Consider the following 72,089-nt stretch of genomic DNA (forward strand, 5'->3'; position numbering starts at 1 on the left):
CAAATCCCACCCCACAATGAACTTTATAACACATTTACATGCTTATTGTGGACTTGTATATATTGCAGAAAATGTTGTGTCATGAAGAAATCCTTGGATTAGTGCCAAAGCCAGGCTGCATGTCCACAAAAAATAATGCAGTGCTGGGGAGACAAATTGCCTTGAGACCTGAGAGCAATGCAGCTGTGTTGGTCTGAGGATAATGAGCTTCTCAGCAAGGTGCACTAGCACTGATGGAAATATCATCTCCAGTTTTGAAGCTTGCCTGGCTTGACTCCACCCAACCCAAACATTTTTGGATATTCCTTGTTCTCTTCCTCTTTCAGGAACTTTTAGCAAGTGATTTCAATCTGTTTCTGTTATTGTGCTTCGTATCATTACTATTTTGGAAAATTGATGGAAATGTATTTCTCTCTGCCTATTCAAGTTGCAATTGATCTATCTAGAAATCCCTTTCTTTTTGTATATTCAAATAGAACCCTGCATTATAGAATCTAAATGTCACCGTGAAAAAAAAATAACAGAAATCAAGATAGTCAAAGGCTGAGGATAAATGAAGTCTGCATGACAAAGTGAATTTGTGGACAAAATAGCCTTGATAGTCAGTTAAACACCAGAAAACAAAACAGAAAAATGTGTACATTTTTAAGTAGATGCTTTTCCAGTTATGCAAGACAGGACACAAAACAATACAATACAAGCAATAAACTATGGTATATTTTAAATTATTTTTTATTTTGTTACCAAGAAAAAAATCTCACATTACTGTAATACTTAAGCTATTAAATGTTTGGTTTTTTTGTTTGTTTTTTCCCACAGGTTAGATGGTTCTTTAATTATAACAGGCTGAGAAACTCTGCTCAGGCTATATTCTACCTAAAAAAGGCATCACAGAATATCTTTCTGTGAAAAAACTGCAGATAACCAAGGTATTTCCTTTGTAATCTGTAGTAACTTTCAGACAAACCCCCTTATAATTTTTTAGCCCTTTTTGAGATTCAGGGAACTTACAAAAAGCTAATCTAAAAAAAGATTGGAATAATAATAATAATAATAGTCATCATCATCATTTAAAAAATAAATGTTTCATGTGTTTCTAATATGATACCATGATAATACTTTAAATAATTTGTAAAAAATATCAATCCCTCTCTTCTCAGTAAGAGGCTTCAGTAAGAGTGCAGTTTATCTTGTTCACCTCAGAGAAGGAGTTCCCTGTCCTTATTGTCCTTAGCTGCCTTTTTTTTTTTTTTCAAACCCAACAATTTCCCATTTGTGTGTTATGGTGCAGGTTGAGATGCACCTCAAAGACCTTCTCAAGCCTGCTGAGCACCCAGCAATTGTCAGTGGAGTACACAGAGCTCTGTTAAATATTTATTCTCTTTCTCACAGGACACCCTGCTTGGTATGAAATATAACAGGCTAAAGGCCAAGAGATCCCTTTGCCACCTTAGAATATAATTAGTTTATCATCACTCAGCAAAGCCAGCTGCTTCAGTACAAGCCACTGCCACCCCACATACCCCCACACCCCCAGTTTGCCAGGAGGGCCACACTGTGCCAGACTCACTGAAATCATTGTCAGGCACTAGGAGCTCACACCCTGTGTGTCATTCAAGGCTTGTCTCTCCAGCAGTGTAATAAATACCTCATGGGAAGTGTTCTGGTACTGGGAAGGCATGACAAATCCTGAGTCACTCACATCACTTTTAGTACATGAGTATTTGGGCATTGCCTTTTCCCCTGAAGGTCTCCCTTCTAAGCACAGCTTGAGTCAAACTATTTTAACTTACATGATGTGAGACCAGCTTTGCTTTTAATATTCCTCAAAATGTGGCCACCATTCTTGGGGTTTTAGTTGTGCCAGTTTTTATCCATACAATGAAATAATATTTCAACTTCTTTTCTGAAATATGCTGAAATGTATTAAACAACCCCATGTGGTTAAGGGAAACCATGTTCTTACCTGCTATGTTTAGAATTTTTAAAAGGGGAAATGCATTTCAGTGCAGTGGAACTGCTGCTCAGAGATTTATAATGTGGTCTGATGGACAGCTACACACAAACCATGCAGTTACCATCCCAGCTGAGCAAGGCATTTGGGCTTTCCCCAGCAGGGCAGCAATGGTAATTGATGGCAGGGACACCAGGCACTGGGATGTTCCACTCCTTCATCCTGCCTCAAGCAGCACCAGGTCAGCAGGAGCAGCACTGGGCTGGGCTCTTTGGCAGCTACTGAACCCATGCCATGTTTGGAAAACAACAAACTCAGAACTTGCTGGAAGATCTTGTTTTCACTAGTATTTCTTCTGTGACTTATAAGGTTTGCAATATTTCCTTTCTCAGTAGGCGTCTACTTTATTTGGAAAGATGCAAATAAAAGTTTAGATATGTAAAGTGTGGAAGATGTAGGGAAGTCCAAGGCATCTGAAGGAAGGGAAAAGGAAAGGGAAAGGGAGAAGGATAGGGAGTATTTGACAAGGACTGGCACAGTGGAGTGAGAGGACATTGTAATGGAAAATCAACTTTCACCATGCATAAATTGTCTAAGACCCACTTGATTCTTTGTCTTTATGGTTTCTTCTCCATAGTATCAAAGAACCAATGCTTTTGGTTTGTTTTAGAAGCATAAACGACTTCATTTAGGGACTAACATCTCACTTGAAATAAAAATCTAAAATGTAATGAAATATGACACTCAGTATAATGAAATACTTCATTTAATCTTAAGAAGCCTTCTTTTACCTAAAAAATATCCAAAGAATATTGGATTTTGGCATTAAAAATTAAAATCTTACCCTAGAAAATTAAAGAAATTAGTTTAGTAAAGCAATTTATTTCTGAAGAATAGTAGATGAAGAATAAGGGTTTTTTCTGACTCTCATTTGGGCTGGCTGACAACTGTATCCTGTTGAAGCAAACAGTTTGTGATGAGTTAGTTCCAGGGCTGGAAGAACAGCTTTTCTCACACAAACAATTTCCTGAATTTGATTAAAATTGCAATTATGTTTTTGGTGAGTGAATTAACATAAAAAAGACCTCACAAGTCGATTTAGTTTTCCAGTGAGGTGTGAACTGCCTGTGCTACCTCTGCTCCTCTGGGGATTCTTTTGAATCCTCACCAGTTCAGAGCCCTGAGTGAGATTCTTCCGTAGTCCCTGACAGTGCAAACAGGTCAGCACCATTTCACTTTCTTGTCAGAGAGGGATACCAAAGGGGCTTGTCAGTTTAATAAGAGCTCTGTGTCCAGCATTATTGGGACCAGCAAAGTGTTATGGTTGTGTGATAGTGAAGCACAAATTGACCTGGACTAGAGAATGGTTTCTGGATTAAGTGAAACGGCTGGGAGGAAGCATGCAAACAAGAATGAGACAGAAATCAAAAGGTTTGATAAGATGAGTACTTTGCTGGGTCCTGATGAATTTCTGCTAAAACCAACAGGAATTTTGCTTACTAATTTGATGGAATTTGTAAAGGACTTCAGGAAATGAAAGGTCACAAAAGTAAAAGCAAAGAAAGAGAATGGAGGCACATTAATATTGATGTTGCCAGGAAAATCTGACGAAGATGAAACACCATGGGCAGAAGCATGGGAAAGGAGACTGGCATGCTCTGGCTTTGTGAGAGAACTATGATTAGAGTTCAAAAATGAGAATACAAGTCAATGCCTTCCTTATGGAAGATGGAATTGTTACCATGCAGCAGAGAATGAACAGAGAGAAAGGAGGATTCTGCAGACTGGAAAACTTAATCCCTGTACATTTGTATGTTATAGCTTATTCCACTTGTATTTTAGCAAGTTGGTACTGAACATAGAATGGTCACTCATTAGCAATGCCTTCAGCTGCATAAGGGACAAAGTTGTCTTACAAACTCCAGCTTTACATGGTTGGGCTGTTTGAGGGTTTCCAAAGGCACAGAAGGTGTGTGCATTCCTGCAGTCACCACCATTCCTTGCAGCTTGGCAGGGAGAACTCTCCATTCCTGGTTTCCTAACTGTGTCTGTGGGTGCAGGTCCCTGGAGGAGATCTGAATATGCAAGCTGGTTTGTTCTCTCTGTTTTTGGCAGGGTGAAACATGACATTTCACTCTGCCTCCCAGCTCCAGGTGTAACACCAAAACAAGGCCATATTGACTAACACAAAAGGTTGAGCCCTTAACAACATGACTCAAAGAAAAAGTTGCATGTAAAATAGAATTTTGCTATTTATTCATCTCCTGCTTGAACAGCTCCCTTGCCCAGCTGGTTCAGTGTCCCTCACAGCAGGGCTGTGGCCAGTCATGACTACACAGGCCAGGGATCCAGTTTGAGCTACATCTGCCAGGTGGATCCTATGGTCTCCAGACCAACTCCCATTCCAAAAACTTTTTTCCTTGGAGCTATACTTCAGGTACAAATGCCCATGACTTCTTCTCTAGATTTCATAACTATTAATCCACAGGAGGAGCAGACTGTGAAAATGTCATTCAGAACTCTTTTAGGCATTAGTGCCACAGGTGCTCTTGTTCCTAGTTATTAGCCTTTGCAAACACAGTTAAGGCCACTAATAAATATTGACTACATGTTATACAACACTATTTTTTAATGTTTTATGGTGCTCTGGATTTTGGTTGTGCTTGCAGCCTCCATTAGAGACTACAAAACATGTAACCCAGTAAGAGATGATGGGAGGTTCATTGACATACACAGTTGTAATAGCTCAGGTTTTAGCATCCTGATAGAAATGTTTTTTCTGGGATCCCCCGAGGATGAGTGCTAAATGTTTAAATGCCAATATAGAAAACACTGTCAGAATTTACAGACTTCCAGTTCTCAGTGTCCTGTGAGTTTTTATACTGCCCCTGCTGAAGTCCAGTGACACGAATGTCAGTGTTTCGTCTGTCAAAGTTGCAATCAACCAACATCAATTTTGTTAGCCTTAAATTAAAAAGTTGCAATGTAACTTCAATGAAAGATTTAGTCAGTGCTTATTACATTTATCTCAGTTGTTGTTTGTCAAACAATTTCTGTTTGTCAAATGACTTCAAAATCAGAGAGAAAATTAGTACCCAAGTTATTTCATTGATAAATTGCCAAATTCTATTTTTTAGGGAGTTTTCCTAATTTACTGAAATTAGATAAAGATGGACCATTTTTGGAATCTTTGATAATACTGGCAGCAAATGAACTTCACTGCAATAGCTACAAAAAACCAAATACCCACTCTAGAAATGTGGATGTCAAGAGTAAAGGAGCTGGAAAAAAAATTGTGACTTACTGCCTGCATTAGATTAACATCTCAATGGTTTAAAAAAAAGGCAAACAAGTTGTTAAAAAATACAATTGATGTAACTTTTGTAACTGTAAGTATACTTCTGTAATCCACAACTTACATTGCTTTGAATTTGCTGTATTCCCATACCCTGTATCTGTCACTCTCTCCTTTTCTGCTTGTATAAAGAAATAAGCTGTGTTACTGTCAATTTTCTTTATGTTCAATAAAAACTTGAAATAAGAAACTCAATTTGAAATTAGTGTTTTAATTAATCATAATAAAGATTGAGATCATTCTGGTGGGAAAGTATTAGATGTATTTATTGTTCTCCTCAAGTAGGAAATGTATTGCAAAGAAACACCAGAAATTCTTGGTTGATCACCTTCCTCAAATATTCAAAAACTGAAAAAACCTTTTCTTGAGTAAAGACTCATGGAACATTCCTCAGGAAAAAAAGATGTACTCTTAATGTTATTAAATCTGTTGTAGTTAATATGTGAGGCCCTAGATTAATTAAGTTGATCTCTATTTTCCCTCATCTTTTATTGATTCCACCTGGACTGGTCAGAATGAGAAGTCTCATTAATGCCTGTGTGCAGTTTAGCTACAGCCTGTACAGAATAACATATGCCTGTGTCACCATAGGTGTGACAAGACAGAGTTAAAAATAAATACTGTAAACTAAAGAATAAAGGGCTATTTTTGCTTCAGTAATTCCTATTCAGAACAACAAATTAGAATGACTGTAATGCCAAGTCAGATGTAAGGAGCAGATAACCATGGCCTCAACAAGGGAAGTACTTCCAGATTTGACCACATCAGCATCCCCCTGAAAGTTTTACTGACTGCTGGTGACAATGGGGGTAGTCAATCAGATCTGGAAACAGAATCCAGTATCCATCCATCATATTACACATAAAACTATCAAAGCTTTGAGGATGCTTAAATTTTCAGACCACACCAAAGTTCCACTAGTTTCTTATGCAAGGCAAACTCTACCTTGGCTGTCTGGGAATGGTCATTTTCAGTGTGTCTGCATTGACCTGGTCCAGGTTAGAGGGATGTTTTTGAAGTGGATCTCCTGATCATCCCTTCATGAGACTCATTCATCTGCAATGAGTGCATGAGCAGGCTCTCCTTCAGATCATGTTCTCCAGAGGGCACCCAGTGCACTGCAAACATCAGTGGGTGTTGAATTCTGAGGCCCAGACTCATGGTGAAATTCAGAAATTCAGATTAGACACCTAAATCTCAGAACCAGCTGCTCCATTCTGTAGAACCTCTTATTTCCCTGCACTAGTTGCAGATGAAAGAGACTTTATATTGTTCTTTAGCTTTGGCCCAGTTCACCAGCAGCTGACAGAGAAGGGGTGCATGGAAGAATTACAAGATAGGACTGGATTGTTTATCCAGGGATTATTTTCCAAACCCTCTGATCTCAGCTGCATGACCAAATGCCACAATCCTGAAAAAGGGGTGACTAATGAGGTCAGGAAATTGTTTTTTTCCCTGGCACAGTGTTCACAATATTGGATGAGACAGAAGACAAGGATAACAAGAATTGCTAAAGGGTGCCTGTAGACTTGATTTAACAAAGAATCAGAATTTTTGTTCATCCATCTTTGTGCAAAAATTCACTGCTTTTAATAGACCAAGCCAAACATGCTGTTAGATGCCAATACTAGAAAATGCACACAATTTTTTTTTTTTTTTTGGGGGGGGGGATATGATAAAATAAAAATTTTGTGTACTTTAACTAAAAAGCCCATGTTAAAACCATTCTCATTAAACCTGTACCAAACTCAGAGACAGAAATGAAGGTGTGTAAATAATTTCTGAATAAGGTCATATAATATTTTGCTTTATATTCAATAAACAAGACTGTTGATGTTTGTATGCTTTGAAATTAAATGTTGAGCTTTTTTAAAAATAGCAATATCTATAACTAATAACTCTGAAAGATAAATATGTGGGTTTTTTCTTTTTCCTATAGTTTTTCTTGGTGGGATAGCATTAAGGTTTAACCTACTGAGGAAAGTTACCGCATACTTTCTTCAGAATCAAAAATAAGAACAACTAAAATAACCAATTTCTTCTCAAGGTTAGACACACTACAGGTGACAAGTGAGAAGTTCTTGCAAAAGAGAAGTCAATATAAAAATATCTGGTTTGGAAAAAAAGTTATAAGAAAAATCAGATCAATAAATACGGGATAAAGGATTTTTTGGGGGGCATAGATGTGCTGGGAAGGAGAGGGCACAAGGTGAATTAACACTATTGTCAAAGCAGGCTGATCTGCTGGGGGTAGGGAAATTCTCCTCTACTGACAAAATTCTCTTTTAAATGAGTTCTGCTATCCAAATCCTTTAGGTTTAGTGCAGGCAGCTTCCTTTGGACTGTGCTTCCTCTGCAGGTGTGGAAGGCAGAAATCCTGAGGCTGCACTATTTCCTGTGGATCCAGCAGTGCAGCCTTAGACCAGCAACTTGCAGCAAAACCCTCACTGATTTGAGCTTGCTGCTCTTAAAGCTTGCTGATTTGCTTGAGACTTTGCATAAACATTAGGTCTTTTGGGAAAGCCAGATTTCATCTGTCTTATTCCTTTTTTTTTTTCATAGTTATGAATTAATATCCTCAAAGTATTCCTTGTGGGGTTTTTTTGGTTTTTTTGTGCATTTTTTGGGTTTTTTTTTTTTTTTTTTTTTTTTTTTTTAACAGAGAAATGAGGGAATTAAAAAGAACTGTCAAGAATTATTCATTTTGAATCTTACACTCAGCTTCATTCCAATGCCACTGGAAGCAAAAGGAGGTTTCTCAGATGATTTCAGTATTATGGGGCCATACTAAACTGAGAGATTGGGAGATACTGAGTACCATTCATTGCACTGAAATTAAAAGCACACCCAGATTTTCACAAGCTGTTAGACTGAGCTGATTTAAAGTTCGAGTTGAAGATCTTGGAATTAATTTAAAATTGAATCTAACCTCTCATATTATTAGTCTTCATATTTATGAATTGATTTAGAATCTCTATTTAGAGTTAAATTACTTCTTACTCTATCAAACTGCCATTTCTACATGCCATAATAACATTTGCCCTGTCTCAGGAAACTTTTGAACTAAGGGCAAGGAATCTGTGAGAAAAGATAGCATCATGTGAGATACATGCTGTGGGAAACTAAGAAAGAGGCACTAGAAAGGTAATATAAAATTTAGTCAGAAAACTGTCAAAGAAAGTAAAGTAATAACACCACCAAGCTTATTTTAAAACTTCCTATTAAAATATATTAAAAGTCTTGGAGGCATGGACACACCACACACACACACACACACATGCATATACATGTACATATATAAAGATTTTTGGAGACATGGGCTTTTTTTAAAATACAGATAACTTTATTTATTCAACATGCAGATATTTCTTCCTAATGCTATCTCATATCTATAGAGTTAATTAATTTTATCTTATAACTCATGTCTTTCAATTAACATTTTGTGATTTTTTTTTTTTTTTTTTTTTTTTTTTTTTGCTAGAAACTTACTAAAGGTGTCTGATTTGGGGCAAGTGACTTCTCAAAATACAGTAGCTTCCCAATTCTCATCCACTCAAATACATACAATATGTCCACATGATACACCAGCTGAGCTTCTGCTACATTCTCCTAAGATAGTAAGAAATGAGGAATTGGTAAACTTTCCCCCTGTGGCACCTGGAAAGAACTGTGGAGATAAAAATTATCAACAGCAGAGAACTGAAAGAGATGAGTACAAAGACATCATTGTCTTCAAAGTGAGTAGGAACAAATTCAGGAGGAGGTTTTGGAAAAAAAAAGGAGACCATTTTATTCTTCAAAGCATTTAGGGTTTATATATTTAAAACTCCAATACTGTATAACACAAGTGGAGTCAGTGTTAGAGAGAAAATTTGGTGATTAATCTATTGCAGATATCCAGAAGTAGAAGTTTTAAAATGCAGTCCCTATTACCTCATAAACTTCTGTTCTTTCTTTGAGATTCCTTTGTTCCCAGAGTTATATGGACAGTGGCCATCTTTAGCTTTGTTTATGATAAATTATTAATCTGGCTAGATTATTGGTAAAAATATAAACATACAGAAATTAGTAGGAATTCAGACCTGTAATGTTGTTGTATCATCAGAAATTTTTTAATAAAAATCTTCTCTGCATTGGAAAATGATACTGAAAATGAACTATTAGGAAAATTAATTTTTATGAAGTACTGATTTAAAAAGACATTAGAAAAAAAATCAAATTCTTATTTAGTGTTTTTAAATTAAGTCTCTTTTAGTATATCATTAATATACAAGATACTTCCCCAAAATTTCTATTTGTTAAAAAAAAATCAAACCCTTCCCCTCCAAACAACAGCCAAATAAAATCAGCATTACTTTGGGGCACAAAGTAGGATTCAAATGTGGAACATCTGTCTGTCAGCTGCTGCCACGCCACCATGCCTTGCTCCAGCACACTGAGGTGCTGCCAGTGAAAACATCCTTTGATTTACTGCTCATGCCAAGGATAATGCACCTGGAATCAGCTCAGCCTGGAGAAGAGGAGGCTCAGGTGAGACCTTATTGCTCCCTACAGCTCCCTGCAAGGAGGGGAGTGAGGAGCTCAGCCTCTGCTCCCAGGCAGAAAGGGAGATGGCCTCAAGCTGTGCTGGGAGAGATTCAGGTTGGATATCAGGAAAACTTCTTCTCTGAAAGAGTGGATAAGCATTGAATGGGATTCCAAGGAAAGTGGTGGAGCCACCATCCTTTGAAACGTTCAAAAAACAAGTGGTGTGGGGCTTTGCAATATGGTTTAATGGACATGGTGGTATCCAGCCAAAAGTTGAACCTGATGATCTTGGACATCTTTTACAACCATAATGATGCTGTGATAATCAGTCCTTTGGCTACTGCAGGCAGGAACTCTTTCAACCCCCCCAAGCAATTCCCTGACCATCCCTGCCCACTTGTACCTAAAAAGAAGTAAAAAAAGTGAGGGGAATGATTCATTGTCAGAAGAATGACAGGATAATATGATTTTCTGAGGAGGTCAAGAGGTTCATTCAAGCATAGTGCAGTTTTACAGTGAATGCTCCCTTTCATTAAATATGCTGCTCCTCAGGTCTGCTTCACTTGTGCTCCAAATTGTGTTAATGTCAACTGGCCCTTCTGTGACATACAGAACAAAAACAGTAGGAACTCCTTTGTGAACTTCTCCTGGGTTTCCTTTCACAGCTCAGTCTGGCCTTCAAGACAGCTCTGATAAATTATTAAATAAAATGGATAAATAATAGAATTTATTGGTTTTTTTTAATGGAAAGTAAAAAAAAGGTAAAAAAAATAAACTCAGCGAAAAGTAGGTAAAGAAGCCTGCTTTGTCATTTGCTTTCTTCTGAGTGCTTTTCTTTTTCTTAACAAAAAGGAGAATGTAGTATAAGGGCTACTATTCCTATAAAAAGTGTCATATTTTGCATTAAAAATATATTTCTTTGAAAGATACTCTTCCTTTCCAACTGATATCTTGTTTGGAGTTGATCTTGGCTCAGGGACGAAAATGCAGAAAGCAAAGGCACCTGCCTTCTTCCCTAATTCCATTGTCCAGCACCAAGGTGTGTCCAGGCTAGGAAGCCAAATCCTGAGTTCCTCCAGCTTCTGAGGGTCATATGTGATGTTTATCATCCTTGGACTTGATGATAATTCTGTTATCCAGGCAAGAGAAGTCCAATCCAAAGTGTGCTCCTGAAAGAGTGAACATTCAGGATAACCTTTGTGGTAACAAGTTCCAGGCTTTTATGTGGAGGGTTTCCCCCAGAAATTAGATTCAAAGATTGTTATGCTTTTAATTCCATAAATATTTCGCTCTCAAGCAAACTGAAGAGTAGAGTGACAAAATAGCAGCTCTTCATTTGTTTACATGGAATCTAGTGAAAAGTTTTGTCTTTTTGGAAATTCTTGCCTTTCTTAAGGGACTATTGAAAACTCCTAAATATTCAAGTCATTCCCACAAACTATTGAGCTGCTAAAAGATATGTTGACTTTTTAAAAGCTGTCAATTATTCCCAGCACCTGATCCATTTTAGCTGTTTTATTTATGCACTTGTAGCATTGTTCTCCCTGGATTGTGATTCTGAGGGAGACCATGATTCAAAGCATTTAACAGAAGTTGAATGGAATCATTCACATGACCAAAGTGACTCATCTGCATATGTTTCTGCAAGCTTAATCTTCAAAACCAGCAGCTAATAGTTTACCAGTTATACACAATAGTTAACTAGCTCCTAGCAGAATGCAAAACAACGCTGGGAAAGAATCTATTATCTTTTTATTAACAAGCAAACAGTACTAAATAAACTGTTAAAGATTTTTTATAAAGGAAAAAAAAAACAACAATACATTATCTTTAAATATTCTGATATCTAAAAGGTTGCTTACTAGACCAAATCCAATGAAATTAACTAGGTAGATTAGCTCAGTTCATTGCTTTTAATTAAATACATCCTGAGCTTTGCTCTCAATGAATTAGCAAGAACATTTGCAGCTTCTCATTTATGCACTTGCTAAAGTAGCAATTGAAGAAACTGTATTCTGACTAAATACTGGGTAGAATGGTACATAAGGAGGCAGGTGTAGGTTTTCCAAACCAAGAGAGTGAATCCCAAGGGACAGGGAGAGATGATCCAGGTGTATTTTAACTTAGAAGTACCGTATTTCAAAAGCTTGTAATCCATAGTGTAATCCCAAATCCTTCTTAAGGAAAGACTTTGCCACAAAAATATTATCCTGACCTTTCTCTTACTGTTGCTATGGAAAGGCATGTTTCCTGGCTTCTGGCAAAGGACCAGTAATTGTATTTAAATGGGGTGTTGAACAACCATAGTGTGTGCAGTGTGCTATTATTTCCTTGTGGGAGGTTTATTACAGGCTTCTGGTATATAATCTAAATTAGATGTCTGAGGAAAAAAATAATACTTTTAAGTTTGGAAATTGTATTCTGTCTTTTAAATTCTCTGATTTCTCTGATAGTCTTTTGAAGTTCTTCTGAAGCTGTAAATGTTATCTATATTCCTTAATCAAACCATCCTTTCAACCAGCTGCAGCAGAATATCTCTCTTTTATGTTTATGGGAACTTGGATGCAATTATTTTACAGAGATGAACTTGCTATAAACAACCCTATCATTTTTAGACTTTCAGATTTCATTATCTTAAGCACAAATCAACATTGACGCTGCTCTAGTCTGGCTCTGATATGCTGTTTAACATTAGCATGGGTGGATGATCTTTTATTTAATTTCATTATATTAGTGAGTAAATTTAGCGAGGTAAGTTAGCCCAGGTTGGGGAATCAAATTTTTCAAGCTATTCATGGTACTTAAATCTTAACAAATTGGTTGACACAGAAAAAAACCCCAAAAAAACAACCCTTGTTGTTTCCTTACCCTTGTCTGCAACAGGTGACTGGAAATGAATAAATTTTAGACTAAAATCCTGATAAACAGATAATTATTAGTATCTTGTATGTTATCTTTCTGTATGACTTATAAAAATTAATATTACATATTTGGTTATATTTAGGCTTTTATTCCCCTCTTTTAAAAACATAATTTATTTATGTAAGTACGTAATTATCCAAAGGGCAAAAAACTTCAAGTCAAGGTGCACTTGACTTAAAAACAAAAGTCAGTTGGCCAAATAGAAATTATTCTAGAACAGGCTTCTCACTGAAGTCAGATGATCTTGACTTTGGTTTGAGATGTGGGATAGTTCCAGATAATGCTGTTTCTCTAGAATATCCTACTGTCTGCTCACACTCATGTATCATGGAATGAGTGACTCATGCCCATGAAATGCCATAGAAAAGCAATTTAACTTCTTATAAAGTTGCATGTGATCTGAACTTGTCATGTCTTGCTCCTCTCTCTGTGCATTTTCACTTACAGTGACTTTTCAGCAAAGGTTATCTTTCTTGACTTTCTCTTAAAAACACTTTCCTGCTGTTTCCATCCTCAGTGCCTCTGAAAGAGCCACTTCTGCTACAATCTGCTGTGAATCAGCTGCGTGATTAAGTTCGGGAAAAAAATTATATATACACCTGCTATTTTCCATTTTCCCTAACTGTGTTGCACTCAGTGATGCTTAACCATCCTCCCCTGCAGGCCCACCAACAAGTGTTTATCTTTGGTAAGAGCCAGGGCTGCTTAACACAGGTCTAACTCAAATTGCAATTTTACTGATCTCCATAATTAGGAAACAAAAAAATTTGAACTCCTGCTCAGCTTCTGAAAGAATTTTGGTCATAGTTTCAGGCAGGAAAATGCAATAGGCCAACAATCTAACACAAGCCTAATTTAATGTCAATACAATTTGTCTGTTCAATGCCTCCTGAGTGCAGTAGTGCAGTGTGTTGGTGTGTAAGCAAACACAAAACTTCTGCTGAGTGTGACCAGAGCTTTCTCCAGCTCAGGATCTCTCCCATGACAGTAACCAGTTACAGGTGCCCTGGCCAAGACATGAGAACCTTCAGACAGGCTGTGACACTTCCCAGGAGTGCTGAATTCTTGCAGCTTCAGGTCTTAACAATTACTGATTTACCCCTTATTTTTAATATTAAACTGCAAACTTCCCAGAAACAGGATTTTGTATCAGCATCATCTAGTCTGGAAAAGCAGTTTATTTTTAAAATTTGATACTTTTCAGTAGCTTCTTTCAAAGATCTCTAATGCTTGTCTGGGTGAAGAAATAAAGTAATGTCATATTAATATTCTTCATATTTAATTGTTCACTTAATTCTGATGATCTTTAGCAATTTATCCATAATCTCTTTTCCATTATAAAGCACAATGCTCTACTGAAAACCTCCAAACATTTAACCACACTTACCATTCTCTTAGTGCTTTCTTCTAGTTATTTACACTGTGTTGCCTGACCATTACTAGTGATCAGTGTTATGCAAATTATAAGAAAGTATAAAAAAAAAAAAATAAGGCAATAAATGAATTTTATAAATGTAGAAATTATGGGGATTGGCATCTTCTAATGCCAATTACTGGCTAACCTATTTAAAAGTCAATATCAACCTAATTTATCACTACTGAATAAACTTCACCCATGTTAGTAACAAGCACAAATTGCTGCTTAGTGTATTTCTTTTGATCAGAGAGCCTGTTCATGTCCTGTCCAATCATTTTAAAGATTGCTTGAGCTAATGGATATTATTTTGTAATTGATCTAGACTGACAAAGAATATGGGGTCACTTTTCAAAGGAATCTTTCTACCAGTAATTTCTGTATTGTACAGTAACCTGATGACTCATGATTACCTGACACATAGTGTTTAGTGTTTTGTTCCTTAATATACCATGGGAACAAATATATTGAATAAGAAGGTTCAGTTCTACAAAATCCTTTTAACAGTATTCTTCATAAGGGATTTAAACTATTCCAAAGGTTCACAGAGATTTTTAAGTCTTCAGAAAAGCATGCTGACATTTCCAGCCTCAAGGTGTGGCTAAAATAACTATTTTGTCTTTCACCAGATGGGGCATAGAGAAAAACCCGAGGAATGTTGTCAGGTTGTGTTTCACTGGCTGCTACAAGGTTTCTATGCATGAGGCATGGCACTGACATCACTCACTCACAATGTATGGTCTGAAGCAATCAGACTAAGAAAATCTGGAGATAAAAGTAGGAAAGCAGCAGGGGGACTAGGGCAAGTGAAGCAAAACATATCAATCTGTGGGAGCAGCCTGACTGCTTCCAATTGTACTGTCATGATCTCCTGATTTATCCTCCAGGGTGGAAGGATTGCAATTATGCTGTACCAACAGGTACAGAAATGGAAAGGAAAATACACCTTGAGCATAGTTAAAGAGCTGTCAGTTTTACACAAAACCTTCTTTGGTGCCTTCTTATACCTGTGCGAAACTCAAACCAAAATTCAATCAAGATTGTTTTATATCACTCACAAATGTTAAAAACCACCAAGTTTGTATAGACTTAAGAGCCCAAATGAATTTGGATGAGCATGCACTGCTCTGGATTCAAATATTGGGAACACAACCACTAGCTGTAACTTGGAGTTTGGTAGTACATCAAATAATAAATACTTTAACACCACAAATATCTGAATTTCATTTATCTCCTGTGATTCTCTCTGTTTATCAAGAATAAATCCAAGAAATAAATATACTTGCATAATTTTTGTGCCACTGTCAGAGAAGCCATGCTCTCTGTGTTCTGAGTATCTAATATATATTCTTTGTAAGCCTTCTCTGACCTAGGAAATTATTGCTATTTTACTAAGAAGATATTAAAGTAGAAGCATGCTAAGTGATTTGCATAAGTAATAATAGCATGTCAATGGTGAGGGTTAGTAGAAAGGCACAAGGAATTCCAGTGCTGTAAGTAGCAGTCAGAAGCTTCTCCCAGGAAAATTGAAAAGAAAGAAATCCTGCCAAAATTAGTCTGTGATAATTTCTAGAGAGTACTGTAATTTCAGTCAAACCCATCAGTCTCTAGTCAAAACGTGGAAAAGCAATTTGAATGGACTTTTAGAAGAAATGAAAATTTATATTTTGCTTAATCTTAAAAATCCATTCCATTCTTTGATTGAACAAGAAAACACAGGAAAATTATCCATTCAAAACTATAGTGAAGGAAGCCTCTGTTAAAAACACCAACTGCAAACATTTTTAAATTTGAAATGATTAAAAACTTCTAGCCAAAATAATTATTTGGTTTTAATCCAGAATTTTTGAATACATCTATTTGTTAAAATATCAAGGGGGATTCCCATGACAATTTTCTGAGCATTTCTATCTTTGAACAATTCACTACTTTGATTCAGTGCATTTCCTATACAATTATCCAAATTATGTCTTTGTGCCTTCCAATGATGATATTTGAATTACACCATTTTTAGGGGTTTTTTATGTTCCTGCTTCTGTGCATGTTTTGAGCCAAACCTCCATCAGCCCTCAGATTTTTGGTCTATTTTGAAACAAAGTCATATTCCAGGACTGGATGTCCCTCACAAAATCCCACTGAATATCTTTTCCTATTGTATTCTAAATGTCCAGTGGCTGGTGAGTCTGACTCTACCCCCTCATGCCAAGGAGGGATTGCAGTCATGATTCCTACTGCTCCTTTCAGCTGCACCTTGCTTGATTTTCAGGATCACAGCAATAAGGACATGGTCCTGTGGTTGCTCCTCACTTGTGTGAAGGTTCTCCAGCTGAGGAAATCAGTCCTCAGGCCATGCAGATGGATCCAGGTTTTCCAGGTCAGCTTGAACCCACATTTATCTGATTTATCTCTGGTGTCACCCCATCAAAATGAGGCACAGAGCTGGAGGGTTTCCAGATTTTAGAGACAAAACCACTTTGGTTTTCCTAAGGCATTTTGCTTATTTTGAGCATGTGAGTAGAATCAGGTATGAAATACAGCTGGGGCTGAAGATTTAAAGAGGGAAAGATGTGTCAGATTCTGATGCTTTTAAAAGGATTGCCAATAGATCTGAAAATGCATCAAATAACAGCCAGAATAATGGATGCAGAAATTAACTATGGTCCTTTTGAAAAAGAGGATCTGTAAGAAACCAGTTGTGCAAAGAAGGCACCTGAGAAGAAAATCTTGCTGAAAATATTTCTTATTGCATCTACTAAGAATCTGTCATATTTTCTTTGGAACCTTGTGCTGCCATGAGTTGGACACACTGAGATATTTCTCAGAATGAGTTGTTTATAGCACAACTCCTATCTCTCAGTGTAGTGTAGTCAAAATAAAAACCTTCCAAACAACCCTTTCAACTTCCACTGTCATCACCTGACAACGTGACTTTTTGAAAGGGTTTTTGTTTTAGCAGCTGTTTGAGATGAAAGGAGCGTAGTCATATTAACAGATAAAACTCCTGTGATAAATCTCTCTTGCCATTTGGGCAAGAAGGAGTGCTTTTCTTCCCAAGATTTTATTGATTGTTTGTGAACTCATTGATAAAACAGGCTGTGTGCCTTGCTGCAAAATGCTGCCAGCTCTACATGTCGTCTGGTTTAACAATGAATCCAATATTAAATGTCCTATTTGTGACAGAAGCCTTATGAAAAGCCATGCTTTTAAAATAACAAATGGTACTTTGTACATAATTTTAGTGTGGAGATGTTGTTCATAGGAAACAAGAATTAGAGTTGCAATGTTGTTTACTTTTTAAATCTAGCAAGCATATTTTGTAAATTCATTAGTGGGAAGTCAAAAAAAGAAAATGACATTAAGCCTAAAATCATGGTGAAAAGGCAATCCAGGTTACACAGTCCCGCCTGGAAAGAGAATTATTTATTCTTTTATCTGATAACAAAGAGAAAATAGAAATCTGAAACATTGTTAAGATTCTAGCTGGAATTAACCAGTAGGATTCCAAACATTCCAAGTGTCACCTCGTACTAGTGAGGCTTAGCTATGTGCACTGGAGTACAGCTAATCTGGAAATATCAGCTAAATTCAGAGTTCCCCACAGTTGGGAGCAGGAAAGTGCAGTGAATTGTGATCAGCATTTGTCCTCGTGTTTGCTGTGAGTGATGGAGGCAAGTCAGCATAAGCACACACTCGCAGATAATCACTTACCTGACAGGGCTCTGGATGATGAAAAGTCTTTCCTCTGTCTCCAGAGAGCACAATGCTTATTTCAGACGTTTCCTGGAAGACAAAGGGATAGAATAAGAGCCTTTAGATTACACTGGGATGACAGAGATCTGCTAATAAAAATGTAAAGGTCAAAAGGCTCCATCCTCCTCTGGTGTTAAAACAGCAAAACTTCAGCTCTGACATCCACTCACAGCTGCTTGGGATCTTGATTATCAAGGTAGTGTCTGTGGGTTTTTTTTTGCTTTGTTTGTCAAACAGCACAAAGGCTATGCAGAAGCACAGTTAGGTTCCAGATAAAAGTGTTTGCTGTTAACAAACCAAGAATAGTACCCAAGGTATAATTAGTAGGCTGTTTTCTGGTAATTTACAGGAAGAGAAACAAAACCAAGAACAAACACCAACAACCCTCAAGCTCTACAACAGCAGCCAGCTTCCCTGCTTGGTTTACAGAACATTTGAAGGGCACTAATAGTTAAATCATAGCTCACATATTTGTCTTTAAGTAGTTTAGGTCATCATCAGTCTAAGGATGGGTGCAGGGGGTACCTGAAGGTGGAGCTGGAATGTGAATGATATATCTAGAAGAAATAAGATATAATTCTTGTTACTATCTTATTTGATAGTTTTTGATAATTCATTACATTTATAATCAAGTGAATCACGCTTCTCTAATTATGTACTATCATAATTTAAGTGGATACAAAGCCTCCCTGTTTTTGCTTTATTTTTTATTTGTCAAATGGTTGTAATGGAGAACACCATCAAAGAGAAAAGAAAACAAAAAGTAAAAATAACCCAACAAACCATCACCAAAACTGCGAACTTCAATTTTTTAATGTGACATTTAAATGTATTTTATTAAATCCCAGCATGATCCTTTCTTGCTAAATGATCAGAATTCATTCTGGAATGGACAGAAAGTCAATTGTTTTTGCTTAAACCTGTCTCCAGCTGAATTTATGTTGATTGGTACGTGACACAAGGACAAAAGGGTGACTTCCCCTTTGCTTTCATTTTGATGGGCTGGAACCCAGAACTTGCTTTATTATGGTTTGCTACTGTTTCAAAGTGGGGTTTCTTTTAATGTATTATTATTTGAAGGATGTAACAAATTAAGTGTTCATTAACTGCAGATGATTGAAGATCATTATTCCTACTTTCATTACAAGCATGTCTGATTAGTGCAGGGCTTTTTGTGTTGGCTTTCCTGCCACCATGTGACCCCTCCAGCACTTGGAATTCATGGACAGACTAAAATTGCTGATGATATCAGTCCTGTGCTGCCATCCTTGCAGTGCCTCTGTTTGACAGTAGCCAGTTGCCATGGAAATAATTGTGGTGTCACAAATTCAGTGTTATGATTTCAATAGACGATCATGTAAAGTGGAAGAAAAGGTTTGCAAGTGTAGCTAATACAAACAGCAATGGAAAAAAATAAAAACATATCCAAGAGGACACCACCATCTGCTAACTGTCTGTAAGGTTTTTCTGAGTAGTCCTTCAGGTAAATTTTTCAGGTCAAATCCCTTTTCTTCAATATTTCAGTTGATGGGAACTCCTTGCTCTCTGCCACATTTTCTATGAATCTGTGGGCAGTCAGATATTCAGTGAAGTGACAGCAGCATTCCACAACAGCAGGTATCTAGGGCTAGACAAAGTGCACCAGACAGCACCTCATTTGTATTCTGCCCCACTTATGGCATTCACCAGGCACTGGTACCCAGCCATGCCCTCCTGCCAACCCACATGCTAAGCACTCGTGAGCAGCAGGCATGGAGCAAGGTGACAAGGTGCTTCTCTGCCAGCCACTGCACCTGGCACTACTTGTTGGATCAGACATCTCATCTCTCTGTCCTTTTTATGTTAAATTTGTTGGAACACTTTTCGTTTGAGCTATATTCATGGATAAGCTCTGCATGGACATTGGTTTTGGAGTATGAAAAAGCTTCTTGTCTACAAAGAGACACAAAACACATGTTAATGCTGTATATATCTGTTTGTGACAGTCCCCATGTTCTGCATTTAGACTTTATCCATGTTTAAGGTTTCTTACCCAGCTTGTACATAACAAGTTTCTGAGGGCATTTTCTGAGGCTTAGTTCTTTGTAACCAGAAGTCCCAGTTTATCTGGGGAAGATAAAGAGTACTAGAATTTATACATCTGTTTCAAAAACTGAAAGTTTGCTTTTGGCCCAGATTTTTGTTTGGAGAAACAAAATTTCTCTTGTTTTCACCCTTTGAGATGGTAAATAAATAATTCCTGGAAATTGTCAATATACATAAACTTCAACTTACTTCTGGGCTCTGATAAAACTCAACATATTGCTGTATCACTTGCTTGGTTGCAGTCAGGGGTATCCCAATTTCCTGATGATGAATATTTCCTTTCTGAGCCTGTCCTGATAGAATATTTGAATAAAAGCCATAAATTTGTTTGAAGGCATAAAGACATAAAATATATAGTATTTACAGTAGGCATATTACAGATTACCACTCAGGAAGTCTGTTAAGGGATATGAAATAGGTCTCCCCACTCTTTATTTAATCATCTGGAGAATGAGGGTATTGATAACTCACAGGCATATTGTGAGGGTAAATACATTCATGGCTGCAAGACACTCACTCTGGAGTCCTGGGACAGCAGAGTAACCAGAGAGTATTCAGAGGGTGTGGAATTTCTTTCAGTTTTACTAAACTAATTAATTCCTGGTATAGTGCCATTGATTCTAAAGCAGCAAATGTTGTCATTGAATTTTAACAGTTTCAAAACAAGGCTTTGAAGGTTTCTCTTGTGCTGCCCACAATATCTCAAACCTATGGGTTAAATGGCATTTGAAATGTGTCCAGGGCATCCTCAGCACATAGCAGCACACTCTGTTAGCTGCATGTTTGGGCCAGGGCCATTCTCTCCTGCTTTATGGGTCTGTTTGAAATAATCAACTTTCTCCTTGGGAGAATTTGCATTCAAGAATTAGTTTTCTCATGCATGGAGAATGTTTTTCATTTCTGAGGGAAAGAATGAAAAATGTTTTGATTTATGCAAAGCTGTGAATGTTTTTGGAATTAATTTTTAAATCTAGTTACAACCAGCTTACACTGATATAATTTGTTCTAGACCTTGTCTACACAGAGGTGTTCAACTAGTTTTAAAAAAGGTCAGTAAGTAACGTTAGGATTCTAATCCCAGAACTAATCTTGGGCATAATCACAAGAAAATTGATAAGGGATACATAAAGATTTACAGAGTAATAGCACAAGCAATGTAAATAAAACTGGGGCAGGGTGGTGTGCAGAAAATTGTCCTTGTCAGAAAAGCTAGATATTGGGGGGTTTTATGGCACTAAAAGTATGGTTGTCAAAGGTAAGTGTTGGTACAATATCTGGGCTGTAATTCAAAACGAGATTTAGGAGTGCTGTTCAGGACAGAAATAGCTGAAAGTTAGGGCCCTCGCTCTGTAAATCACATTTTCAAGGCACAGGTAGGTCTCTACCTTGCATGGGAAAAAGCTAAATTCTTTCCAGCAGGAATTCCAAACACCACACACTGATTTAGAAAATTATAAAGAAAATTCTGTTGAAAAGTAAACAGATGAAACTCAAAGGAAGAGATAAAAAATAGTGAACTCCTGATTGGCACTAACTGGGAAATATAAATATTTGAGGGCATCTTGTAGGATTTGGAGAAACAGTCTGAATTCTGGTGAACTGCTGTCCTGAATTTTAAATGACACATTAGGTATCTGATAATTTCAATAAACATTTAATGAATAAAATAAAATAAAATAAAATAAAATAAAATAAAATAAAATAAAATAAATAAATTAAAGATATTTGATGAAAATAAAATTATCACTGTACAAAAATAAATGAAGTTCTGTTAAATGGAGTAAAACTTACTCAGTTTGGCAAGTGACAGTTTGCCAAAACTACAGCCTTTGTAAGGAGGAGAGAAGCTTTTGATTAATTATTTTTAAATTTTGAGGTTTTCTCTGCTTCTTCATGTATCTTGCCATTTTTTCAGTGGAAGACTCTTTGGGGGGACAGGAATTTTGACTGCTGTTTTTCATAAAAGGAGGGGAAATATTATTATAATAAAAATCTATGTAAATGTAAAAATTATCCCAACTTTGAAGCAGAAGTCTTTTATGCATACAGTTTTCTCTTTTTTTCTCTCCCTTTTTTTTTTTTTTTTTCCTTCACTCTCATGAATTTGAAATTTCAGGCTCTTGGTCTATTTCAGGAAAGGAAGGAAAAGCATTAAATCCTGAAGATTTTGCAATATGGAAAAAATAATTTGCCATCCAGCTCTAATTAAAAACTTTCTCTAATTAAATCTTAACTGACAAATCTCAAAAGAAAATAGTAATGAATCATGATACTATGGAGCTAGTCCCAATGCAATCTGTTCCTGACCAAATGCTATACAGCATCCTTATCTGTAGTGTTGAGAACAGTCACTTCCAGTAAAATTTGCAATGACATGTATGGGTGGCATAGTAAATACTGAGGGTGACTAATTTCTGTCACCTAATTTGGCAATTCCTTGAGCAGTTCTTTTAATTTGGAACACATGAAAAGACACACCTTTAGGAGAGAAGTAGGTAGGCCATGGATGCAAGCTGGGGGCAGGACTTGAAATGCTGAAATACTCAAAGCAGATGTGGCAGCAAAATAGCTTAACATGAGTTCTGTGTGATACTGCAGCCAACAACAAAAACAGCTTTGGTGTGTGCATAAAAACAGAAATCACACAGGCACGTGATGTTCCTATTCCCCTGCAGAGATACTGCAAGGCAGTAGCTGTGCCTTGTGTCCACACTGCCAGAAAAAAATAATTTCAAACCATGTGATTGGGACAGAAGCCAAGAAGATGCCATTAGCTCAGAAAATCTTATTGTATAATGGAAGACGGAGCTGTTTGAGGAGTTTGCTAATCTCCCCTCCAAGAGCTGCTAAATTGATTATTGACATAATTACAAATCAAAGGATGCCAGACTGTAGCTGGTTCTTAGTCCAGCAGAAATAGGTGTGATCTGATTTCATTTTTGGAAGCTGAACTCAAAAAACCTGGAGGAGGAAAAAGAAAATTAGCACTGAACGCACATGAGAACTGCAATGATATCTCTTGGAGTGTAGTGGTTTCTCTGGCTTTTAAAGTCTTTTACCCAGGTCCACGTGTTTGCTAAAATGCATGCCTAGCTGCAGAGAGATTCACACAAGTGTTTAATGTGGTGTCTAAGCAGTTTTTAGATGTGGTTTCAAAACACAGTAAAACTACTATAGGATGTCTGTGCCCCAGGCATGATGGAATCCATCAGGGGCCTTCCCCTGCCCCTTTTTTAACTCTCTAATTTTTTCTCCCTCTTTTGTGTCATCAGTACTGATTGTTTGGTTGCAGGATGAGGCAGATAAGCTCACTGACCTAGCTGGAAACTAACCTAAAAACAACAAAAAAGCAACCCTAGTGACTGAAATGGCATGTTCAGAGCAGCAAGCAATGTGAGACCACATGTACGTACACATGCCCTCCTAAACTCTCTCCTCTCCTTGATCAAACAGCTCAAAGAAAGTTACAGGCTGATTTTGCCCTACCACCTCAGACAAAATGGAAAAGTTCATACTCTGTGTCTCACTTAGGCACTAAAAGAACAGGACAACACAGTCCAGACAGCAGCTATAACAGGATTTACTACTTTCCATTAGGCAATGTGGTGCCCAGAGAGCAGCTGGACCATGAAGAGACCTGCATCCCAGAATAGTTCCTTGCTAGAGCTTTCCACCATCTCTAGACAGGGCCTTTTTTTTTTTTTTTTTTTTTTTCTTTTTCTAAAATGGAGCAATTTGTCTTTATATATTGTGCTGCTAAGGGCAGGGAGAAGAGAGAGGTCTTGCTACTTTCCTGACCTAAGAAAAGATGATATAGGCTCTGCTAAACAAGCACTTACAGAGTCAGCCAAGCCAAAGTGCCTGCACTTCAGGCACAAAAGTAAACCTTTAGCTCAGTAGGGAAAATGTGTGCCAGAAAATTTAAATGAATATGGTATTTATATAGCTAAGTTGTTTGGGTTTTGGTATTTGGGATGTTTGGTTGGTTTGTTGGTTTTGGCGTTTTTTGTGTTGCTCTCTCTTATAAGGTTAGGAAGAAAAAAATGACAGCCATGATATTACTTTGAATTTTACACTAAATTAGATGGATCTAAACCAGTGTGCGGATTTTGAATGCCTACTTACTGTAGCCATGAGGGATTGGGATGGAGATGTGGAATCTGTCATTTCTAGCACAAGAACTGGGGGTATCAGGTGAACAGGCAGGTGGCAGGTTAAAAGCAGAGATTGTGGCCAAAGGTGGACATGGGCTCAGATAGACACACCTGTGTAATAAAAATCCTGAAATGGTAATTTAATACTACAAAATAATTTCTGCTCCAGGAAGCCCCTAAGCAGCAGACTGCTGGATGTTAGAGGAATACTTAACATATTCCCAAGAAATAGTATGGGAAAACCATATGTTTCCTCATTCCTATGCTCTTTTTTAGGTATCTCCTACTACCCACTGCCAAAAACAGAACACTGATCTTGGTGAAACTTCACTCTGACTCACTCCTGAGCTCTGGTAAAAACTATTCCCTGATGGCAGGAATTTATCATTTGAGAAGGAGGTTCTTGATATCAGACTATCATTTCTGACTATCATCTTTAATTTGACATTCTTTCACAGTTGGTTTGCAACCAGCCACAGCTGTTCAAAATCCTCACATTCTACTACAGATTCCTTGCAACTATTGAATCTAAAAAGCTTCCACAATTATTCATGGAATTTACTACAAGAATTTTCTTCCCAAAGGAGTGGCTCTACGTTCTTGGCTAGATTTTCCTAGACCTGGTTGTGCCCTGCAGTTTGCCTTAGGAGTTCAGCACTCTTATCACATGACAATATTGCACAACTGAACTGGAAAGAGAAAAATACTGGCTCATTCATGTGGTCTGGAATTAAATCCATCAGTGTTATTCAAAGTGATAAGTAGAGCTTACATGTACAGTAAATCAGCCAGCACAGCATGATAAATTGTGCTTTCCTCTCTGTCAAAGGATTTTTGAATAACCATTGAAATATTTTTCTGTGGGCAAACTCTGGATATGCAAAATAGATATGCAGGCTAAAAACACTCCTTGCCTTATACCCTGTGTTAAGTGACAGTGTGGTTTTAAATGCATTAAAGGCTTTGTCTGCTTGGAATCTTTTTTTTTTCTAAAGTAAGGTGTTTCAAAACAACTTGAAGCCCAAATCTCCTAATTCAAGGGTGCATAAAACTAAACAACATAAAACAAAACACCCCACAACAAAACCAAACAGGCATTTCTGGAATGGGAGCATCTACAGAGACACATTCTTATGAGAGATCTATTCTGGTCAAATTTCCCATGCAGACAGACCTTTAATTAATTCACTGTAAAACCATGTGTGGAAACTCTCATTCTGTCTGAAGCTCAAATTATAGCAGTTTAATTGGTTTCCTTAAATTGACAGGTGTAAACGATATAACTAATTTTAATCTGGATACTAGAACATTTCCACTTTTCAGCTTTCTTGGCTTTACCATCATTTTTGGGGCTTGTCTATGTTTCCAGATATACAGGTTTAATTTGAGATTTCAGCATATTTAGACAAATCAATGCTGGATGTTATGTAGCAAGCTCACATTCTCCTCTGCCCAAGTATCCCTTGATACTTTTAAACTGAAGAAGAAAAAGGCACTTTTCACAGAAATAAAGAATGTCCATGAAGGGATCTGCAATATTTTAAATAGAGCAGTACAAATCTGTATGTAGACTCTCACTTTCATTTGTTCATCTCTTATCTGTAGATAAGATGAAGGTCCTTAGATACATGAAGGTCTAAGCTCAGCTGTCTTTGCTTGGATTTAGGTGATACATATTCAAAAATTATGTTCTATCACGTGTAATGTAGACAGGAGTGGTTAGCTGGGCACAGACAGCTGAGGGCAGAAACTTCAAACACTTCAGAGTGTGCAGAATAAGCAATGAGTAATTATGCATCTTACATCTTCCCTGAGCAGAGTGAAATTGAGATCTATGGTTATGACAACAACATGCCAGCAGCACATAAACCTTTCCACCTGATCCTCACTGTGCTTTAGATCACTGCACAGGGTAGTCCAGACCACTCAGTGAGCCAGATGCTCTCTGTGTTACACAGAGCAGCTTTTTTTAACACAGAAATACTAAGCTTGATGTTATTTATGGATCATCATGATGATTAGCATTTTCCTGCTGAACTGTTTCAAATGTACTCTATAAAAGCCATGTAGTCAAACTTGGCTGTACACCTCTGATTCCAATGCAGACATGCAAGCTCACGCTCTGATATTCTGCTCACTCCTCCCATGTGTGAGGATTTTACAAATGAACCTTCTACCCTGATAAGAAAACAGATACTAGCAATTACAAAAGGTTTTGAGTAGGGAAGTGAGGAATATAAATGAGCAGAAAGGTGCCAAGATATCAAGACTAAGCCATCTGACTTGGTGATAGTTATAAAGTGAATTTTTAATGCTGTGGGTTGTAGTTTTTTCAGTACTTGATTTGAATAAGATCTGTTTTTATGTCCTGTGTAGCAAAAACCCCTTTCAAAAAGGTTAAGTTGGACAAAATGAAACATTATTAAAAGAGTATATATTGTTCTTCCTTTAAGCTATTTTTATCATAAATAATTACACAATCCTGTTGATAGTTAAAAAAAAAAATATGAGAAAAAGGAAAATAGACAGAAGGCAGGAAGAAAGAGCACTTTCTTTTCACACTCAGGTCTTTGTTTTTGTTTTTTAATGAATTCCTGCATTTCTGCAGTTGAACTCAGGAGAATGCTGGAATGTTGCTCCCCAAAATGAGCACAGTCTGATATGTGAAGAGCACGTCTGCAACCCTGCAGTGAATCTGAAAGGTGAAAGCCAAGTGAGAGGCATGAGGGATAAGGAGAGAAGGGGAGGAGAGGCAAGGCTTGCTAAGTGACAAAAAGCACAGGCTGCTAAAAAGGTCTTGGGATGGTGGGTTTCTTTATGAAAAGTCATTTGCATTGTTTTACAGAAGGTTTTTTTGAGGCTGTGCAGAGCTTGGTGCAAGAGCTTCTGTCCTCTTCTGCTTGCTTTCACTTAGAGCCATGCACACTGCTTCCCTGGAGAGTATCTTCCAGCTCTGTATAGCAGCCAGTTCAATTAAAATCCTGCTGAATGGTATTGTTTATTTTTGAGAGTGTCACAATTATCAGCAGGAAATCACAGGAATAAGCAAGTGTCATTAATTGCTGTGATCTTGAGTCTGGATGGTCTTGGACAGGGACTGCATAACAAAGACAATATAAGGTGTTTGAGTGTAGCTTTAGCTGCTTTCTTCTTCTGATATTATCTTTCTTCTTCTTCTGATATTACCTATGATACAAGAAAATGTTTTTTTAATGTTTGATTGCTATAATGTCTTTGAAAAGCTCACAGTGTAGTTGGTGCTTTTAACATTCAGATTTAAAAAAAAAAAAATTGTTGGGCTGTCATGTCTTACTCTCTATTCATGTTCTTACATTGCCAAGAGGCATTAAAATAATCAATCTATTTCTATTTCTTCTATCTTTGAATTTCTTCATTATGGTTTCTACTCTACAAATACTTTAGTGTGCAGTTTTTCAGGGATGGATAGGTAAATCGATAACTTTTAAGGAAAAGTAAGTATCAGCTTATTTACTTAAGAAGGTATCAGATAATAACTGCTAGTTTTCAACTCCCCTGTGTTGACATCTACAATATACTTCCAGCATTTAACACTTACACAAAGACCAGTGACAATACCTTCTAAACCATTCATTGACTGAAATTAAAGCAAATTTTTATCCAACACATTAAATTTGGCACTGGGCAGTCTGAAAAATTCTCAGGTATTGTGTATGCAAATATGAAAATAAGTTTTATTATATGTGCAGAATTTTTTATTACATGATTGTGTTGTATTCAAAGACTGCCTTCTCCTACAGCCTTGAGGGAGACATTGAGCCATGACTTGAGCTCAGCCAAGCAAAAGTCAGGTGTTTGTCTAAGCACAAGTCTAACCTCTAATTAGGTAGCTCAATACCTTACCATCTCTAATGAAAAGCAAATAACTCTACCAAAACTGATATATTCCCTGACACCCCAAGAAGTCAGTAGGATGTACAAAAGCCCATTACCACCCAAGTTATTGGTAATAATTAATTCTAGTGCTGACATAAAGTGGCTAGCAATGAAAAGAATAAAATAATTTTTTAACTCTTTGTCTCAATATAAAATATTGGTGAGTTTTGATGCCTGAGGATGAAAGGATGGAAGATGAAACTATTTCTTACTTAGAATTTCATTAGTTTAACTGTAGTAAATCATCTTAAAGCTTCAATTGAGCAACATTTTTCTTTCCTCACATATTAGTGATATGTGGTGCTTCACAACAATATTGGCTCCAATTTGCCCTCAGCTTTTGAAAAAAACCTACTTTCTTTCTGATTAAGTTGTTTCAAAATTGGAGAGACAGTTTCTACAGCTGTGCCTGGTTGCTTATTTAAAATTGGCTTTTTCCAGTAATGAATACCTAATTTCAAAAATACAGTCCTTCTTCCTCCACTCTCACCTTAGTTTTTGATGCTCTTTATCTAAAAATTTGCTTTGTCAGGTCCTATAGCAAATCACAGGCCAACACTACCATGACAGTCATTAATTTAATGCCTACCAAAAATGCCAAAATGTGGAAACAGCCTGTAGTGGTAGCTCTTGCCTACCTTTAACATGGCTATCAACAGTCATTTTTTTTCCATAACACATCAGCAGTGAGCTTTAGTACATTTCTGGATTTTCTGGGTACAGAAAACTGTACAATTAAAATGTAACCCAGAGTTTAAATGTGATGAATGGTGAATTCAGAAAATATTTTGTATGCATTGTTTATTCCATAGATATCAGCTTGTTTTTCAAAGGAGATAAACAAAGAACTGATTAAGAGAAACTGAGGGAAAAACAGTCAAGTGCTCAGTTATGCTTGATTTTTCTGATGGGGACACCTGGAACTGTAATTTCTGTTGTCTTACAGCACAATCAGAATGGTGCTGCCATTCTGTACATACACTGTATTGAATGTTATTGTGAAAAATGCCTGACCTTGAAATCCTTTGTCTGAGGGCTGAGCACAAAAAAATACCTTCCATAGGAGAGGTGCCTTAATGAAAAAAAACCTCCTCAAGTGATAAAATCAACTCTGGAACTATCTAGGCAGTAGGACTTCTTTGGGATGCAGCCCTATCTCACCAGATTCTTCTGGAACCCTCCCATTCATAAGAGATTTGTGAAAATATTCAGCATGAGGAGAGACCTCCTAAAAACACAGAAAGGACCAAATAAGTTATCTGGCAGCCAGCCTGCCAGAGCTCAGGAAGAGTTTGGACAACACTGAGGGACACGGTGGGATCTGGGGCCGTCCTGTGCTGGGTCAGGGGCTGGACTCCAAGATCCTGATGGGTCTCACTGACCTCAAGGTATTCTATGAACTCTCCTGTCAGCAGTGCATTTGTCTTTTTAGGAGCAGCATTTCTTTTCCAAAGTGAGAAAATCCCCTGTTTACTCAAGTTGAGCAGTGATCCACAAATCTGTCACTGATTTTATACTAAATACCCTGTGTTCAATAACACTTTAAATATTCTTTGTTAACATGAATTTAATTTAAATCTCTTCGCAATGAAATACGTGACAAATAAAACTAATTTATAGATTTTCTTATTTTCATCTAAAGGAGTATGTCTCCTGATCCTGCAATCATTTTTACATTAAAGTGAACAAGGAGAGCAGACAGATAAAAAAAGCCAAATAAATATTCCTGCATTAAGCCAGAAATGTTTCCACCTACATTTGTTAACTGTGAAAATGGCAGCTAGAAGCTACAAAATAGCTTTTACTCATCTGTATATTGTCTTTGCTGGCATCAGATATACCTCACCTCCCCTTCATCTCAGCTTAACTTTACTCACTTATGCATGCACAGCATGTGCAAGTGTGAAAAAAATAACTTCTCTTGTAGGAGCTTAAGGTGGATAAATCTTTGATGTACACTGGTAAGCTATTCTAATCTTTGCAGGCACTGTATGAGATATCAACTCTTTAAAACTCGTTCTTCTTAGAAAGCTGCACAATTGATCTTCTGGAGATCTTAGTAAATCTAGGATTTACTGTTAGAATAAACTGATACACATATTTTTAAAGATACTTATAATAATCAGAATGCCTCCATAATGGGCATAACTGCATTATGGCATGTTATAAAGCAGCATGTTTATCATTAAATATTTTTAAATTATCGAGCAGAATATTTTTGCTTTCTGTTTTGAATATACCAGCAAGCCAATGAACATGAAGCAGATCCTCAGTTGATGAAAACTTCTTGACAGGCTTCTAAGACTTTGTTACTAATATTCTTTTCAGTTTGGAACTCTATTAGAATTTCAAATAGCCATTAATGATATATTCCACTTCTTATTTAAGATCTATACAGATGGAGACTTTGAAATTCTAATGCATCTCATTATCTTTTAAGTTTCTCATGCATTTTTCTCAATTAGGCAAAAGAAACTCCTTTCCTGCTAAAGTACAAGAATGATACTGAAAGAGTGTACAAACTTTATTTTGATCAGTGCCACCAAAACATTATGAAAATATAATGACCAAGATTGTTATTCTGATACAATTTTTCCTTCCCCAAGCTTGACCAGTACATTACTTTAAGTGTAACACATAATCAGAAATCATTGCCAACTGGGTAGTGAAATATGGTTTAATATGCTGTCTTTTTCAATTACTATATACCCATGTAATGGTGTGTAACAACATTTTTATTACAAGAAGCCTTTAGCCCTTGTGTGTCAAAAGCAATGGTGTCTGTTTTGCTCAGTTGCTGTGTTGAGTGCATGTTACAGGAAATCACAATGTCTGGGTAGGATCTGCTGCTTTGATCTGGATGGGGATACTGCCTAGCACAATGAGGCCTTTGATTCAGAAATGGGTACAACTATAATAGATAAGCAGTGAAAGATAATAAACAGTAGGAATTGTAATTGTTGGTGTTTGGATTATTAATGGAGAAACTGCCTCACAGATATTAATCCATTTCACTGGTATCCTCTTGTACCAATTGATCCTCTGCCATTCTTTTTTCATTAATTAGGCTAGGGTATGTAGCAAATTAGGATGAATTCCAGCTCTGCCCACATTATTTGATTGGTTCCTCCCATTTTCATTCAGTGTTTTATACACTCTTGATGAGGGAGTTGGAATTCGTGCATCTGGCCCAGTAGCCTGGATAAATACAGCAACAGCCCTCAAAGAACTATTCTGAATGAGAGACACAGACATTTTGGAAAAAAAACCTGAAAAAAAACCCCAACAAAAAAACCCTATCATGGCATAATGAGTTCATTTTATACAGTAGCTATATAAGTGTGAATGTCAGGGATTGTTTTTCCCTTCTGACTTTGCTTTGCCGGTACTCACAAACCTTTCTGGCAGGATGGTTCATTTCCTAAATAATCTCAGTGGCCCAGAACCAATGGTATCCTCAACCAAATCGCACCCTGCTGGTCCCTTTCACGTCAAAACTTTGAGGCATTCTGCTTCTTTGTCATTTACAGTTTCCCCACGACACATACAGTATTATTGCCAGTCAAGCCAGACTGTACGTCTTTTGATTTCCTTTGCATTCCTGGCTTGCTCAAGCTGGTCTTATTGAGATCACTGAAGAACATCATTTCCTTATTTAAATAGGATTTGCATTTCTCAGGCTTCTTTAGCAGCCTCCCTTTTGAACACTGCTTTTGAAGATTTGCCCTGACGTTCCTACCAGGCGAGACTACAAAAGAGCATTGTGGGCTCGAACGTCCTTCGCACCGTTAGCCTGGCGGAGGGCATTGTGACATGTGGGGTAAATAAAAGTTAACAAAGATAACAAGGATCTTAATACAGGGAAGCATTAAGATCTCCAGAGCAGCTCTACTGTAAAATCTCAGTGACAGTCCTGGGTTTCTGTCAAGCTAGAGCAGCTGCAGAAAATTGCTGATGATGTTGGTTCAAATTACAGTAGTGATAAGTCCAGGCAAACATACACCCAATCAGAGATCAATTTATTGTGCTTTTGGATAAGCTCTCAAAGTGCTTAGGCACCATGCTCTAAAATGCCCCCTGGATTGAGTTTCCATTCTTTGTTGGGCTGACTCATATGGCTGGGCTCCAAAACACCTTGAAATCCATGCAAAGTGAGTGAAACTTGACACAAAGGCTTATTTATTAAGTTAAACACACTTTCAAAATACCAGGTGCTGAGATGAAGACACATGGTAAGATTCAAACTGCTGCTTCCTCTAGCAGATCTGCTCAAATAGATGCACATCAGCTGGAGTCCTGGGCCAAAACATTTTGAATTCTGCATGAAATCTGTTCATAGAGAATATTGAATTTCAGGAGTTGAATCAATACAGAGAAAGTAGGTCACCCCTGTAGCTGAAAGTGATGAGTTCTGTGCTTAGCTCAGGTCTTGCCTAATTGCCCAAACTAGGAACTTGAACTGTGTCTGATCTATCACATATGTCGTTATCTCTTCAAGCCTTATTCTCCTGTAGAGATAATTCAAGGAATGAAGTCCATAGATATTAGGCAATTCCTTATTTCCAGGACTACACGACCCACTTTGATCTTGTGGGTTAGTAGGTGGTGGAAGAAGAAATGAGATATTAACTTTATAGCTTCTCAGACAACCTCAGAAATTAAAGTATTGCCTGTATTATCATATATCTCTGTAATTTCTTTGTACTTCTGAACCCCAGGTCAGAAACTAGCACACTATGAAGTGTTCAGCAATTTCCATACCATAAATCCTGCTAAGGATGAAAGATTCACTTCTGAGTATTACTGTCCAATTTCAGTGACATCAGGATTAGTTTATTCAGGTAAACTACTAAGTCTGAGGCTCTTCAGCCAAAAATTAACCTCAGAGTTTTGGGCAAATCTCTGAGTAACAGCTATTTCCAGCAAAACAGGATTACTGCCTTTTGTGGTTCTGTGCTGAAAATTCTTCCCATTACCACTTCCTTGAATAGCAGTGAGTAATAATTGGACCAGATCCAAATCATAGGCAGCATTAAGTATTAGTGATGATTTTTATGAGATATGTTTTTAAATATGGTATTGGATCCCTAATGAAAAAGCAAGATTTTGGTGTTTATCAGAAAAAGATTTTTGGTCTATGTAAAAGACAAAAGAAAATTTAGAAAATAAAACAATGAACCAAGGAAATTTTAATGCCATGCAAGTTCCTGTGCCTAAGCATAGGAATATTTCAAGCTACTTACTCTGAGTATTTTCATGACCTAATAGAAAAATATTGATTCAGACAATAACACTTTCAGGAATTATTTCATTTTATTGAAGCAGGTATTTCTTGAGGATGTTTTTATATGATGAAATGAAAAATGGGGACAAACCCAAAACAGACCAAAGCTTATAAAATATTTTAAATACCATTCCACCAGCCCTAATTTCAAGTTGAATAAATACCACAAAAATAATTGCTCTGTTTAACTTATTCATATATTGTTCAAAACTCACCTAACACTGTAGAGAAAGTGGTTCCCAAAAGACATTAAATAAAAATCCACCAATTTACCAATCTCAAGCTGATATTGTGCTCATTGTACCTACATTTCCAAAAATAAAGGAGTCATGCACTTTCTTCTTTAAAAGGGCACACGGAGATTCTTAATGAAAAGCTGCTGAGAATCTAAAGCAGTTAAAGGCAACTGTGACTAGAGGAAACCAATTTGTATCCATTGGTTTCACAGCAGGCTGTCATCTCTCTGCCTCTATTCATTTGCTTGTTTTCTGGTTCAGTAAAAACTCTGCTCTACTATTATGATTTAATGGCATGGTAATCTTTATAAACCTACTAGATTTTTCTGGAATATGTTGAGGAAAATTAAATGTATAGGAGCTGGCAGCAGACTCCTTAATTAAGATTCCCCATGCGTGTGGGTTGGAGCAGGTTTGGAATTCAAACCCATTCACGCCTCTTACTCACAAACAAGGCTCAGGTTGGAGGGAAGAAGCTGGTAATGCTTCCTAACAACCCACCTCCAATAATATCAAAAAATGCAGCTGTATTTTAACGAGGATTTCATTCTCATATGTGTCAGTGACTCTCAGAGTGGAAGTGAAGAGTTGTGATCTACAGTTGTGTGGTCTGGAGTGAATTGGGGGTTACTCAAAGTCAAGAGTTCAGGCTGCAGTAGGAAAGGTTGAGGGTTGTGGCTGGACTGTTTCTCGGAGCAGTTCTCCTATCATGTACAAGGAAATTCACTTCTGGAAGAGGGTTCTCAATGACACACAGTCCTAAGCCTGGAAATGCCAGCACCAGTGGATTTCCCAGGGAAAATGCACTGTTTTCCAGAGGTTAAACAAAGGTGACTGAAGGGTACTCTAAGAAATACAGGTGTACAGTTTCTGCTTCTTTCTCTTTCTTCCACTCAGGACAAGCACCATGTCAGGACAAAAAGGAGAAAATTTTAAAAGGAACAGAATTAAAAACATTGCAGCTGCCTAGCAAAAGTAAGTGCAGTGGGAATATCCAGGAAAAAATATCACGAGAACAATTTACATGAGATGGAAAACAGTAAAAAAAATTTCTCTATTTCCTTAACCCTTCTTCTCTGACATAGCAAAGTCAAAATTGCCATAAGAAATTTCCATTTGTGTTTGAGGGCATTAATCTAGATTAATTGACTGGATGCACTACTGGATGTTTTTTGTATTTCTTACTGAGTCTAATATTCTTACAGAAGAAAAGAAGATGTATTTAGTTATGAACGAGGCTCTGACACTCACACTTCTCTCTGTTTCAGCTCCCATTCCCTTTCCTTCCCTGGGAAGGGCAGTAGATGCTCATGAAGAAGCTTTTCTCACACTTGTTCATAGTCTTCCTAAACTGGCAGTCTAGGACCAAGGAAGAAAGAGAGTTAACAACCATAAAAAATCTCCCTTAATATATTTAATCCATACATGAAAGCCTATTAGTTTGTGAGAACATTTTATCATGCCTTGCCCATGTCTCCAGAAATAGTTGTTTGTAAAATCAAACAGATCAGTTTGGCTGATTGCACAGTAAATCAGTGGCACAGCATTACTTGCATACCATTCATTGCATGCTTTAAAATGTCAACCTTATTTTCTCTATGAGACAAATAGCACAATAGTCTCCAAAAATGTCAAGTTTTTCTTGTTTTTCATCCCTCTGAATTCACACTGAATGGACAAACATCCTGGTCATGCACAAACTCCTCCCTTGGAATGTCCTGACAGTGTCAGCAGCTTTCCCAGAAATAATGTTGAAAGCTGCATGATGTTATTGATCTACTTAGAAAATGCCAAAAGCCATAAAAATTAATTTAAAAAGCCCCAACTCTAATCACGGTCCATGATGCCTAAAAGAAGGGAAAATAAAATATACATATTATTCCATAACAGCCATACAAACGTCCAATACATGTTTGAAACTTTTTATCAATCTCTAAGTGTTTTAATGTTTTGAATTACATGGACCAACATAAAACCTCTGCAGCTTATGTGTCAGTTTTTACAGCAGTGAATATCAACAATTTTAAACCCCTGAAAACAACCAGAAAAAATCCCCACCAAAATTGAAAACCTAAGCAGGTTCCTACTGTATTGACAACATTACAAATGTCTTTTTTTTTCTTGCTATAATTCAATTTACAATTGGCTTTAGGGAGAAAACCAACATGACCAAATTACATCTGGTAATTCTGAAAAAACCCACTTAACATTCTCTGGATAGATACCAACCCATTCATAGTAGAAAAAGAAAAAGTCAAAGAAACAGATGCTGAAATAGTAAATAACCTGAGGGAGACACCATAGCTTGTACTCTGGGCTTTGGTCACTCAGGCCAGATTCTAAAACAAAGTTTTGAAGCCTTCCGCTTCTAGATAGAATTCCAGCTAAAAGACCTTGACCCACACTCCAGAGAAGAATCCACCCAGAGCTTTTCAGAAAAGCAATGCCTCCTCCTTCCTGGTGTGATATCACAGCTTCAATAATGATCATTTATCCCTGAACAACTTGACATTCTGTGTTGGTAAAACCACCTGGGCTGAGGGTCACTGTACACAGAGCCACAAAAGGAAACTAACAGTTCCATGCCTTGGGCAACAGGAGATTTTACTCCATAAAAAAATATTCCTCCATCTCCTCCAAACTGACAATGATATCTTCCCCTTTACTCTTTACCAGGATGCCTGTGCTGATGTAATTGCCTTGTTGATTCACTTTCATGAACACTATATTAGAAAATAACTAAACATTTCTTCAAAATACAATTCATTTTCTGTAAAAAAGGTCAAAATACAGGAAATCTCAGCCCATGGTTTTCTCTCCCATTTCTTATAAGTGTCGGGAGAACTGCTCTGACTCCACTCTCTAACAGCTCTTCAATTTTTTGTCCCCTTCATTTACCTTCTAGTCAGTAAATCTATTATTGGTAAAATGCATTGGCCTGGGATAAGCTTGTTCCTGTTATCAACATTTCTCCCATTCTAAAAAGGATTTAAATGGCGACTAATAGCATTTGTCTTAATCATTTTTGCAATTAACTGTGCAAACCTATCTAGTCGAAAGATATTGAAATAATTAAAGTGGACGGTTGCATTCTTTTCATTTTTCTTCTTTTCTTCTTTCCTGTTATCTTTAGCAATACATTTAATGGCTGCAAATACTCTTTTTCCTGAAAAAATGTCACAGGAAAAAAAGCTTTTTCAGCAAATACATTGGGAAAATTGTGCAGGAGGATAGAAGTGTCCTTTTGATTAAGCAGCAGCATCTTGGTACAATCCAGAGCACCTTTATTAGGCCCAATCTTTACTGTAAATTGGAATACAATCCAAAGTCTCTCATATTGTCAATTATTAACCCCTATTAAAGTATTTTTTTTTGTTTGTTTGCATTCCCTAAGTGTCTGAGTCACAGGCCAAGATCCTGCTCCACTATGGTGTATGTGGACATGGAGATTTAGGTCTGTTCTTTAGGATGTCTGCCGGATGGTTGCCACTGCCTATAACTTAGGAATAGCTAATGATTTCGCAAGAAAAATGGAAATATTCATTGCAGTTCACTCAGCCAGTCCTGGTGCCACTTGAACTCCACAGGCTGCACAAGAGTGAAGGTAAAAGGCTGATTGGAATGGCCCTGGGCCACCAGCCTGGCCCTGCACCTGAGAAGGCTCAGGTGCTGCAAGAGCAAGAATAGGGTCACCATGAGCCTGAGGGGAATGAGAATCCCCTGAGTTTGGGAGGCCTTTGTTTCATATTTTGCCACAGTGCAGCTGCAATGTCACCAAAGTTATTGTTTCTCATTAAGACATTGGATGGCAGCCTGGCTGGTGCCTAAGCCTGGATCAGCTGCAGGATAATTTTGCCCTGCCAGAGGAAGCCATGGGTTGCTCTCAGTGTAGCTAGGGCCTCTGACACCTCTCTCCCAGAGGTTCACCCACACTGCCAAGCTAAGAAATGGCTGTGCAGCAGAGGTCCAGGGAGTGGGATGGGTTTGGACTCATTCAGGCAACAGTCCAGCCTACCCTATTTCCATTTATTATGGAAAGAACTTGGGGAGATTAATGTCACTGACTAACCTCAGCCTTTGTGTATCTCTTCCTAAAGCTTTACAGTGCAGGTTAGCTTAAGCTCATGGACATTTCCCCTCTCTGTTAACTGTGACATTGAATCAAGTGTCCTCCCCATATACTTTTTGCTACAGTCCTGGCAGAAGGAAAAGCTGTGTCTGTGAGCACACTGCCAGTCACATAGGGGTTTAATTTCCCAGCACATTGACACACCTCTTGAAGGAGCTGTCTCCACGTTTTGCTTTTTGGAACGGATATATTAAATAAAAATAAAGATATTTTTAAAAAGTCTTCTCCCACTATTCTTCTGAAGGTGTAAAAGTTTTCACACGCTTAGCTAGGACAGATTTACTGTTTATCTCCTTGATGTTAATATACATGTTAATATATCAACATGTATTACCCTTGAAGTTAATATACAAATATATTTAAAATCAAACAAATAAACAAAAAAAAAACCCCTTAGAATATCTCCTTTTTGTCCTGTTAGAAAAGCTCATCCTCTGAATCCAATCAATGTCGGCAGCAAATCCATAAAAAGTAACAATTTATAAAACATGTCATAGATTTGGCTCCAACATTTTAATTAATTTAGTCCATTTGGGAGTAGATGACAAGGCTTTTTCTTCAGAAACCTTCATTGATTCCTTTTAAATAGTGCTGACACAAGTGGCAGTAACTCAGATTAATGACAGACAAAGTTCTACTTTGGGCCGAGATTCCTTAAACAGTTCAGACTATAATCAGTATTAATACACCCAGATGTAACACTTGTGTTATATATAAACAGAATTGAGAAGGGTTTTTTACTGAGAAATTACAATAATGAGGGAAAGCTTCCATTCTTTCCTTCCACTTCTCTTAATGTTCATATAATCAATTGTCTGACTCGTTATCTGTCTAATATAAGAAAACCTGACAACTTTCCCAAAGATGTTGGAGAGGAATCTGTGAAGAGGAGATCAAAACTTGCAGGATACACAAATAGCCTAAATTATTTATTGGAAACTGCTCCATGCCTGGAATTCAGAAGTATAAATTATTTCAGAGAAAATAAGAATCTTGCTTCCTTTGATTATAATGATAATGAACAGTTATTTGCATTATGGTAACAAAGTGAGCTTATTTGTGTATTCACAAAAATAAGGTTTTCCCCCAAATCTAAAGGATATGTAAAGTGCATAAGTATACCAAATTATTATTATTTTTTTAAATTTTATTGACCTTCCAAGGATGAAAATGCAAACAGCTCCTCAGCTGAAATCGGGCACAAAACATTTGCAGGTGGGAGAAAGCCCAACTTCCCTGTACCTGTCTGATTCCTCCATTCATCACCAGCAGTCAACAAGTGCCTTAGCCTGCTGATTCTGCCCAAACTGGCAGAAGTAAACACTTTTACAGCTTGGGCACATGGCTGACTACCCAATTGAGCTTCACAGGGGGTTGTATATAGAGATGAACAGGACAGGTTGTCTCTTTCTTGCAGGTCTCACATGCAGACCCAGGAGAAGTGTGGCTGGGGAGGCACCACCTCACAGAGGTCAACTGCAACGGCAGAGATTTACAAGAGATGTAAAAAACCTACTTTATAGTTTTAAGGAAAGTTTTATAAATATATTTCTAAAGAAAACTACAGTGTCTTCATTATTTGATGTTTTTATGAAAGCCTGAAGACACTGTCAGGTGGTGAGTTTGAGCTGGTAGAGAAAATGGAGTAAATGACCTCTCAAGGTCTCTGAAATACTATTTCTGATTCACAAACAGAGCAAAATGAATTCTGCCTGTGGAACGAAAGCTTAAATTGTGAAAAAATTTACATGGGAGGGAAAGGATTTAAAGCTTTGCAGAAGGATTAAAGTTTGCTATGAGCTCCAGCATAAAAGTAGTACTGTTAAGTGAAAACCTTTATACAGTTAAACAGCACCCTCATCCTTCAGAGAAATACCATTTGTAGATAAGAGACACAGACTTCCAGATCGGAGCAAAGGTCACTTTCATGGTGAGTTTGAACAAAGATTTAGACTTGCCTTTGGATTTTCACTTGTTATTGTACCTTCCTGCTTCTCCATTTCATGGGGGATAATTTTTTTACAAGACTATTGCATTAAGAAAACATGCTTGAAAAGGTGAAGGCAGCCCAGTGATAGTGCACAGAGCCATAGGAAGCACTCGGAATTTGAAGTGAGTCAAAGGAATCTGAGCTGTGCACCAAGGAGAATAACATATCACTGAGATAAATTCCCTTGCTCACTCCAGGTAGCACAATCATCCTTCATTACACACTCCAGCCCAAGTTTGCAAAATGAGTAGCAATTCCAGTTGCCTGCATTTCTGTCACTTTGGGCTGACCTAGATTCCAAGGATTAAGGAGAGGGGAGTGAAGAGTGAATATCCCGACCTTAGAGTAAACCTTCTGGGACCAAACTTTCCAAAGTCTGGTACAGAGCTATTTTGGGTTCAACAGATATAAAGCTGACACAGTAAAGAATGCTACCACCAGGTAATTAAAGTTACATCATTTTAGCTGGCCTAGAAGTTGGTGTCAGACTGACTTCATCTATTGCAAAAGAAAAATAAAACCAAGAATAGATGGCCCTGCAGGTTACCTCAAGTGAGCCACACCAGGACCAGAGGCAACAGCACAAGTGAAAATAAGTTGTGTTCCAAATACTTGGGTTAGCTTTGTCTTCCCAGTTGAAATTACTTTTCTCTTTTTCTCATTTATTAACTCATGTATAGCCATGTTTATTGGGAAAGCCTTCAATATGACACTGGAGCAAGGCTAAGTCACATCCAAAATAAGATTTCTCTGTGAAGCTCTTGTCAGATAAATCATGTTGTCCCTAGTTCAAGACTGCAAAAGATGAATGTCTGATTGTTGCCACAATTCAAAATGCAGATTTGTCCTCAAATTATGCTAAAGCTTTAAGTCTTTCCACAAAAGATCCATAGCATAATCTGAATATTCAAGTACTGATAAATCTCTCTCAGATCTTTGCTGCATAGGAAATGTTAGGATCAGGGAACATAGCCAACAATTCCAGCCATCTCACACTCTCTTAAAGGGCTGCAGGAAGGCATGAGAATTCATGAGAAGAACTGTTTAAAAAAATGTGCTCTCTCTCTCTCTCATGTGAAAGTTTTTCTTTTTTGCCCTCTTCCTTCCCCCCTATCCCCCAAACTTTAAATATTTGTTTCCCCTTGCCCCAAATATAGGTATTGCTCATAGATCTGTGATATTTTCTTCAAAAAAATCACTGATTTTTGCTAAGATAATCCATGATTTTGCTCCTTAAAAAAACAACCAAAATAAAAACAAACCAAGCCACTGTGTTGGAATATGTATTTTCTGAATAAAATAGGTTTGGTCATGGTAAACAGAAAAGAACAGAACTGAGGCTGACTCTTCCACTTCTTCATCTACTGCCTGCATTTGGGAACTTCCCATTCTCCTGTACTTCTTTAAAAGAAAGGATAAAAATAGCCCTAATGAGCAGCTCTGTAACTACAAACAGCAAGTATTTCAGTCAGAAAGAAATGTCACTGTTAAGCTTACAGTGGCTGTTATATACAATAGCAATTTAAAACATATAGTGTAAAAATGATGAAAGCTACCTTGATAGGGGTGCTTTTAAATCTGTAAGATTCATGGAAATATAAAATAAATATTTAGCATGTTGATTTTACATATAGGAAGGAGTCAAATGCATGCCACTGCCAACATCTACCCTCCCTCCCCCACTACTGTCTTCAAGGCAGGGAAAGATAGCTCACTGTTGTATGTTTTCTGCTATTCCTTTGTGCCTAGAGACACTCATGTGCATCATTATTTAAGAATAAATTTAAAAAAACCTGGTGCATTATTGAGTGGCATAGAAGAGTTCAAATGGAATTGAAAAGCTGTTCTCGTCATTGTGTAGATGGAGGGTTTCAAATATTAAATAATGCTGGAGACAAGGAAACAAATATTCCCTGTGAATAGGTATGGAGTTAATTGAAGTTTGCCCTATTGTTCTACCTCTGTAATCCAAAACACACCTGCAAGGGCTTCCTTCCTCTTTCAATTCACATACACAACCATTGGGGGGGAGGGGAGGAAGAGGAATGAGAGAAAGAAAAAGAAGGAAAACGAAGGGAAGGGAGAAGAGATAGAAATAAGAAGAATCTTGGGGTTTTTTCCCCCCCTAATCTAAAAAGAGTTAATCAAAGTAAAATGTGTGTTGCAATATCGGGGTGGGGGGAGGAGGGGACACAAGCTTAAGAGATTAAGTGCATAAATGGAATGGAATTTAGCCACATGCCATTACAGTCAGTAATAGAGATTTTTTTTTTCCTCCCCCAAACAAATATCACAAATAGAACCAAACAGTGAGGGATAATTTGGGGTGGTAGTTCTGAAGTCCTCTATTCAATGTCAAGAGAATGCATGAACAGTGATGCATGCTATCTGGCTGAGAAAAGGGAATTCTAAAGTAGGCTCCGTTCTTCATGGCCAGACAATTTCTTTTTTGTGTTCTGCCAGAACTCTAATTGTAAAGCCCCTTTCAATTGCACCAATCAGCCATGTCTTTCAAGTTGGCTCCCCCCATTCTATTATTCAGCTGACAAGCTGTTATAAAAAGAGAGATTTTTCCACATAGGCAGAAGCTATATGAAGATAAGTGACGCCAGCTACATTTAAATTTAAAAAACAGATTCTTTCATAAAATTTTAGGTTGCTGTCATTCACTTCTTATTTTATCAGCTGGTAACTGGAAACACTTTCTCTCCTTAAACAATAATAAAAAGAGATGAGCTGGTGAAATACCTCTGAGTAGGAGTACAGACAAAACAGAATGTTGTAAGAAAAGGACAGATTTTAACCAGCTCAGAATAAAAGGATTGTAGAATATTTCACACCATGGAAAAAAGTGACTGCCCAATCCTAGAGGAAAAGATATCACATGTTTTCCTGATTGATATAAAGCTGGGGCTTCTGAGGCCGATATTGTAGCCAAATAATAGCCACATAATCCACAGCTAAAAAAAAAAAAAAAAAAAAAAAAAAAGATATAGAGAAAAAAGTTCTGGGTGTGACATGTTTATTTTGGTTGGGTGAAGTAATATCATACACTTGTTACAAAGGTGTCTGAATTTTCTGAAGCCATGTTTTTCTCTTATGCCAAGTCAGTAAATGACTTATTTGATTTCAATGGTCTTATTTTAGATAGGCTCCAACAAAGAGCAAAAAAAAGCAAGCAGAAACTGCCAGTGTGGTTTACAACTTTGTGAGTGATATATTCCTGCATAGGGTGTTTCTGGATTATGGACTGTCCAGAGAGGTTTGACAGGCAGAACTCCATGAGAATAAAAAAGGAAGATTTGGGTAGGTATCATCTCCTATTTTCAAGGTTTCAAAGTAAGGTTGGATGCTTCAGACAGCCTCTGGATATTCAACAATGTGAGATTGGCCGTTGTGCTGCCTTGAGAGAAAACATACTGGGTTTTCTACATTAGTTTAATGGTGAAGAAAGGAAGTTAAACAGGAGTGACAGAAATTCCATAAATAAGAAGTAGCAGAATACATTGAAAAGTGTTTTCAGAAACAGAATTAATAAAATAAAAGGAAATGCAAACTTTCTTTGCATGAGAAACAAGAAATGCATCAAAAGAAGACAAAAGGTTTTCTTTGGCATGGAAAGAGACCAAAATTCAGGCAGACCATTAGGAGAGACACAATCTGTATTGTTAAGTTTCCATCAAGCTATAGTTGTGATATGCCTTGATATTGTATGTAGATCAAAGGAGTAGAGATAGTTGGGGAGTGATGAGGTGTCATAGAAACCAAAAGAGCAAATGAAAATAAAATTCATAATAGATAGCAAGTTATGAAGGAGTTAATGAAGGCCACACCTCATAAAACTATTTAGACAGGACAAATGTCCACAATATTTTCATAAAAATCAGGAACAAGGTAGGCAGAGAAATTAAAAATGTTTGAGGAACTTAGGCTCTCAGTATAATGGAAAAATATTTCAGTCATAATATTCCCCAAACAAAATGCACTTTTTTCTACCAAGAATGTGTAATCCTGGTATGCATCCCCTCAAAGAAAAAAACAAGCCAGACAAAAAATCCAAATGGAGCAAAAGAAAAAGTTTACATTCCTATATTTACAGAGTAAGTTTGCTGAATAATAGTGAGGCCAAAGAGAAATTAATGATTAATCCAAGACTATAAGGAGGGTTAGTGCAGACTCAAGAGTTTAAGGTTCCTAGGGTGCTCTTTAACTATTAGACTTCAATTCTATGACAAAGCTGTCACTATGAAATTAGCCAGAGTAGTCCTGGTTCCTACATTTTATTAAAAGTTGGTTTCAAATATCTTCCTGCAATTTTTGCCCCTTCATTATATCCAAGCAGAATATGCATCTATCACATGAGCTGTTATTGGATCAGAGAAACAGAAAATTGCATTCTGTGGGTAAAGACCTCAAGTTAGATACATTAGAAATTGAGAAAACAACCAGGCATGATTGATTGACTGGTTATTCATGTGAACCCACTAGGAAATGCAACATCACTTTATCAGCGTGCTCTCACTTCAGGAGTGCTATGCCTCTTGGTTTAAGTAAGCTTTTTTCCTCAAGAGCATTTATTCAATTTTACACAGAATTTTCTTGTACTGAGAACTTAGCCCAAGCAGAAATTAACCTGAAGGACTCCATAGCTCTATTTTGCTCCTCAGCATTTCCCAGAGGGTTGTTTTCTAGTTTCCACACCATTTTAAGGTTGTTAGGATATCAGTGAAGAGTCCAGATATCTGAGTGGACTTGGGGATTTTGTTAACTGGAGAAACTCCTGAAAAACTGTTGGTCCAGCCTGTCAGTCCCTCCTTGATTAGAGAACCCACTGACAAACTGTGGTGGCACAAAACAGGAGCTCAGAAAGAGCAAAAAGCCTACAGTAAAAGGGTGTCGTTTTTGAGGTTTATCTTTCTTTATCTGTCCATCCCACTCAACACAGCAGCCCCAGTTTCATGCCTCTCATTTTTCAAAAAGTTTTCCAAGATCATGAAGCATCTTTATTTTCATTCCTAATTCTACGGACTTGTGACAGTTTAACATTCAGCACGAGCTGCACCACATCATGAAAGTTCCTTAGCAGGACTGCTGAAATTATAAGGTACAGCAACAGATTGAATCTTTTCAGTACACCACTTTGGATACACAGGACATCTTATGGCAATTGAAAGACCATAGAATCGTGGCACTTTGGGTTGGATGGGCCCTTAAAGATCATCTTGCTCCAGCCACTCTGCCATGGGCAGGGAACTTTCCACTAAACCATGTTTAAAGCCTCATCTATCCTGGTCTTGAACACCTCCAGGCATGGGGACTCTATAGCCTCTCTGGGCAACTTGTTCCAGTACTTCATTACCCTCCCAGTAAAGAATACCTCTCTCATGCCTAATATAAATATTCCCTCTTTCATCTTAAAGCCATTACCTCTTGTCCTGTCACTACATGTGATACACTTGTGAGCACTTCCCCTCCAGCTCTCCTCCAAGCTCTTTAGGTACTGTAACCTGTTGTAAATTCTCCCTGGAGCCTTCACTTCCCCAGGCTGAGCAGCCCCAGGTTTCTCAGTCTGTTCATTGGAAAGGTGCTCCTGCCCTTCACCTCCCGCTCTCTGGAATTTTCCCAACAGTTTCACGTGTTTATTGTGCTGTGGGCTCCAGAGCTGGATGCAGCACTCCAGGTGGGGTCCAGGAGCAGAATGGAGGGGCAGCATCCCCTCCCTCACCCTGCTGCCCACTGATGGCTGATGCAGCCCAGGACACGTTTGGTTTTCTGGGCTGCCATCAAACTCTGCCCCGTTTTATTGATCTTTTCATCCACAAACATCCTCAAGTCTTCCTCTCTAGGGCTACTCTCAATCCATTCCCTGCCCAGCATGTGTTTGTGCTTGGGATTGTCTTGACCTGGGTGGAGGACCTTTCACTTGGCCTTGTTGAGCTTCATGAGGTTTGCACAAGCCCAGTTCTCAAACCTTTCCAGGTTTTCTAAGTGCATGAAGAATTTTTTCTGTTTGTGAATGAAAAAACACTAGGGGGAGAGAGAAAAATTTGTCTGTTAAAGGAAAGTAGACCAGAAATCAGAATAAAATTCTCAAAATATGAAAAACTTCTTAATGAACATGTTGTACACATCATTAAAATCAAATTTTTGTTTCTCCAGCAAGACAGGTTTCTAGGCCAGTCTTGCTAACAAACAGCAAGGAGAAACACAGCACTGTCAAAATTCCATATCCATATAGATCATCCTATACCTACTTCTGTGGGTGAGAGAGACTTTGGAGGATGGGTCTTTGCAGATGAGCACCTTCAGTGCTGCTTCACCACAGCCTGTAGTCAGAAGTGACCCCCACATAATCAGGAAGACACACTACCCTTCCCCATTAATAAACTTATGCTTTATCAGAGAGACTTCACTCACAGTTGTGAACAACAGCTACAACAGCTCCCAAAAGTATTTTTACTTGTTAGTGGAAAAAGGAATTTGTAGGAGAGGGTAGAAGAGAAAACATGACAAGTTTTAACTGTGTTTCACTTCTGTTGTTAGATGGAAAGAAGGCATGTTATAGTTGGAAAGGGAGCAGAAAACTTAAGAGAATAAGGTACAATCCACCCATTATTAGCAGATATGGAATAACCCATCCACAACAGAAGTGATCAGTATAATTTGATTTGTTGTCTGAATGATACACAAATATTTCTCCAGATACATTTAATAATGTAGATTTTTTGTTGTTCATGAACACATGAAGTGCTTTCTACAATCCCACTTACTATGTGCCATTGACTGCAGCCATGATTTCCACAAGGAAATCATGAGCTGTGTGAGCAAGTATTTCTGCTAACTGCTTGTGAAAGCCATTGGATACCCTTTGCTTACACTCTGAAAAAAACCCAGATGAGCAAAAGGTCAAGATCTGCCTTTCTACACGCACTTTGTGTACATTATAGTGTTTCCACATCCATTTCCTCTGACAGGTTTTAAAGTTCTCTCTTGACAGGCAAATCGGTATTTTCCTACAATCTGAACAAAATTGGATTCACATGACAGCCTTCTTAATGCTGACTAACAAGAGCCCTAACCATGCTAATGCATTTCAAGGGAGCACATGTGACTATTCTGCAGCCCAGAAGCATTAATACAGGACACAGATAGCATTATTTGCTGTGTCCTGGGCCCATTTTCCTCTTCAGAGCCTATAAATACTGTGACTGTCAAATACTGACAGTGTGGCAGCATGGTATCAGGATTTCTCTGCAATGAGCAACTGAATGTCATTTGAAAGTGCTGCATTTTAATTAGAATGATTCTAGACTTCACCAGCCATGTTAAAAATGCACAAAATTGCAGACAGTTTTTATTTGGTAGGCATACAAGAAGAAAAAAGATTTGCAAGAACAATGTACTGCACCTAAAAGTTAACATTTTGCTAGATTTTTAAACTATTAATTTATCACAAGTAGAGATATTTTTCTATCATGTCTAATTTTTTTTTTTTTTAGCTATACTAGGTAGTTATGCTTATCCATAGTGCTAATGTAACCATCTTTGTCTACACACAATGCTATAAACTGTTTGCAAACACAGCAAGGGAACCAATGGGAGCCTTTTCCATTTAGGTCACTGCTTTGGAGTTAAAGCAATGCCATGAACTTTTGAAATTCCCAGCATCACAGTGGCACTGGGCATGATTTAATGAGCATTCACAGTCATAACAGAATCTGATCTATGCAAACAAATAATGCTTAATCAAACAATTACATCATGCATGAGAAACAGCTGCGGCAGCAAATACTCTGTGGTTACTTGTGCAAGAAGAAAGGTTTAAAAAAGAAGAATTAGGCACAAAATGTTCAGTAGGTTTCAAATATTTCTTCCTTTTTCCATAGTATTACATGAATACAGCAAACCCAAAATCATTTCACAATAGAACCTGGTAGATTTCTGTTTGCAGATGACATAAAAAAAAAAAAAAAAAAAAAAAAAAAAAAAAAAAAGTGAATCTGTATTGTACCAGAGTAATACAGTGCTATTATTTTTGTGTGTGTATGCATATACATATATGTATGAACAGCAGATGTTGTGGTTATGAATGCTTTCAGCCCATCTATTTTTTTTTCAGTAAAATCCCAAGATAAACACATGGACACGTATAAACACTATGAAAAGAAAAATTGCATTGCAGTACAAACCTGAGCTAACACTCATTGAAGAGGCTGTTTGGAAGCACTTTATCCCAAGGCAGAGGAGCAGCAAACCAGCCCTTGGATTCACAGGACAGTCAGGAGCAAAGAGTGGGAGCCTCCCCAGGAAAAACAGGGCTTGACTTTCACCTCTAGAGCACCACACATGAACATTTTGAGCACAGACTGCAAACAGGTCACTCATGCCCTGGGAGGCAAAAAACACTTCAGTCTGAAGGATGTTTTAAACCTGTGCTGTATCACCAAACCACACCACTGACACCCAGGAAGACACAGGGCAGTTTCAGAGACCAAGGTGTATCTTTATTTTGGTATTTATTATATTGATTTATTATATTAATATGGGGTGAGAATTTCTTTGGTAACTCAAAGTTTTATTTGGGAACACTTTTAACTTTTGGGAACAAAAAGCAATCCTAATTAAAAGGAAAAAAGACATTTCTTCAGATCAAATATTGTATTTCTCCACTACTAAGTGGAGTGTATCAACTGCAAGCCTTTTCATATGCAGGAGAGAAATGGTGTGGAAGTATCCAACCCATTTTAGCCATCTACTCAACAGCACTGATGACACTGATTATATTGACTAGACTTCCAAGGTGACTACCCCAGAGATATTACACTTTCTTCACCTCTGGACAAACAGAATTGTCATTTGTTGACTGGCTTGAGATCTAAGTCATATAATAAAGTCACATGGTGCCAGGCACATATTATGATGAAAGACTATTAAAAAATAGTTTAAAAATGTTTTAAGGAAAGGTATTTCCTGCTCAAATACACATAGCATTTGAATTAGGAATTTCCTTTCAACATTATGTAAAAAGAAAAAAATTCAATGAAAATATATTGATATTCCAAGGGTTAGGAAATAGTCTAATGCAGATTAAAACATTTTGGTGTATTGAACTGTACCAACATGCATTATGTGCTCAGCTTTGGACACTGCCAGTTTCTGGTGACAAAATGTTCTATAGAAGGTGCTGCTTTGATGCTCTGTGCCCATGGTCTCTCCTGCAGCCTGACTTTGTCCTGACCTGTGTTTCCTATGGTATCCCACATGGGTGGCTTCCTGGGGCCCATCAGGAAACAGTAAGATTTCCCTTAATTCTGTTTTCACTTGAACTTGCCACTCTCTCACTCCTTTTCCTGTGCCCCAAGTCTTGTCTTGTCTCCATCTGGGCCATGATGAGGAAAACCACATTTTCCTTTTCTCACTTTCTGTAAGGAAGAACTCCTGCTCCTTCCTCTCAGAGTGCATTAGTTTAGCTTTCCTTTTGCTGCCCCAGTGTTTCTGTTTGCAACCTGATGGGAGTTTTTTGCCTCTCCAAGCAACCAACAACAGCAGCAAGGAAAGAGCAGAGGCTCTGCTGCTCTCAGACATTGATGAGCCTCTGCTGCAAATGCAAGTTCTGCAATCACACAGCAAAGGACTCAGCTCATACTGGCTCCCAAAGATCAATATGACCCATAGACGTGCCTAGAAAAAGATTATGGTATCTAAAATATTTGGCATGGTGTCTTTTGAAGATCCTGCATGATCTGCCATTTATTCCTTTTATTTATTTTTTTTTTAAGTGAAGAATGATAACACTCCTTTTGACACCATTGTTCCTGCAGTGGAGAAACAAACCATTCATTGTCTTCTTGCTTTGTGGCACCAATATGGGGCAATATGCAGGGCTTATTCCTTCCTCTTCTGCACAACCTGTACTTTTGCTTGGCAAATGTAAACATGGTAAAGGGAAATCTGTTCTTGAATTAAGAAATTAGAAATGTGGCAATTTAATCAAGTATTTCATTCAGGAAGAATGTTTCAACAACAAAAGCAATCATGGAAATTAAAGTTTTGAAAATATTTCACAAACTACCAGTGACTGGTAGGGTCTCCAAAAACTGTTGTTGCTTTCAGTTAATGGCTGTAATTTGTTTTTTCCTCCCCTCACAGAGTTAGCAGAAGTGGCCTATAGCTGCAACAGTATAATAGAAACATATGTAAAGCTAGGAAAAATTAGGTTATGGAGAAGAGGAAGCTTGCCTTGATATCATTTGTTAAATGAGATAAAAAGGAAGAAGAACAAAAAAATTCATGTTTCTTTGGCCTGTGCTTTGAAAAGTATATATACACATAATTAAACAACTCACACTCAATTATAATCCAGATTTCCTTAGTACAGCAGATAATTTTTATGTCTCAGTTCTTCAACACATAGTGAGAGGAAACAACAAAGAATTACATTACATCATAGGTTACATTTTATCAGTGTTTAGGTGAAAGTGTAGAAGCTTTATTAAAGGTATGAGTATGTACTGGGGTATTGATTGCAGTCCTGTATAGAATAAAGTCTGTCCATGAACCTGTAAAGACAAACCAGGATTAACTCAAACTTTGGTTCAATACTGGGCAAAGCTTAAAGCTGGTCTAAATGACTTCATTGAGGACAATGCCTAGAACAAAGACCAGCAGGCAGAGAGTTATGGGCAAAAAGGGAATAAATTTTTATGCTTTCCATGGCTGAGGAAAATTTTCATGCCACACAAAGCAGGGGAGGATGTATTATAGTTCCTTGAGGTATAACCTTTCTAAGACTTGTTGTGGAGAAAACAGAGGGAAAATGTCACTCTTCCTGGGGACAGAAGAATTAACTGTTGTTCTCTAAATTTATTTATAAGAGGCTCTTGAGTCCCATACATTTTTTTAGTCTAGTATTGGGGATCACATGTCTAACCAAAGCAAGGCCTGACTGGAAGGAGTTTAGTGCCCACTGCTGTAAAGCATTATAATAATAAAACAAATTTGAAAATAATTTTGTTTCAGATTTAAGTAAGTGGTTTTAGCTTTTTAAAATTTTATTATAAACCTGTATTTGAAATATATATAAACACTCTTCTCTTTTAAATGTTTTTTGAAAGAGTTTGTTTTTTCCTGATTCTGGAACATAAAAAAATTTAGTTTGATATTGATCAAAGGTTAGATTAAAAAAATACTCCTCACAATTTTCTGTGAAGCTGCAAAAAATACCTTCCCCTTAAAGAAAATTCAAGTAATTTAATCCTATGATTCAGATTATGGATGAGTAAAAACAAACAACATATCAAAACATTCTGTATCTTCCGTATTTCCTTCCATGTGAAGCCTTTCATTGGAATATAAATAAATTAAATACGTTTGCTACACACAATAGGATCAGTTTAAAATCTTCAGTGTGATCACTTCATGTGGAAAACGGAAGACAGCTTAATCCAAACCTTTAAATTTACCCCCTGACCCTTTTTTTTCCTACAAGAAAAGAAGAAAACACCTTTTGCTCCTCAAAATGTAAAGTCAGTATAAATTCACTGAGATTTCAATGTAAGATTCTCTCAAGCTTTTTCTACAGAAAGATTCTCTCAAACTTTACCAAGAAAAATAAAAGAAACTCAACTTCCCTGCAAAATCGAGGACTTTGCACTTTCTAAAGTTTCCTCTTGATAAAAGAAGTTTCCAGTTTTCACTTGTGAAATGAAGGCAAACTCCAACTATTTGATTTCTTACCAAGATTTTTTTTCATTTTTGCTTTTCTCAAAAAAACAACAAACTCTGAGTGCGATTCACACAAACAGATTCTAGTAGAAATGGACAATGTATCTCCAAATGCACCAAACTCTGTTAGATTTTATGTATTCTGCATTTTGAGATAAAGTTTAAATGCTGACTTACAGCTTCAGGGCATTCTTGTTAATCTAAATTTCCATTTTGTCTTAGCTGCGAGGCACATACAAAGGATTTGAGCTTTTGAAAATAAAATATTTTCTAAATATCTCTGGCATTTACTTCAATTTCATCTTAGTTGGTGGAGCATTTCCAGCAGTTCTGCACGACCTTTTGGAAATTGGATGGAGGTTCAGAGCACTTCTCAGATGAAGGCTGAAACCACTGCACTGATGACTTTTCCCATCACCAGAGAATTCCTCCAGGCATGAGGCTGTGGTGAACCTGTGCCATGGCCATGCAAACATGCTCAACCTGTCAAGTCTGTTTGAAAGGCAAGCATTTAAGTGAAGCTGAATTTACTCTCCTGGCTATTATTACCATATTCTTCACTCGTTTTTTCTTGAAAACTTTGTTCTTGTTCAGATTAAAAAGTGCCATTCTGAAAGCAATGCTACCTTGTACATTATGCTGCAATACAGTTGCATTTTTTAATGTCTCCTGGCAATTCTCATGGTTTTAATGTTTTTGACTAGAGCCATGCTGTGAAGAATATAAGCAAGAGTAAGTTATCCAACTAAAGTAAGAACTGGGACTTTTACGGTGAAAGTAAAATTCAGAGGGTAATGTACTCGAGTTGAAAGAAGGATACTTTCTATTCTGGATTCTAAAAGAGAAATATTAAGTGCTACTGGAAAAGTACAATATTAGTTTGAAGCACACCTAGTGCATCAAACAGTAAAATCTACCTGGAGAACAGTAAATTGGGTACAGATATCTAAAAAACTCAAGGAGAAATTAGGTGCAAAAAAAAAAAAAAAAAAAAAAAGAAAAGACTGCAGAGTAGAAAACCATTTTCAAAACCAGATTGAACACTGGGGCAAACTGGAGGCAGAACAAACCACAACAGTTTTCTTCACTTTACCAAAACCTAACTTGGTTGCTTTCTAGTAGACACCAATATAAGGAATAATTTTCACTCCTGTGGGCAGTACCTCACTATGCCTAGCACTGGCACTCCTCTTATCAACTAGCAAAACATTTCAACTCACTTACCTGGCACTTAACTCCTTTTCTTGAGTATCAGAGGAAAAAAAAAATAAACTGAGTTTAGCAAACTGAGTCAGCTGGTTCTTCAGCCAGATGCATCACAGATGAAGGAAGCAGCAAGAGTTTGCAACTGCAAAAGGAAAGCAAAGCAGGATGCCAAGTATGCTGTAGCCACAAATCTGAGATAAAACATCTGATTTCATGGGGGGGGGGGGGGAAGGCAGAATATATCTAATCTCACTGGGTTTCAATAAAATATTTGATATGCAAAATTAGTTCAAAGAAAAAATAGCACATGAGTTAACAGGCAGATAATGAATATGAAAGCAAGGAGACAGCAAACGTTGCAATTTACCTGGCTGGGCTGGTTTCAAAAGCACACACAGGTAGGGGAAGGAGTATCTTTTCATCACTGCATGCACAGCTCTTCAGGTTGTTCTTCCAGTGGTGGTTACTTTGACCAAGGCCAGCCTCCAGGTGACAGTGGAACTGCTCATAAATGAAGATGTTAAGCATTTTTCTTAGCCAGAACAGTGTTTCTGTAGCTGCTACAGGAGTTGGGGAAAGAGTATGTGTTCAGGGAGCCCCTGAGAGAGCCTATTTGCCTTTAAATAAAGGCTAAAGGGGGTTGGACAAAGTTCCCTTTTCATAATCCCATATCTATGCATTACAGAAGATCTTGATAATCTGATTTGAGACATTTTCCTCAAGAGAACTCAACCTTAATAAACTTGGAGTACATTACTTTATCTGTTCCATTGATTTTTTCTTTACCTCCTGTACCCTTCTTCACATGTTCATTGAGCAACATGTAATCTTTAACTCATATATTGCTGAAAATTTGTGGGCAGAGAGTAGAAAAAAAGTCACAGGAAAAAATACAAGAATGATAATTGAGCTGAGAAATCTCTCTCCCCAGTTTAGCTGTACAGTATAAGCTTGGTACTTAAGATCAAGTCCAGTGTGACTGTGAACACAGTTCCATCACAACACTGAAGTTAGCTCATAACAAAGAAAAAAATCTCCTTCTCAGATATCATCCAAATTTAGAAAGACCTATTGCTAAAGTTTTTCTGCATTACCTGTGCTTGATGCTGTAATTTGACACCAGTAGCCTCATTTCAAAGCATGAACTTATTCCAGAGCACAAACACAGCCCCCACTGGAGTTCATCTCTATTTCTACCACTGCTCCTCTAGACATTGAGGCCAAGGCTGTGGGTAGACAATTTGTTTTTGTTTTCACCAACACTTACTATGAGCATATGCATCCAAAGACCTTTTTCTTGAAGAAATGATCTGTATTAATCCTCCTGTAGAGCTCAGGTGATGAGCAACAACACTGGAGGTGTTAAATGATTTTGACTTTCTGGTTCCCAAAATAAGGGTTTGTTATATAAGGTCACAGTGCAGCCAAGGGCTTTAAATATTCTTTTGTGGCACTAAATTTGCCCAACTGTGATGAGCCACACTTGGGAAACCCAACTGTGCCACTGGCAAAAAGTGCAATGGCATGGAAAGAAGGGTCAGCAGGAGAAATATTTGAAAATCTTGTCTATATGTAAGACCAAGGATTGATATTCTTACCAAAATCTGAAGTTGTCAAGCAATAGAACCTGTGTGGAAACAAGATGCATATGTAGCCTGATTCAAAAATTTCTAACTAGGCAGACACTGACAATTGGCCTGAAGGATTCCATGGCTCTATTTTGCTTCTCAGCACTTCCCAGAAGGAAGTGATTCTATGTGATTCTTTGATCAGTCCTGACATTCAGTCAGGAGAAAGTTGTCATGCAAGATATACTATAATTCAGAGTTTAAGTTTCTTGCTCAGTCTTTTTTAAAGGAGATCTCAGCTTTTCATATCCAAAGGACTATCTTTAAATGCAATAAAGCCCTTTTTAGCAAGCCAAGCATCATAAATATTCAAAAGCCTCAGTTGGAACATTGCACATAATTGACGTTACAGAAATCTGTTTCCTCTGGCATGACATCAGAGATTGTCAGATTGGGAAATCAAGAGGATGAGATTCACACTTGCCAACTTTTCCTGATAATCTGTGCTGAAATTTTTTCTTAACAAATCCCAGCAACAGCAACCCTTCCCCCAGTCCTACCACAAGGTAGGATTTTCCAAGATGAGAAAGAAAGGCTGTTGGCCCACATCTGTCTGCTATCTAAGGAACAGGAAACTATTGTTAAATATTTTTTTTCCATTGCTTATAATCCTGTTTCTTACATTCTGCTTTAGGGTCACCAGTTAGGCCACAAGACTGTGGAAACAGGCATACTGCCAGTTCCACATAGCAGTATACAACTGGATTATTTCTACCCTCTCCTACCAACAGGAAGAAAATTAAGGCAAGTTAGATGTTCTCTTTTGAGTCAGCTTAGTGACATTCCTCACCACTCTTTTGCCTGTGTTTATGATTAATGAGACAACAGAGTAGAAAGTCCTCCTGAAACCTGAAAAAAGTCAGATATTCTTTTGACATCATAATATGTTACATCCCCAAAACTTGCAATAAAGCAATAAAAGCCCACAGAATTCAAAGCTACAAGCAGGAATTCCTGCACCTACAGCACCCTGCACCCAGCCCTTTATAGAATACAGAGGAAACTCAGCAGTGCTACCCACCAGGAGCACCAGACATGAAAAACACCTTGCCAAATGTTGCTGAAGGGGGGAAAAAAACCCACAAAACACCAAAAAACCCAAGCAAAATTCCCCACAAATACAAATATTTGTTACCTCCTGTAATGGAATTTTGGCCTGATCTCCAGCTGCAGATTACCAATATTGCTTTAACTAACAAGCTTTAAAATTAGCTTAATTTTCACAAAGCAAACAAAAAGTTTCAAGTAATTAAAATAAAATAATAAATAAATATTCCCCCATTCACATCAGCACTGACCAAGAACAAACTCAAAAGACTAAAGACACCACTCCATCCACCTTTGCTTAGTCAAGACCACCTGCAAAAAATCTATATTCTCTTCATGCCTCCAGAACCCTCAGTGGTTATTTAAATTTTTCCTCTGGGGCTACACCCTGAAACAGTTTCTTCCCACCTGCCTCCCATGTTATTAGGAGGTCACAGCAATTTTCATTGACTATTTACTCAACAAGGGTAAAAATACCAGAATATGGTCTGAAGCAAACATGCATTAAGTGAGTACTTAATCCTCATCTTGTTTACTAATGCTTATTGTGATGACTTCTTTTACATATTCATGAAATACGAGGCAGCTATAGCACACATATTGTACTAACCAGTAAAGATGCAAAACAAAAACATCTTTACTGGGGGGGGGGGGGAACCAAAACCACAAAACATAACAATAAAGACAGCTGAAAAATCTTTGTCCTTGTTGGCACATTATCAGTGACAAATTTCAAAGCATCAAGAATTACTTGAATTCCCAGCTGTTACAGCAGTAAAGCACATGAGACCAGCAGAAGATTAATGAAAGTTAGAATAGGACTACACAAAAGAAAAAATGCAAAGTCAGAATGGGATATGTGCCAATAAGAACAAAATTAGAGTAATTATTTGGATAGGTTACAGGCCAGAGATAAAAACACGATAAATTCTCAGAAAACCGGATTACTGAGAAAGCTATTTGAAATTAAAAAGCAACATAAATCAAAACAGGCTGAATGACATTTGGATAATATTAGACTGATTAACTTTTAGTTAGAATAGTGTGGTAAGAAAAAAAATATAATAACTATAAAGAATTTGTACAGCCAGAATAGAATAGAACAACTGATAAGCTTGATGTGAATTTCTTCCTTTATTTGAGCTGTTTATTACTGCTATAATGCTTTTCTTTATGTTGTTATTTAATAAACTGTTCTGAAATTATACCAGTTTTGATGGTAAATGTGCTTATACCTAGACCATTGTTGAAATTATTTGCCTAAGACAATTCAGCAGAATATTGAATTAATGTACACTAAAATTGCTCTGTATGAGACACCAGTATATTCCCATTTATATTTCATAGAAGTCAGATTTGCAAGAATTTTTACTTTTAAATTAATTATACAGAATATAAGCAATCAAAAATTTTTCTCTTATAAATATAAATATTTGCATCCCAAGCAATTTTCATTTATTCATGTTTAAACAGTATCACATAAATTATCAATTCAACCAATGCCAACCACACACTTCAGATTCTGAATAAGAAATAGCCATAACTGGTTTTGAGTCTTCAGTAACCAGTGAATTATTGGCAAATTATTTTCAAAGAATAGTTAAAAACTAATTGTAGCATATTCACAAACATAAAAAAGGAGCCTAATTAGTTCATTATCAATTTTTTCCTCCAACTTTTTCTGTCAGCTTTATTTAATGTGAAGCAGGAATGAGATCTGTAATACTGTCTTTCTCCTCTGGAAATTAGATGCCTAAATGTTACAGCTGTCTATTCACCTCTGATCCAGCTCTGTGATATGGCGGCAAGAGGTCAGAATAATCCTGACTGCTAATGACCTCTGGGACATAAAACAGACATAACCTGAGCAATCTCTTGGTCTAACCTAGAGAGGACAGGGATCTAAGTGACAGCAACTGTCCCCACTGGTGGGCAGACTAACAAGAGGGCTGATGCTTCTGCTAAGAGAAAGGATCAGACTGGGAGATTTTCCTAAATTCATCACCAGAGACACAAAATTCTGTATGATATAGTTCATCTGTCCTGGAATTTCTGTGCTTATCATTGGTTCATGATGGGTTCTTTACTGTCACTGGGGTTTTCATACATGCTTGGAGTATTAGTAGTGTGGCTATTTTTACTTTTATTATTAATTTTAAAGTAAGGGGTTTAAATAATTTTTCTTCTGTTGCAGATAATGAAAGAACATGTTTCTGCTCCAGGAGAATTCAAGTCCTTGGGTTAAACTGGAGAGGTCCAGTACAGACTGGAGACCACAGGAGACACCCTTGTGGGCAAGGAGGAAGGTCAGGGTCTGCTCCTGGCACTCAGGCAAGCAGAGGGACTGTGCTGCTGTCACAGGCTGGACAGGGCAGGAGGGAAACCCACATCTGCCTTCCCCTGTGACCCATCCTAGGCTGCTGCCCTGGTCTGATCTAGGTGTTCTTCTGCCTGTCTATCTGCAAATCTTTGTCTTCTGCAAATCTATCAATAATGAATAGGAGATAAGTAGGAGGTGGTTATGATCATTAAAACAGGATGGGGTTTTTCTGCTTTACACAACTGTGTGAATCTTCCTTGGTAGCAATTCTCAACACAGCAGTGTTTGTGGTGCTAAAGAACAAGCCCCTGTAGATATTCATCCTTTTAGAGGAAGGGTGATGGGTCCAAAGTCAAAGAGAACTGCTCATTGAGCTGAAGCACAGTCTGCAGATATCTCAAACTGAGTCACTATTGCTGGCAAGTCTGAAGTCTCCAAGGATTATATAGTAGACGGAGTAGAGCAGCTCTGAATATAAAAGTATTTTTGCTTTTACAGGAAAAGATTTATCAACCTGATATTAATGTTTAAATACAGTAATTCTGAAAAAAAAATATCCCTCTCCATTCATGTTGCTTTTTCCTCATGAAATAGCTCTTTTGTAATCTTAAGTCATGTGAACTGCTGCACAAAGTTGTTATGGCAACTGGAATTCTGAAAGCAAATTAATTTTGCCATAAGATGTTAATAAGAACAGGTAAGGATGGCCTTGAATAATAATATCTCCTTTTTGTTTGGAGAGGATATGCTATCTCAAACTTTAACACTGGTTTTTACTTAAGCCAACACATGTTATTACTATATCAACAATCTTTAGAACAAAAGCAAAAGAAATTATTTAATTTTTCCTATGAATTCTTGAATTAGATCTTCTCACCAGCAACATCAACTTATAATTGCAGGGATTCTATGATGCTTAAGTATGATATTTATGTAATATGTCTAGTAAAAGCAAACAAGAGCAGTTTTCCAAACTGGAATCAATCTAGAGCAAAGCTGCTGGTTTCACTCTTAGTGCAAGTGAGAAAAAAAGCCCCCAAACAGCAAACCAAAACAATAGGTTTTAGTTTTAAAATTTGGATTTTATCTTATAGTGAAAAAATTCTGTCCAGTTCTTGCTCTATTCCAGAGTGATATCTGCTGTATCTACCTACTTACATGGGATTTGCACCTCCTTGACTTGGGTAGCACAACACTTTCTCAAAGCAATACTCTCCTTGGAACTGCTGGGTTAAAATGAGGACAGAAATGTAATCCCAGTTAATAATGCAGGTAATGTAACAGGCTGTGGGGGTTATATTGTTGGTTGGATGGTTGCTGGACAGACTCAGATCTCAGAACTACTTGCTAGGCACTCATAAGATTTTTCTATTTCCTTCCCAACAACAGGCCTGCTGTAATTTTAATTTGTAGGACTTTGGAGCTTGCCTAGAGATAGTTACTCTCTCCAGAAGTAAGTAGTGGTTCTGACTGCAGCATGTGGGATGTGCCAGCATAAAGGACACACCTTGATTCCCAGATCCAGGCTGGAGTCTCAGTTCTCCCTGTCTAAAAGAATCCTGGTTTGATGCATTCATCCTCCCTGCCTCTTGCCATTTGGCAATGATAGAACACACTTGCAATGGGATCATGAAACAGATTCTGTGAAATTTAGAATACATTTTATTTTTATTTTTATTTTTATTTTTTGTTATTGTTTGTTTGTTTGTTTCTATTGGGTTTGGTTTTAAGGGTTTTGGGGGGGGGTTTATTGTTTGTTTGTTTTTTGTTTTGTTTGTTTTTGTTTGTTTGTTTTTTATTTTTGTTTTTTAAATGGAACTGATATTTTGATTAGCCTGCTGTAGGGGGGAAATACAGAAAGACCTGACCTGTCCCCAGAGGCCAGAGAAGTGTCTTGAGAGCCTTGTCTCTGTGAGTAAATGGGAAGCAACACTCCAAACAGCAATCATGAAAGCCACATGATACAACTGCTGCTTAGTCAAGTGCTCTGAATCATCAAAAGCATCAATTTCCTTTCAATAAACAATCAAAGACATGCCCAAAACTTCTAGAGAGCCCTTTTCCCTTCATCCTTTCTGCTTATCAGTACATAGCACTCCTAGGAGCATTTCAGGGACAAATACTTTAGACATTTTAACTTGCTCAGATACTGCAATAGTGAAGAGAAAGTATTATAGAGCATGTTTTGTTTTGTAAATGGCTGAGGTAGACAATGGAGGGAGTGCTCCAAATCATTGAACATAGAGATTGTTCCACAATAAGGAAAAAGAATGGCATTGTGCCTTATCCACCCTGGAATATTCTGATATGAGTTCCTGTTACCTCCCTCAGATGCAACATGTTTAATTTTGTCCTCTAAGGTTTTAATTTTTTGGCCTCCTTAGTAGCAGGGATAGGGCTTCCTTCTTAGCACCACCTGGAAGATTTCTTTAGTAAAAAAAAAAAAACGTAAAGCTTTTAATCCTGCCTCCCTTCTACAGTTGGAAATTTAGTTTTTTAACTCTAGGATAATGTCTCCTATAGGCTGATGGGGAATATTTGGTCTATGATGATAACACTGTGTTGTGCAGATGAGGAAGCTTCTAAAGTTGGCATTGACCAAAGTAACATCTTCCCATTTCTGAGAAGTGGACTCAGAGACCTGCAAGGGATTACCCAGATCAATGTTCACATGGCCCATTTGGTGATAGGAAAATGTTTAATATCACTTTGAGTTAGTATTTTATCATTGGAAGTGCTTATGAATTGTGATACTTCAGCTAAAATATTATCATAGGGGCCCTGAATACTTTTAATGGGAGCTTTGACATTGAGGTGCTCAGCTTGGTTTTAAGGTTTAGATGCTTATTATGAATTGCTAGAAATTGAACCTGGAAATAACCTAAAATTAATACTTTGGCATAAAGAAACTCTTAACTTCATGCTATGGTAGTCTGCAAAAATGATTCACTTCATGTTTAATTTCATTTCAATGAATGTTCAGTAATGAAGTTTATGCACTTAAAAAGGAAGTGTGACATAAGGTAAACAGATTGTTGCAAAAGAAATTACTCCAGGTCTGGTCCAACTCTCATTAAAACAGTGGAAACTTTCCAAACAGGAGTAGGATGAGCCCACAATAGCATAAATCCATACTGAAGTCAGTGAGCCTTTGGATGCACACAAGTAAAAGTGAGACTGCAACTTCATTCCCAGTGTTTAGCAGCTGCAGTACAAGGCAGGCACTGCTGTTGCACCTTAGGTGGGGCTTTGCCCCACCACAGTGATTCACAGATATCCCACTGAGTCACTGAGGGCCTCATCATCACTGCAAATGCACTTTCCCCAGTGTTTGCCCAGGCAGCCAGCAAGGCAGTGACTAATTTCCTTTGTGAGTCTGGGTCTCACTGCTGTCAGGAGGCAAGGGTGGAAAAGCAGCAAAATTATAGAAGTTAAGTTCTGCACATATAATGAGTGATAAATGCAAATTATTGGACTTCACAGAAAATAGTTAATTGGGGAAAATCCTGTGAATCCCACTTTGCCATTGGAAAAACAATCTACCAAAAAATAACCCAGCAAAACTATATGGGAGACAATTTATTATATGTTTTAAGCAGGAAATAATAAAGCAAACAATATAAATAGAGTAGATAAGCAAAGAACAGTCTCAGTTCTTACCACAGCACTTTAGCAAATCCCATTAGGCAACTATTTTCACCTTCAAGCAACAGAGTGTTTTAAAAGCACTCAAGTTTTATTGAAGGTGAAGAGGACTTGGGCTTTTATATTAGTCAGGATTTCTCAGAAATTCCACCCACCAAGCTTACCTTGGAAAAGATTTAAAAGTTTTGCATGGAGTCCTATAAATCAAGGAAAACTCAGAGTAATGTAGAACTTCAGGGCACACCAAGAGAAATTGTATCAGATGTCTCCAAACAGAGACTTGGAAGAAAGGCTTGGCATGTAAATGCTCTCAAAAATGTTTAGGCATATATTTAACTGTGACGTTACAATTAAACTCAAGAAACTCAGTTTTATGCTTGCAAACAGCATGTTCAGCACTCTACCATGACAGCAGAAAGTCAAGTCAGTGCACTGCTTTGATTTTCTCTGGTATTCTTGGAAGTAAGCTGTTTCAGACCCAGCATCATTTTTCCTAACGCCAGAAATGTAATGAGCTGCCCACATATGCCACTTTGTTTCTATGGTTTCTCCCTAACAGTAACAGAGGGAGGGTTAATTGCATATCTCCATAATTTCCATTTGCTGCACAAGCAAATGGGTAGGTGACAGCATGGTGCCCTATGCTCCTGGGAGGGGTTCTACAAATAAGTCCTCACATGTATGTTGGACAAGTTCATGCTGAAGTCAAATATGTAAAGAAATATATTATTATATCATAAAGGTACCACCTGGAACTTATCATTCTAGGAATTTCACTCTCTCCATGTGTTTTACATAGCAGGTATGATACTGGGCTTTGCTTATATATTTAATAGTTCAATGGAAAATCTAAAAATTCTCCTCAGTGGAGTGGAAAACCTCAGAAATTTAAAAAGTCCCACTGTAAGAATCAGTATAAGGGGCTTTTGTAAAAAACAGATATATTCATATACACATTTAAAATAAAAAGCATGGCCACAAATTCAAATGTTGAATTTAACAAGCATTAATACAATCAAATCTTCTAATAGTGAATATTTGCTATTAACTTACTCTTATCTTGTTTAGCTACTAAAATATTTTTCCTCTGGGTTGAGTGTAATTGCTTTTTTGAGACCTGGTATTGTCCAACACCTTTTATACACTATCCAACACTGATGTTGAAATTTCTGTAAGTTTTCATTAAAACACTTGGATATGTCCTTGCAGATGGTTTTATACTGGGATAATACTTTCAGTCACATTTGCCTTTCCATGGGTGGATGGTTTATATTCCTTCAGTGTCTACTGAACATGTCCATGAGATTCATGCTTTGGCAATTTTTGTAAGTTCCTGTTTTATGTTCATTAATGTGGTATGCATGAATCACTAAAGATTTCAAGCTACAGTGAGTGTTTCTTTACTCAGGACCTGCATTTGCTCCCAAGAACATGAATTCTTCAAGGAAAACACTCTGAACCTGAGACATCCACTGAGTTATATTGCATTGATTGCAAGAGGTCTTAGCCTCTGCATGCCACTCATCTTGGTTGTTCATTCCACATATATAATCCTTTTAAATAAAGAATTAATTACAATTAGACTATAGGTAACTTAGCTGCAAGAAAAGTGATTGTGTGCTGTAAAACTTGGGTTGTATGATCAAAAAAATGACTGGCTTAGATGCCAGGCATTTATTATACACAACATACAGGGATGTCAAGCCCTTCCACAGGAGTTCCCACTGCTAACACAGTGAGCCAGCCTGCCTGAAGTCCTGAAGAAAGAATGTATTTCAGAATACATTTCCTGCTTGGGCTGAGTGCTCATCTGATAGTTGCAGCTGGCTGTCTTTAAGATATGGGGAACCAGTGTCATGCCAGGGCTTAGATAGCAATCCTTTTAATAGTGCACTAGAAGAAGTGTTGCCTGAGTTGTAAAAGTGGCAAGAATATTTTCTCAAAAAATGCAATACTCTTAGCTGAGTGCCTAATTTAAGGGATTGAATAAACACCATCTCTTTTCAGGGGCTGGGTCATTTGAGAGACTCTAGAGATCAGGAAGAAGGGAGTCTGACTTCACCCTAGCAGATGATAGTTCAAGATACTTCTGGAAGTTCACACTCCCTGGATGCACATCTGTTTCCCAACAACCATTGACACCTGGAGATTTCTCACTCTTGTGTGTACAGAGCTCTGTATTTCCCCCTGGAGGGCACTCCAGGGTGCATCTGAGCTATTGCCTTCATAATGGCTGAGCTCATTTAGAGCTCTCCAAATGGCTTCAAATTTGCTGGCTCACAGATAATGGTGAGAGTGGAGCCACAGCAGAAGCAGGTAACTGTGGGGGTTGCCAAAAAATCCAGGAAGGAAAGCAGATACCAAGGAAGGTAGTTTATTCTGAAAAAGATTCATTAGAATCTGACCCATTGTTGTGAAGGATAGGTTTCACAATATGTCCACAGCTGAGGTCAATCCTAGACAGCTTCATGTGGTCCTGATCTTCCAGGTATTACCTCCACAATTATGCCTAACCTGACTCTTGTCAGCAGTCCAGTAAAATCCCCTTCAAAGACTTGCAAAATATGGTTATGTAGTTAGGTAGATAAAAAACAAAACTGGAAGACAATAATTAAAAACAGAAAGCAGAACACCAGGGGACCAAAAGGATCATGATTATAAATCTGTGCTGATGTGGGCAGGGACACAGCACTTCATAGAAAGACAGAGACCACAATCACTTGGCAAAACTGAAGAACAAAGGACCTGCCACAGTAACTGAAATAACAGATGCTCCATTTTGCTCATCTGGAAGAAGATGAAAAGTTCTTGATAATGGGATAAAAATAGAAGATACAACTAGAAATACTTTTTCTACTTTCTCTTCAATTTTTTGTGTACTTGACATAAATTACAAGACAATCCATGCTTTTTATAAAAAAATTATATCAGAAATCCTGTCTTTTTTACCATGAAGTAAAGACATAATGCAAATGGGGATGGTAGACTACCAAAGACACTTCAATTCACTTCCTCAACCTGGAAAAGATATGCTAAATCACAACTGATTTATGTCAGCTGGAGAGTCAGACCTTTGGAAGGGAAGAGACTAACAGGGTAATTAATGGCCCCAGCTGTGGGTTCTATATATTAATTGATTAAACCTTTCACACCACAAGAATTTTTCATTTTGGATGTACTCATACTTATGCTTTTTAATTAATTAGAAAATGGAGGGATGGAATCTTCTGGTTTGTTATCAGCTGAATTAATTCAGAAAACCATTTGGTTTGATTTTTTTTATGTATTTTCTGAATCTCCCACTCTGAAAAAAGTCTGTTTCTATTCCTGGTGGAGCTATAGGTAGAGTTTTTGATGCTACAGAATGCTTCTGATATACACCAGAAAACAAACTTGTAGAAAATGCAAGGTTATATGTGTTAGCAACTCAAAATACAAGGTCATGTGTGTTAGTAGTTCAAAATGTTTCAGCATTTTCAGTTGCTAATTTATTACCTAGCTTGGAAGAATTTTTGAATTGTTGCAAGTCGTTTTTGATTGGATAAACTGTTTAATTTTAATGTAGTCACACTGGAAGTAATCAAATACATTTCAGGAAGGAGAGTAGAAAGAAGGCAGAAAAAAAAATTGTAAGAAAACAAAAACCACCACAAACTTCTTACTTTTAACAAATATCTCATACTGCCTGTGGGATAAAAAAATAGTACATGGTCATATTATTGAGAATTATATCACTATGTGTTGGTATTGAGGACTGTACTTAAACCCTGCCTGTACAACTTCAGCTTGTCATTTTGTGACTTTGGAGCATCTTATTTTACATATGCATAGGACTGATGTGAACATGGAAGGTTAAAGTTATTATCATCTCCATGCCTGCTCTGTCCAAAGAAATAAATAAAAAACAATACAATGCAATTACACCTTTCCCCCATGTGCCAGGCTTTTGAGGAGCCTGTCAGACAGACTGTGAATAACATATCCATGGAAAACCTGGGGACACCCCCTCAGTGATCACCAGGGAGAGTGAGGAAGGGATAACAAAGATCTTCCACTCCCTGCTTTAAAACTTAACCATTCCTAAGCTTATGGGCATCTGGGTTCAAAACACATAAGGAGAATTTTTAGGTAAGGGAAATTCTTCTCCTCTATTCACCAGAACAGGGGAACCAGGAACAATGGAGAAAGATGAGGTAAACCAGTAGTGCAAGAAATGTAAACCAAATCCTAGTGTAGCCCTGAACTTCTTTGTTTATCTAAGTATTTATTTACACAATTATTAAACCAGGATATATTTTCTTTCTCTTTTTAGTGTGAATTGTATTTTTTATGTTACTTTGTTTTATTAAAATGATAGAGTCCTCTAGATCTCAAGAAAAATATTCAATAGTCAGTTGGGGTCTGTTTGACATTGAAATGTACCTAATATTGTGCTGAGTGTTCTTCACATCTATAATACCTGTCATGCCAAAAATTGTGGTTTGTCTTTTCATATTACAAGTTTTATAAAGAATTTATGCTTTCTGCTAAGCATAACGTCACAGTAATTTAACTTAGTATTAATAAAGGTAAGAGTGAATATATATGTAACAAATAACTGATGTTTTACCATTACCATTTAAAGCCTTGGACCTTGGTGGGATGGTTATTCTCCTACTGCAAAAAAGGTAGCCTTAAAAGCATCTTTTAACAAGATGGTATAACAGATTTGTTGAAATAATGAAGTTAAAATATTCAGATTACAACTCTATTACATACAAGTGATAAAAGGCCTTGAAAAATCTAAGATTTTATCAAAGTTGGGGAAGAATTCAGTTGTATTCTATGACAATTTATTAATCAACCATAAGCAAAAGTGATTCATTTTTAATTTACTTTTTGTTAACTGCCTTAACTGAGAAAGGGGAACATCAGCTCAAAATAAATTAAGTCATGAAAATAAAGCTAACTGGATAGTTTAAAATGAATGTGGTACCATGATAAAAATGCAGAAAGACCTGAAGGAATATTTTGAACTTTTGTGAAAGAATAAACTGGGTCTTACAAACCAGCTGAGTTGAGGGGTTTTTTGGCCAGGACGTTATTAATTCATTGCTATGTGTGAATAAGAATTGCACGACAACTATAAAAATGATCCAAAACCTCAACGACCAACAGTGTTTATTTGATCATTAGTACAGTAGGTATTGTCCACAGAAGCAAGAAACGTGGGTCAATAGGAGGAGAATTTATGGTTATTTAATGTACAGAAGGATTATAGACTGTTCAAAATACTGAAATGGAGAAAGATATATTAAGAAACATAAAAGTGATGAAAGTATCCTTGTGTTGCAAACAGCAGTTTTGTGCTGAGATCAGTAGACTGAGTTTGCAGTTCCATTGTGCTTTCTAATCTATTATTTATTTGGGATTCATTTTGCACTGTTCAGTTCTTCTACCCCTTGGGCTTCCCCCATCTAAATTAGATCTGTGTGACATGTCATCTGTTTAAAACCTCCACTGCAACATGGAAAGAACTTTTTTTTTTTTCCCATGACAGAAATTAAAATAATACTATTTAAGGAAAGTGAAGTTATCATCCCTTCTAGGCCTCTCATAACTATGTAAGAAAATCGACCTTTTCAAATCTTGGAGCTGAATTTATATTTCAGAGCTGTACAAGATTTGGACTTGAATTCACTATTCAGAAGGCTCCATATTCAGATAGCTCAGATATATACTCACTGTTCTGTTAAAATTTAACTCTGGGAGACAGCTGAAATAAATTTTTGGTTCAGCTTCCTGACTGGCTGATAACTGGAATGCCACCCAAGAGTTCCATTGATGACTAAGGTTTTGCAGACCATAAAAGTAAGACAGGGACCCATTTTGTTTGGTCTAGGACATGTACTGACTTTCAAAGGTCTGAAGTGTTAATTTATAACATTTTTACTTAGAGCATAAAGAAATATGACTACTGTTTTTATGGATCCCATGTTGTTATTTTACACAGTGGGAGGAAAGGCACACCCAAGATTGTCCTATGGAAAACACTAAAGAACAATGGACCAGGAAAAAAGAAGTTAATTCCTAATGCCACTACAGGAAGTTGTTCTTTTTTACAGTTACAGGCCTGGTAGGGGTGATGTTCCCTTTTAACAGGGTCACCATCATGATTTGAATATTTCCCCACACATGCCTACAGAGATATTTTTATTTTCCCATTATTCTGGTTATGGATTGGAGACAAAAGCATTTGCTGTTCTAAAGAGAAATTCCATGCATTTGAACAAGACAGGCATTGCCATTGCAGAAAATTACAGTAATGCTGTTAGCACATATCTCAGCCTGGGCAATACTGCTCCTCACCATCCCATCTGCTTCCCACAGCTGTCAGTGTCTCAGGGTCTCTCTCAGTGCACCATGCCATGGGGCCCATGAGCAAAGAAAGGTTTCCTCTGCATGTTCACAGACAGTTTAGCTCACCCTTCTTGTGTGGGGACCAGCCATGTCCCTGCCCCATTCCTGAGCTGCAGATCTGGCTCTGCTGGTTCTCCAGCTCCACTGACCTGGGCAGCATTTGTCCACCCAGGAGGGATGGTGTGAGAGGGTCACAGCCAGCTCAGGCTTTCCAAAGCAGGAATACTCCTGCTCCTCTTCCAGATCTGCCACCCACTTTCTCCCAGGTTTCTTTCCAGTCCTGTACCAGCTCTGCAGGTTTCCTGATCATCTGCCAAGGTAATTCAGCTTGCTAACCCTGCAAACAACAATTTCCATTTTTTTGCATCTCCAGCTGTCTGTGAGTGCAGCAGTGGGAGCCCATTGCCTGGGTCTGCCATACACCAGTGCTGGGTGCAGTGCAGGGAGAGACCCTGCAGCAGAGGGGGGCAGTGGGTGGCTGGGGGAGGCAGTGGCATCCCCCCTGCAGCAGCAGGAACAGCTGGGCTTGCCCCTCTGTCCCCCCTGGCCTAGGTATGGACACCAACACCACCCTGTGGAATCCTCCAGGGAGTCCTGATCTTATATAAATGTTACAAATTGTACTGCATTTTGGATTTAAACATAAAGATGGGAGATTCTGTCCCCTTAGTGACAGAGGCCTCTTTTCTGTTTTATATTGCTCCTCTTATACTAATTGGAGGAAACTCTGAGTGCTTTCCAGAAGAGCAATAAGCAACGGAACTGGTATTTGTCATGTGCTCATCCTCTCCACAGGGAGAAATCTGTGTGCAAGGGAATGGTCTATCTGAATTTTTAAAAGCCATTTGTACACAGACTCATATCCAAGCAGACAAACATATTTATTTTCCTCTTAAGGGAAGCAAGGTCAAAAAAAAGCTTGGGATAATTACAATGAAAAGAGATGAAGCTGCCAATGATGCTGTGTGTGTCTCTCAAAGTAAATCAACACTCTGTTACTTTAGCATAGTTCTCTTGGAGCATCCTTCGCTGAAGCTGTGGGAAATAACACGTGCTGGAAAAAAAACACATTGGGAAACCACCATAAAATCTAGTCTGCATGTACCACATGGCTGCTGTTCCAGCTGCAATTACTTCAACTCTTTAAATAGTTCTCTTACTGAGAAGTTGACTTTTACAAGCACAAGGTTTCCATGCCATTATTTGCACTACCAGACATTCCACACAATAGGAGATTTCCTATATTCCAGTTGGAAGACCAACATCCCTTGCTGACATAATTTAAGATATCACTTAGTGTTTTTGGCAGATCCAGGCAGTGATACACAGGAGCAATCCAGGTCACAGTGCTGCTGGGCTGGCTGTGGTCAGGACAGCTTGGCCTCTTCCTTTGGCAGGATGATGTTCTTAGAGAGAGGCAGCATCTTGCTGGTGCATTTCCTTCCTCCCAGCACCACTGATCTCCAGGTCACATTACCCCAGCCCCAGTTCTGTCCACCTAGGCAAACTTTAATTCTTCTCTTATCCAAGGTTTTCAATGGCATCTCAGGAACACTCTGACATAAGGAGTCAATGAGAATAAGTGGGGGTAAAGCAAGTGGGGCCTTGTTATTGCCAGACCAAGTTTAGTGGTGACTCGAGGTGGGGAGCTGGAACAGTTCTCATGGATCATGATCTGGTTTTATTGCATTCTCCAAATCCTGATTTTTTTTTCAGGTTGCCTATTATTTGTTTAATAAATGTATCAAACTGTGGGACATGTCACCAAGGCACGAGAATATCTTCCAGGCAGTGGCTATGCCAGCACAGCCAGGACCTGTCACTCCCAAAGGAGTTATCTGCTAACAGAGCCACTCTTGGTGCAGCCTGGTACCTGTCACTCTGTGAATCCTCCCCTCTGCATTTTTGGATGCACTTGTCCATCCTGGCAGAGATCATTATTTGGAAACTGAAGGTGTTTCATGGATAAACAGTGAGAGACCCTGCTGGAAACTTTTGCAATCTCAGCTGCCAACATCTACTGATGGTGGGAGGCCATGAACACTTTATCTCACTTTATTAATGTCCAAGAATATCACTTTTTAATAAAAATGTAACACCTGAAAAAAAATCTCAAGACCACTTTTATCTTCATATTACAGCAACAAATGGCTAAAAAAATATGCTGCCTTTTTTTAAAGCAGAAAGCCACCTTTGGCTAAAGACCAAAAGAGGGACATTTTATGCTAAAAGCTAAATGACCTGGAGATTAATTATACAGGTCTGCTCTTGATGTTCTTCATTGTAGATTGTCCAATATTAATGTTTTCTTTTAAATTTTAGAGCAATAAATGAACAATTTTGCTCTCAGTTTTAAAAGAAGCTGGTATTTCTTGGATAAACAGAAAATATCAACAAAGTAGATAAAGCCCAAAGGTTATTATTTCATTATTAACTCATACTTTTTCAGTTTAATTTTGATCCATTGCTTTAGGCTGGAATTAATTTTTTTTTCCACTGGAATGGAATTAAAAATTAGGGACTGTAAAACAAAGTCTCAAAAGTCAGAGAAATGCAAGTTACTTCTCATTCCTTTCCTCTAGAGTTGCTTTATTTCCAGAGTCAAAATACCAAGACAATGCAACCGCTGTTCCTGTATCCTAACTGTAGTACTCAAAAGCTGCAGAGGAGACAAACAAGTCTTTTTCTTTTTAGAATCCATTTCAGCTAAGCCATAACAGGAAAAAAATAACACCTTCCCTGCTATATGCCTTACATCTCACTTCTGGGGGCATTACAAATTAAGCTCTGTCTGGAAATCATTTCATTTTACAAGGGTAAGTTTATGGTTTTGAAATAAATATTCTTAAACATGAAAAATGGTGCACTTTAATTGAAATACTTTTCAGGTAATTTTTTTTCCTTATTCACGGGGGTATTTAACTTATAAAATCAAACAGGATATAAAAGCCTTTTCTCCCACAAATGTAGTTGAAGCATACCAATAAACACCTTGGCTTTGGCCTTTCTTTGTAGAGCTACTGAGTGTCCAATAAACTGAACAACAAATGTTATTACTATTAAGTGGCTAATAAAATCTTATTTATGTACTCATGTTAACAATAACCTGCTTGTAGAGTATGCATACTTCCCTGTTAGCAGCTTAGAATACAATTTCCAAGAATATTGCATTGCTTCAAAGAAATAATACCCTGCCTGTGGTCTAGGCTCTACTGGAAAATAGATAGAGTGATCATTGCCTTAATTAGCACAAATATCATCTATTTCACTGCTTAAAAGCTGCAGAGGATAGGGGAGCTCTAGAGATTTTTCCGCTGTGAAGTAAATCAAAAGCAAACACAAAGGGGTTTTATATGTAAATTATTTACCTGTATTCCATTTCTTTTAAGAGGCATTCAAAAAGAAGATTCTATGAAAATTATTCTGAAAGTGCTTTGAGAAATGTACTCATAAGTTGAGAGTCCCTATAAACACATTTAGATACGGTGTCAGAATGGATAAATTAACCATCCAAACTCCTGTGGCAGTGTGGAGTTCCTGACGGTTTATGTTACAAAGCGCATGGGAAACTTCCACAGTTCTGTCTAAAAAACTTTCACCCTATTGGGAGCTCAGTAGCAATATCCTATCACAGGCCCAGAGCAGTGACTGTACACTGCCATTCTGAGGAGCAAACAGGCAGATTCCTGCAAGGACCATGGCTGGCTTTGGAGAGAGTGGTGAAATGGTGAATGGCGGAGTCAGCAGAAACCGGCGCCCGCTCCCGCAGGGGACACGAGGGGACACGAGGGCACTGCCGGGGGCAGGACGGGACAAATGCTGCCCCACAGAGCCCACTCCACACCTGGGGCTTCACAAGCAAGAGCTGCTGCTCTTCAGCACAGTGCAAACTTAGGTCATCTGACATAACCACAGCTCTGTCGTTGTTTTGGCCTTTGACTGGTGTTTTTATTTATAGCTGTCTGCTGTGCAGACAGTGTCATATTCTATTTACTCATGTCCATCTTTTGTCTTTTTCTTCACTGTTAGACTTGCCTCTACTTGCATATCAGCCTGGAAGAAGGTGTGCTACTTTGGACAATGCTTTATTCACTTGGACACCCTGATATAACACTCTGACAAGTTCCTGTGTGTGCATGTTGTGAAAGTTACATTCAACTTTAATAATTAGGACTTACTTTCCAGCTCTTGATAAAATAAAACAATTTCTACTCTATAAACAACGTAGTGAATGAAATCTGGATTCCCAGACTTCCTAAATACAGTTGAAACTTTTTTTCCCATCTAGATGCAAATTTCTCTTATGAGCCCTGTTGTACCCACTAGAACAAGAGTTCTACTCCAGCATCTCCTTCCAACATGAAATTCAGTAATGAAGTCCTATAAGGTCTCATGGGTATCATAT

Source organism: Erithacus rubecula (assembly GCF_903797595.1).
Source record: "Erithacus rubecula genome assembly, chromosome: 3".
Taxonomy (NCBI): domain Eukaryota; kingdom Metazoa; phylum Chordata; class Aves; order Passeriformes; family Muscicapidae; genus Erithacus; species Erithacus rubecula.